Source organism: Euprymna scolopes, chromosome 46, assembly GCF_053919585.1.
Source record: "Euprymna scolopes isolate OS-2025 chromosome 46, ASM5391958v1, whole genome shotgun sequence".
NCBI lineage: Eukaryota > Metazoa > Mollusca > Cephalopoda > Sepiida > Sepiolidae > Euprymna > Euprymna scolopes.
The window spans coordinates 203,678,176-203,750,264 of record NC_136527.1 but is presented as its reverse complement, the minus strand read 5'-3'; the positions used below and the strand labels follow the sequence as shown (position 1 = coordinate 203,750,264).

General features: G+C 30.5%; 1 protein-coding gene across 1 annotated transcript; it reads left to right on the top strand.

The window, feature by feature from the left end:
• The first annotated feature begins 36,504 nt into the window (after positions 1-36,504).
• Positions 36,505-47,476, top strand: LOC145270948 (uncharacterized). The gene is made up of 2 exons (XM_080126496.1): positions 36,505-36,745; positions 41,215-47,476. The coding sequence occupies exon 2, from the start codon at positions 41,932-41,934 to the stop codon at positions 42,940-42,942; it is 1,011 nt and encodes a 336-aa protein (XP_079982622.1). The 5' UTR covers positions 36,505-36,745; positions 41,215-41,931; the 3' UTR covers positions 42,943-47,476.
• Positions 47,477-72,089: the final 24,613 nt, after the last annotated feature.

Here is a 72,089-nt window from a genome sequence, read left to right as displayed (position 1 = left end):
ATGTTGATATATATACATATTGATATATATATACATATTGATATATATATATATTGATATATATACATATTGATATATATATATATATATTGGTATATATATAAATATTGGAACATATATATTGGTATATATATTGATATATATATATTGATATATATATATATACATATTGATATATATATATACATATTGATATATATATACGTATTTATATATATACATATTGATATATATATACATATTGATATATATATATATACATATTGATATATACATATAGATATAGTTATATACATATATATACATATTGATATATACGCATATTGATATATATATATATGCATATTGACATATATATACATATTGATATATATATATACATATTGATATATATACATACATATTGATATATATATACATATTGATATATATACACATATTGATATATATACACATATTGATATATATACACATATTGATATATATATACACATAGATATATATATACATAGTGATATATATATACATAGTGATATATATACACATAGTGATATATATACACATAGTGATATATATACACATAGTGATATATATACATAGTGGTATATATATACATTGTGATATATATATACATACATAGTGATATATATACACAGTGATATATATACATAGTGGTATATACATACATAGTGGTATATATATATATATATTTATATATATATATATATATATATATATATATATATATATATATAGATTCATTCATTCAAAGGGAAAATTAACTCCTTTTCTGGGTCAACGGCCAACTAGCACCGTGCATATTTGTATGTGTGTATATGTGTATTGGGGTATAGAGGGCTCCTGTAAGTCGTGGTGAAGGCAACCTTTCTAGGAGAAGCACATCTCTGATTTAAATAAAAATCTCATAAAGCGGGAGACCAGTGCCCGCATTACGCTGGTCTGCAGTTTAATTTGTTGCTGGCTATCTTGCTCTTGCTTGTTACTGGATCTCAACATTTTGAACCGAGAGAGAGACTTAGCTGCCGTACAAAGCTAAGACTCTGTAACATCATATTTGTATAGATACTCCCTCAGGCATTTGGGCTCATGGATTTTAAATGTCTGAGGGATTGGCACTCGTCTAGTGATATATATATATATATATATATATATATATATATATATATATATATATATATATATTACATGGTAAAGGGCTGGTTCCTTTTCATGTAAGTAAAAAAATGGGGATTTAGTTAAATGTAAATATGTAATAGGGTTGTAAAGGATTCGAACGTGTGAAGGTACATTTGTAATTTAAATTTTCAATTATAAGTTAAAATAAATACAGAATTTTATTGAAATAAGGAATGTGGAATTGCAATTGTTTAGCGTACATATCAGTTATTGGAAAAGGAATGTAATGATGAAATTTCTTCAGTTATAAAAATGAAAATAAGGAATGTAATCGTAAATTGAAATTGTAAACATATTACTCGAAAAATAGGTTAATGAACTTGTTGGGTCATCCAACGTGCTTTATGACCACATGTTTAATCATGCGATGACGTAACGAGTTCTCAATATAGGTAGAGGTTTAGGTCTAGTCTGGGAGAAGAGGAGAAGAGTGCGAGAGAGGGAGCCGAGAGACAGGTCGGAGACGGCTGCTGACGTCAGACCTATGAAGCGAATGTTTAGAGAAAAAAAACCATGTAAATAAACTTTGAATTCCTCAAGCGAAATCATGGACTGACCATAGAATAAAGGGCGTTGTGTATCTGCGTCTTCGTGTTGTGATTCAACAGAAAAGGTATTCTAATATATTAATATTCTAAGAACTTTGTGAAAATCATCATCTCAAAAATAGGTAAGAAGTGTATGTATCAATATTTATAGAAACACTCCCATTCATACAGAACTGTAAAACGTATAAATGCCAAACGCGCAAACTCTCGGTCTATCTATATGTCAAATCTCCTCTCATTTTGTATTACATGTCAATGTATATTATATATAAGACTGCATCTCTCTTACAAACAAGAGCGCTAAACAAGAACACGTAACATATTTGGTACCTTCTGTAAAATATCACCCATTACATAACATATACACACTGATATATATACAGATTGATATATATATATACATATATACATATTGATATATATATATATATATACATATTGATATATATATATATATACATATTGATATATATATATATATATATATACATATTGATATATATATATATATATATATACATATGGATATATATATATACATATTGATATATATATATACATATTGATATATAAATACATATTGATATATATATACATATTGATATATATATATATACATATTGATATATATATATACATATTGATATATATATATATACATATCAACAAACAAAAATTGAGTGCTTCTTTATCGCATTGAATAAAGAGTTGCAAAGTCGTGTTAAGCTCACCTTCAAACAACACTATTTATATTTGGCAGATTAACTGTTCTGTATTCAGACCGGGCTCTTTTTAACAAGGAAACATACTTTAAGAACACCGGTGCCCCGTGCCTCTTTTTCATTCATCTCTGTGCGAGTTCTTTTTAATTAGTTTTCCTTTCTTACTTCTTCCCTTCGTGATCTTTCTTTAATGGAAAACTTAACCGTTTAAGCATTCCAAATAAAAAAAAAGAAAAGGAAAAACTTCATATTGCTATCCTTTGAGAACTTCGGGTTCTCACGGGATCTCGTCCTTGTCTTGTCTTCGATTCTGTCCTTCCTTTTCACCGCGGAATTTGAAACGATACACACGGTCTTTAGTGGACTCCATGAACTGGGCTATCTCCCGTCCTAAGCCATGAGGTACGTTCAAAACATCCCATTATTCCTCATCCTTATCGACTTTACCTGCCTATTCCTTCTATAAAAAACTTGAAACCTTATTTATGTTTAATTAATCCAGTGTTTAAGTTCTATATACAATTTGGAGAAATTCTAATTTATTCTCTCCTTCGCTCGCACAGTACTTATATATTTTCTCAGACTTTTATTTCTAATTTTTATTTTGTGGGCGCTTGTGTAGTTTATGCACCATACTAAAATAACAAACTCCGTAGGAAAAAGAAACATAACTGCTCCACACTTTCACCTAACGATTTAATAAAAAAGAAAAAAAAGACATTTTTCTAACCGCTCCATACTTTCACCTAACAATTTAATAAAAAAGAAAAGACACATTCTAACAGCTTCATACTTTCACTCAACAATTTAATGGAGAAAAGACACTTTTTTAACTGTTACGGACTTTCACCTAACAGTTGATTGAAAAAGATAAAATAAATCCCAGAATTTGTTTATTTGGAAGCCCAGTCCAAAATATAATTATTTTCATGTATTATTTCCTTTTGTTTAATTATGTTTTCTCCATTTAACTACTCCTTTTGTTTTATTTTTGTTTCAGATTTTTTTACCTAATTAATAAAGCGTTTTCAACGTAATAGTTGTTTTCGTAGTGTTAATTTGAGTTTATCTGTCTGCCCAACGCATGCTTTCTGAAGTTGACTGCTGGAAGGTATTGTAGGTACCTGAAAGCAAGATTCTGAGGAATAACTGCCGTGAGTTCCAGAACCCCAACCACTTAAACTCTTGAGAGTATAGTATATCTAAAATTGACAGCTTCCTCTACACGTATATGAGATTGTGGTTTTGTGAAATAGCGACTACAAAGGATGATTCTACTTTTCATGAATTAAACTTCTCTAATGCCCATCTTTTCCAGTGATGGTTGTTACACCTAATATTTTAAAACATGTACATGATTATTGTACTGAGGCAGTATCGTGAATAATTTATCTAATGTATAAAAAGTGTGTAACAACCCACTTTTTCAATCGACTTGTTTTTACATAACCCACTTTTTGAATTGATCAGTTTTGAAGATGTACAACTGATTAACAGATCTAATGTAAATCACTAGCTGAGTGTGTTTCACTTAATGCTGAAATATCGTTACCATCCATGTTTGACCCTATTCCACTCCAGACTAGAGGTCTTCCTCTAGTGTTTTGGCCATTTCCTTGGATATGTGCTCATTAGTATTACCCACGTGCCTGCTATAGAGCGTGGTGTCTTCGGCAAATATACCCATCTCAGAGACAATTTTATCAGGCAAGTCATTTATGAATATCAGAAATAACAAAGGTCCAAAAATCAATCCCTGTTGCACACCCACATTTATATAAACATTTTTTGACATACGCTCATCGAGGACAACCTGGATTCTTCTCTCTTTTAAGAAGGATCTAATAATGCTAAGCATTCGCCCAGTAATACCATAGGATTTTATTTTCATCAGAAGACCATCGTGACATACTCTGTCAAAAGCCTTAAGTATATCAAAGACTACTACCCTCCCCTCCACTGCTTTATTCCGTGCTTAGTATAAACATTCAGAGATTACAGTTAAAATATCTGTAGTAGAACGGGCTTGCCTAAATCCATATTGGTGGTCTGACAGAAGTTTAACAGCTGTAAAGTGTTGGACTAGAGCTTGATTAATTAAGGACTCAAATATTTTGGCGAAAAGAGGGAGGAGGCTAATTGAGCGATAATTTAATGGGCCAGTTCTTTCGCCAGAGTTTTTGTAAACTGGTACCACAGAAGCAGTTTTCCAGCAGCCAGGAAAGCAAGATTCGTTAAGGCATTTGTTAAAGAGTCTAGAGAGAACAGAAGCGACCTTTTAATAGTCCACATGCTTTTGAGGTGTCAAGGTTTTTTATAATATCATGTACTTGGGAAGGCGTGATCTTTAGACCATCTAGTGTGGTTTCTGTCCGCAGAAGAAAATAAGGGAGGGAATGGCTTGCTGGGTCCAAGGTAGAGTTTTACGCAAACTGTACAGCAAGCATGTTAGCTTTCTCAGTTGTTGTGCAGACCACCTCATGATTGTTTTATATTGGGGATACTGTCAGTTGCCCATTATTTACTACTGCAGATTTTCCAGAAATCACGAGTTCCTAATTTTTGCACTTAAACGCGTTTTCTGGTGGTTTCAGTATATTTACTCTTAGCTGTTGCTAAGAAGGAGCTATGAGTAAATATACTGAAACGCATTTAAGCGCAAAAATTAGGAACTTGTGATTTCTGGAAAATCTACACTTATTCTAGCTTCTATATACTTTTATCTGTTTGTACAGGACTTACGTTGGATAAATCTACGGTATGCATGTTGCCTCTGAGCAATGGCAACTGCACATGTAGAAGTAAACCATTGGGGAGGGTGGATTTTACTGAAGAACATCAGTCTAGGAACATGTGCATCAATTGCTGTTTTGAACCATTCAGTAATCTCATTTGCGATATTTTACAGTATATTTTGTTTATTAAATTCTTACATGAAAGTACAGAATAGTTAAAAAACACAGGGGCTCTACACCTCCTCCGGCAAAAAATAAAAAAGCAAACATCTTTACGAGTCTATAGCTAAAATATGGACACTGAACGATTACATGTCTTGTTGATCATTAACTGGCCATGAAGTGGGTGCTCATTCTACGTTAAATTTATATAGGAAAGTGATCCCAACTTGGAAATCTTAAATATTTATTTTTTTATCTTTTTTAATTGCTTCTTTTAAGATTTTTAAAAAGTATTTAAGTGTAATAGCACCCCACCCCCTCCGCAAAGGTAGATTTTGGATATTTTTAATGACTTAACTACACTGGGTTTGATTGTAAAAATTCAACAATTTTTTTTCATTAAGTTTCTGCTAATTAGTAATAGGTGCTTATTTTATGTAAACTTTATAAAATGAAGTAATCCCCATTCTAAAAAAACATTGGATAAAAGATTAAAAATCAAACGGGATTTTAGAAAATCATACATAATTTTCTAGCAACATAAAATTTACATGTAGATAGAAAAATATTTTTTTGATGTTAAAACAATTTAATATTAAAAAGCAGTTTTCGTGTTAATTTGTTTAACAATTCAATCAACTTCGAATTAAATTATTGTGTTTATGGTTAACATTATTATTTTCTAAGAAATAAGTATTATTTAGATAAATACATGTTTTGCTAAAAATGTAAATGTCAAATTGAATAAATTTTTTGATAAAAATATAAATGTCAAATTGAATATATTTTTTGCTAAAAATGTAAATGTCAAATTGAATATTTTTTTGATAAAAATGTAAATGTCAAATTGAATATATTTTTTAAATGTTAAATTGAATATATTTTTTAATAAAAATATAAATGTTAAATTGAATATATTTTTTGATAAAAATATAAATGTTAAATTGAATATATTTTTTAATAAAAATATAAATGTTAAATTGAATATATTATTTGATAAAAATGTAAATGTTAAATTGAATATATTTTTTGATAAAAATATAAATGTTAAATTGAATATATTTTTTGATAAAAATGTAAATGTCAAATTGAATATATTTTTTGATAAAAATATAAATGTTAAATTGAATATATTTTTTGATAAAAATATAAATGTTAAATTGAATATATTTTTTGATAAAAATGTAAATGTCAAATTGAATATATTTTTTGATAAAAATAAAAATGTCAAATTGAATATATTTTTTGATAAAAATAAAAATGCCAAATTGAATAAATTTTTTGATAAAAATGTAAATGTCAAATTGAATATATTTTTTGAAAAAATTTTAATGTCAAATTGAATATATTTTTTGATAAAAATGTAAATGTCAAATTGAATACATTTTTTAATAAATATGTAAATGTCAAATTGAATAAATTTTTTGATAAAAATATAAATGTCAAACTGAATATATTTTTTAATAAAAATGTAAATGTCAAATTGAATATATTTTTTGATAAAAATGTAAATGTCAAATTGAATATATTTTTTGATAAAAATATAAATGTTAAATTGAATATAGTTTTTGATAAAATGTAAATGTCAAATTGAATATATTTTTTGATAAAAATGTAAATGACAAATTGAATATATTTTTTGATAAAAATGTAAATGTCAAATTGAATATATTTTTTGATAAAAATGTAAATGTCAAATTGAATACATTTTTTAATAAATATGTAAATGTCAAATTGAATAAATTTTTTGATAAAAATATAAATGTCAAATTGAATATATTTTTTAATAAAAATGTAAATGTCAAATTGAATATATTTTTTGATAAAAATGTAAATGTCAAATTGAATATATTTTTTGATAAAAATGTACATGTCAAATTGAATAAATTTTTTGATAAAAATATACATGTCAAATTGAATATATTTTTTGATAAAAATGTAAATGTCAAATTGAATATATTTTTTGATAAAACTATAAATGTCAAATTGAATATATTTTTTAATAAAAATGTAAATGTAAATTGAACATATTTTTTGATAAAAATATAAATGTCAAATTGAATATATTTTTTAATAAAAATGTAAATGTCAAATTGAACATATTTTTTGATAAAAATGTAAATGTCAAATTGAATATATTTTTTGATAAAATGTAAATGTCAAATTGAATATATTTTTTAATAAAAATGTAAATGTCAAATTGAATATAGTTTTAAATAAAAATGTAAATGTCAAATTGAATATATTTTTTGATAAAATGTAAATGTCAAATTGAATATAGTTTTAAATAAAAATGTAAATGTCAAATTGAATATAGTTTTAAATAAAAATGTAAATGTCAAATTGAATATATTTTTTGATAAAAATGTAAATGTCAAGAATATAGTTTTTAATAAAAATGTAAATGTCAAATTGAATATATTTTTTGATAAAATGTAAATGTCAAATTGAATATAGTTTTAAATAAAAATGTAAATGTCAAATTGAATATAGTTTTAAATAAAAATGTAAATGTCAAATTGAATATATTTTTTGATAAAAATGTAAATGTCAAGAATATATTTTTTAATAAAAATGTAAATGTCAAATTGAATATATTTTTTGATAAAATGTAAATGTCAAATTGAATATAGTTTTAAATGAAAATGTAAATGTCAAATTGAATATATTTTTTGATAAAATGTAAATGTCAAATTGAATATATTTTTTAATAAAAATGTAAATGTCAAATTGAATATATTTTTTAATAAAAATGTAAATGTTAAATTGAATATATTTTTGATAAAATGTAAATGTCAAATTGAATATATTTTTTGATAAAAATGTAAATGTCAAATTGAATATATTTTTTGATAAAAATGTAAATGTCAAATTGAATATTTGTTTGATAAAAATATAAATGTCAAATTGAATATATTTTTTGATAAAAATGTAAATGTCAAATTGAATATTTTTTTGATAAAAATGTAAATGTCAAATTGAATATATTTTTTGATAAAAATGTAAATGTCAAGAATATATTTTTTAATAAAAATGTAAATGTCAAATTGAATATATTTTTTGATAAAAATGTAAATGTCAAGAATATAGTTTTTAATAAAAATGTAAATGTCAAATTGAATATATTTTTTAATAAAAATGTAAATGTTAAATTGAATATATTTTTGATAAAAATGTAAATGTAAAATTGAATTAAATTATTGTGTATATCGTAATTATTTTTTATTTTCTAAGAAACAAGTATTATTTCGATAAATAAATTTTTTGATAAAAATGTAAATGTCAAATTGAATATATTTTTAAGAGACATTTTAGTGCTTCTACACTACTGGAACGAAATTTTACATGAAAACAATGGTATCTACGTATTCCTTGTATTTTAAAGATGATTATATAAAAAAAAATTACGATTATCGATATGGTGGAAAATTATTTTTATTGTCTTTTTGACTACTCTACACTTTTTAACCCTTATCCTTCAGTGGCCTATCGGCCTAGATAAGTGGTGACGCCTTTGTAAAAAAATATTTGATGAAAAAGATCGTAAAGCACAGAATTCAAAAGGGAATAATTGTCTGTTTTTATTTAAACAAATTTGCTGACATTTTTCACCTGCTAACACAATTAAATTTGTTTTGTTTAATAATTCAGTAAAATTCAGGCAATTTCGACTGCATAAGTTGGAAGCTACCATTGTAACTTATTAGAATTGACAAAAAATCAGTTGAAACTATTGCTTTTATCTGAAAACTACATTTATCGATTTCAAAATCTCGTCCCTATTCTGTAGAAGCACCGATTTTTTTAATAGGAAATTTATTTTTTATATGTCTAGGCGGAAACAATATTTTTTGATTGGAAAGCAATAAAAGTAAACTTATTTTAAGAAGTAATTAAATTTAATTTTTTAAATGTAAAAAATCTGGCAGTGTTGTACTTTGTCCCGAAAATGTTCGATAACTCTTGGCGGTTCACAATTTACTATGACACCGTCTAAGCAGGTACGCGTTCATATTAATTTGATTTTATGCAAACGAAATTGAATAAAATACACCGTCTAAAAAGCACGCGGTCGCTTTTTTATTAAAGTTTCGATAAATTTGCACGTTTTTTTTTTTAATACGCACGTTAAAGTTATTTCAAGTTATTACAAATACACAATTAATTTATTTAATTTTCACGTTTTAATTTTTTAAGTTCTTTCTAGTTATTACAAATTAATTAATTTATCTTTATATTATTTATTTATTTTTTAATGTCTATGCAAAATTGCACAAGTATCATTTTATTCAATATTTTGTTTCGAGAGCAAGATGCTTAATAAAAATGTTCCTGTTAAATAATTTTCATGTTATTCAATATTTTGTTAGTTCGTGTTAAATAATTTTTATTCAAAAACTTAATACAATTGTCATTTTATTCAATATTTTGTTTGTTCGAAATTAATTTATTTGTAATAACTTGAAATAACTTTAAAAAAATTAAAACGTGAAAATTAAAAATAAATTAAATAATTTTGTATTTGTAATAACTTGAAATAACTTTAACGTGCGTATTAAAAAAAAAGTGCAAATTTATCGAACTTTAATGAAAAAGCGTCGGGTTATTTATTCAAATTCGTCTGCGTAAAATCAAATTAATATGAACGCGCACCTGCTTAGACGGTGTCATAGTAAATTGTGAACCGCCAAGAGTTATCGAACATTTTCGGGACAAAGTACAACAGTAACACTGCCAAAAATCTTACCTGCCATTTAGGGGAGGGGGTGAATTCGTGTTTTTTTTTCTTGTTTTTTTTTCTTAAATAAAATAAAAATAAACTTACCTTTCATTCCAGGAATTCAATTTAAAAAAAAAAAAACGGATGAAATTCATTTTTTTTTATTTTGTGTTCAAAACAGAAAATTTGTTTTGCTTCTAATGTTTTCTTTAGTAAAAAATCTGAATTAATTTTTTGTTTTTCTTTAGTCAATTGATACAATTTTTGTTTTGTGTGTCCAATTCATTAAGAAATAAAATATATGAAAATATAAAAGAATCAAGATTGAGAGATGAAAAACACGATTTAAGGGTGAAATTATTTGTAGAGAAAATCAACGGCTACAGAACAATGACTAAACGTCACCGTAACACGGCGTAATTATTATTTCGTTCCTTGTGTTAAAATGTCCGTTCATGAGTTAAATGTGTCGAATTGTTTAGATTATATTTGTCAATTAATTAAGTCTTGTTTTTTTGTGTTTTATTTTTGTTTTTAATTTCTCGTTTTGTGTCCAATTCATTAAATAATGAAATACATGAAAATATAAAAGTGAGGCCTATTTTTGTAAAACTGAACATTCTTTTATTAATTGGATTAGTCGAACTACGGGTAAAATCATTAAAATAAAATATTAACAGGTTTCTTATCGGCTTCCGCAACGAAAAATAGTTCATCTTAAAGTTGTATCAGGAAACTGAACTGGATGTAAGCATGAAAACATAATCTTATCCTAGCGAAATGAAACGAAAAATTTTCCGCTTTTTTTTTATTTATTTTATTTTTTAATCAGTGCAATACTTAGTTTTAATTATTTTCTTCAGTATCTTCACTTTTTACGGCAACAAAAAATAAAATAGAATTAAAAATAACAATTCACCATTGTAGGGAGTTCTGTTAAGAGAAGCCAACAAACAAAAAAAACTAACAAAAGTAAGATAAGTTACTCTTCTACCTACCTTCAATTCGAACTATCGAGGCCTTATAATGAATGCATTTACACTTAAATCAAATTTTCACGGTACTGAAAAGATACTTTTCTGCATGTTTTATCTAATGCAACGCGGCGGTCATAGTTGTAGTTTTCCGGATATTAATCAATGTAACTGTTACGTGTTATGATGTTATAAGTGGTGGCCATTTTTGTAATGAATAAAAGCATTATAATACATTAAAACACAAAAGTTATCTAGTTATTAATATATATATATATATATATATATATATATATATATATATATATATATATATATATGAGAAAGAGAGAGAGAGAGAGACTCTGTGTCAGGTCATGTCATATGGTACTGGTTCCATGTAACCCAGTACTACCTGCCTTATGATCGGGTCACCGGCGACTAAACTGGTTTCCCCATTAAAGTTGGTTGGTGAGGAGGGCGGCTAGTCTCCCTGAAGGATTAAAAACAAAACCTTTCAAAGGGCGAATGAACCCTTTTTCGGGGTCAACAGCCAACTAGCACCGTGTGTATTTGTGTGTATGTATGTGTGTTTTGGGGTGGAGAGGGCTCTCGTAAGCCATGGTGAAGGCAACCTTTCTAGGAGAAGCAAATCTCTGATAAAAAAAAAACAAAGCGGGAGACCAGTACCCACATTAGCTAGTCTGTAGTTTAACTTGTTGCTGGTTATCTTGCTTGTTGCTCGATCTCAACATTTTGAACCGAGAGCGAGAGACTTAGCTGTCGTACAAATCTAAGACACTGTAACATTATCTGTGTATAGATACTCCCTCGGGTATTTGTCTATAAAAATGGTCCTGTGGCGATGGAAAAGTTGTGACGCGTGGAGGCTTGAAATGCTGGAAGCATGTAATAATTGATCTCAATGACTGTCTTCAGTATCATGCCTGCTTGAGTGTGTCAATTCACCAGTAGGACTAAAAAAGTCATTTTTGGGCTCATGGACTTTAAGTGTCTGAGGGAGTGGAACTCGTCTGACAAGACGTTGCAATCATCATATATGTTTTTGTTGTTGATTTTTAAACGATATTAAGGTTAATGTCTCCACCTTGGAGATCTGGTGTTTTCTTAGAAAGTCGACCACCTTTTATTTGGACGTATTTATTTATTTATTTATTATTTTCAAAAACAGTAATCTATGTACACGCGTTTTTCGGGGTCCTACCCCTCTTCAGCATAGCTTGACTGTTGTTAGGACTCGAACCCTGGACCTTATGTATTTCGTTTTTTTTTAATTACATTTTCACCCCAAACAAGGCACATTGCCACTTTGATGTAGGGGGCTACTATCAGAGACATAAGCTACAGGGGTACTATGTGGAGAGTTAGGCAGCAGATATCGGTTCACGTTAAATCTTTTTGCAATGATCAAATTAAATAAAGTGCTTTGAACAAGCTTAGGAATTAGATTACAAAGATGATAGTTTTTGTTTTTTTTTACAAATTATGTTCTATTAATTACAGACGGACATTACAATTATAATCCAGTGTATTATTCATAGAATGGAAAATCGTCAATGCGAGTTTTGACAGCATAAGTCTTAACAGTTTACACATGTGATAAAAACATTAATTCTTAACAGTTTACACATGTGATAAAAAAACATTCCTGCTTTTTATACAAATTAAATAAAATTACGAAATTTCTGTTATTCGTTTTTATGGATATTTTATTAAAGTAACTGAATTTTCAAAAAATGATTTATCGATAACTCGATGATTAATAGTTTTCACATGCTTTTCTACAAAGTAAATAAAATTACGAAATCCGTATTATTGGATTTTGATAATTCGTAATAAAGTAACTGAATTTAAAAAAAAATGATTTATCGATAACTTGCAAATTTGTATAAATAAAGAAAACAGTTTTATGCGGATAATATGATTTTATTTGCAATCTGTACAGCCATTCTATCAATGAATTGTTTGAAAACGAAATTAGAAATTTTCAATGCAATTTTTTTTTCAAGTCTGAAGCTTTCAATGAGTAACGTTGGTAAAAATGTACAAAACGTTGAATATGTTATAATGGCGAGAGTAGATGACCAGCTTCACACTGTGCATGTAAGCCCGGCATACTTTCATTTGTGTAATCGTTATTATCCTACTATTGAAGACCCTATTCGTCCAGCCAACCATGGTCGTTGCAATCTTGCCAATAAGTTTTTGAGTTAAGACTCAATGAATATATTGCCGTAGATTAGATATGTTGTTACGGCTTATTAGTCAATAGTGTTGTTTAGGTCGATGAAGTTAATGGACAAGGCTTCTTTCCGTCCATGGTATTTTTCATATTTTATCTGTCAGATTTTCGAATTAGGATAATGTGACTTTTTTCCAATCAATCATGTGGTTTTAAAATAATAAAATGTGTTCGAATAAATATCATACACTTACATTGACATATTCGACCTCCATTGGTCGTCCTCATACGAATAGTAAAATTTTAAAAAAATATATGAAATAGTGAGTTGAATGCAAAGACGATTTAAATCGCTTAAAATACTTAAAATACTTAGCATGTAAGTGTACCATCCGTTTCGTTTTGAGCCTGGTGAAGTTTTTTTTTTTTTAATTCTGATTAACAAGGCTTCAATAATCGGGAGGCATACATTACAGTGTGAGACAGGTACAATGGCAGTGTTTTTTTAAGTTTGTCTCTAACTTCAATTTTGGGATGTCGTGTGCTGTGAGGTGTTGATGAATGGAGTTATTTTAAATGTTCGGAAACTAGTCCGTCAAAAGTAAAATAGATTATGAGAGAAACAAACAAGAGTTGTCTCTGCTTTTCAATGAAACGTGCATAAATGAAAACATGCTGCCCAAGTAGACTAATTACATTGACATAAAGATGGTTTGAACATTTTAAAAGAAAAATAATCTAATCTCATTTCAATTCACCGAGTATATTTGCCAGGTATTTTCTAATGTCTTGTCCATGAGTTCAGTTACTCATATAAGTATTATATAACATTTCTACTAAGTTTGATTTATTCTTTGTTATATTTCATATAACATATCAGGTTTAATAGATCATTGTGCATGTAACTTCGATACACTTTCATCTGTGTAATCGTCATTATCCTAATATTGAAGACCCTATTTGTCCAGCCAACCATGGTCGTTGCCGTCTTGCCAATAATTTTTTTGGAGTTAAGCCTCAATGAATATATTGCCGTAGATTAGACCGTCTTTCTAATAAGTTTTTGAAGTTAAGCCTCAATGAATATATTGCCGTAGATTAGACCGTCTTTCTAATAAGTTTTACGGCTTAATAGTCAATAGTGTTGTTTAGGTCGATGAAGTCAATGGACAGGGCTTCTTTCCGTCCATGGTATTTTTCATATTTTGTCTGTCAGATTTTCGAATTAGGATAATGTGACTTTTTCCAATAGATTATATTGTTTTAAAATAATAAAATGTGTGTTCGAATGAATATCATACACTTAAATTGACATATTCGCGAACGTTTTCGACCTCCATTGGTCGTCCTCATGCGAAGAATAAAATCTTTTAAAAATAAAATATGAAATAGTGAATTGAATGGAATGACGATTTAAATCGTTTAAAATACTTAAAATACTTAGCATTTGAGCATACAATCCGTTTCGTATTGAGCCTGGTTAATGGCTTTATTTTTTAAATTCGGATTAACAAGGCTTCAATAATCGGGAGGCGTGCATTTTTTTTTGAAAAGCAGATACAACTCTTGTTTGTTTCTTTTATAATCATTTTTTTTTCTTTTTGACGGACTAGTTTCCTAACATTTAAAATAACTACATTCATCAGCACCTCACAGCACATGACATCCCAAAACTGAATTTAGAGACAAACTTTTAAAAAAATAATGCCAGTTTAGCTGTCTCACAAATTCAAAGGTTATTTCCCAGTTATTTGCAGTAGCTTAGTCGATGGTAGTGGCGAGAAAGAACCAAAGTCCAGCGAGTGCCGGTGGCAGTGTTTTCCATTATTAGCCGCTGGTGATAAAGTCTCACAAGGGAATCAATTCACAAATAATATCTTGGTTGTAAGTGTTGAGATGCCAATGATTCAAACTGTTTAAATTAACAGATGAATAGAGATTGAATTTTATCTATGCTTCTGATGTGTTTATTACTGAATGATGGTAATTATGATTCTCGTGTTTTACTTATGAGAGCTGATATTTGTGTTCTCATTAAGGAAACAGGACAATCATGTTAATGACAGTTCATTTGGCGGGCGAACCAGTATATTATATTCTCATTTCAAGAAGGTCGCTTTCTTTTTTCTCAGCCATGATTTTATTGGATTTTTATTTTCTAATTTGGTATGCTTTTCAAAGATGGAGTATTTGTAGCAATTCTATTCTTTGATACAAACGAGTATATATTTTATCAAGACTTAATATCTGACTGATTTCCGTCCTGACTGGACTACAAGTCTCACAGATAGAAAGGCCTACACCATTTGTTTGTATTTTCCTAATATTTTCATGTTATTGCGTCATGGACAACGGCTTTTTCATTAACAGCTGATTTCTATTAATAAAGATTGCCCCAATTCTCAACATGAGAGATGTGCTTGATGGATTGAGACATCATTTTTATTAATATTTAGTCAAGTTTTTCTTATAATGAATAGTATCTTCATGTTAAAATCACTACAAATCATTAAGAGACTTGAGAATGATGTTAATTAATCTCAATAAATATGAAGTATAAGAATAATATACACATTGTTTTAAAGAATAACAAATGTGAGTTCTGAAATGTGTCCTATACTTCACATGAATATGGCTTTTACACACTGTTTTTTATGTCTTGCGAGATTGTGTTCATAAGGAATATTAGTTAGGTATGATTTTACTATGTGTGTGTTTTTTTATGTCTTGCGAGATTGTGTTTATAAGATTTTCAATATTCACATAATTCGAAAGATAAGTTTTCGCCAGTGTGAGACTTCATTTGTAACTAAAGATTATTTTTGAGAACAAAAATATTTACATAATTTATAAGATTTTTTTCCTTTTTGTTTTGTTTTACTTCAGTCGTAGTTATCAGAGATCAAGTGTTAGCCAATCACTACTACCTGGAGCTAACATTTGAATTCTTTATGAGATACATATTTATTAGAATGTTGTGAATTCGAATATGTTTCATTTAACTTGATTTATAAAACAAGAATATTCACAAGAATATGGGTTTTCATCAGTTTTCAAATGTGCCGCATGATTTTGTGTCTTAAAACTTTAATATTCCTATATTATGTGTTTTTTATTTTTACTTTCCCTTTTTTTCATTTTTCTTAAACTTTTTCTTCTAGGGGATGGGGCAACTAACCAGATGTCTGACATTTACCCCTATTTTAGTGAGTCCAACCAAGAGATCTTTTCAGGATTCTAGCCGTCTCTTTCAATGCAATCGTTTGTATTTCACTTGCACTTGGTTCACCGGGTATGCTTGCTATGTACTTTTTAAAGTTCTTTTTCATAAGCCCAGCTGCTCCTATAATGACTGGTATAATTGAAACGTCTTTTAGTTTCAATTTTGTTTCATATCATGCATAAGTCCTTGATACTTTGTTATCTTTTCCCTCTCTGCTCTGTTAAGCCCTGTATCATTGGATACACTGACCTATATTATGGTCGCTTTTTTGTTTGCTCTGTCCCAAATCACTATATCTGGTTTAACAGCTGCGTTTTCAAGATATGTTCCAGTCGGGATTATGTAGTCATAGTGAATAGTGTAGTTGTCATTCCCAACTGTTCGTTCGGGTATATGTTCCCAGGAGTTTTTACTACACTGAACGTTGAGTTTCTTACATATCTTCCAGTGAAGGTATTTGCAAACTCCGTTATGGCGATCTGTATAATAACCATCTCCAAGTAGGACCTTGCAACTAGAAATCAGGTGGCCCACACTCTCAACCTCAGTGCTACAGAACCTGCATTTATTGTTGCTTAGACCACTCATTTTCTCCACTGAATTTTCATATGAGACACTAAATGTGATTTTAAAGAAAAAGAATATTCACATATTTCACAAGAATATGGCTTTTCTCTTTTTTATTTTACTTAAGTGTTTTACATATCAAGGGACCTCCCCCTGGAGCTAACACTTGATTCTGTTATGATTCAAATTTATATCCGAGGACTCTTTTAAGAATAGATGCTGTTCCCTTTATGGCTGCTATTTGTATCTCGTTACAGCTTGGTCTTCCAGGGGTTGCTTCTAAGTATTTATGAAGGTTCTTTTTTATTAAACCAGTTGCTCCTATCACAACCGGTATAATGTTTATTTCTTTCAGAGACCATATCGTTTTTAGATCATTTTTTAGGTCCTGATATTTTGTTATCTTTTCCCGTTCAGCTCTGTTAAGGCCAAATTCATTTGGAACTGTGACATCGATAATGAGAGAGGTTCTTTCGGGCTTACTCCATATTACAATATCTGGTTTGATGGCCTTGTCTTTTATATATCTGCTCGCCTGTATGTCTTTGTCATAGAACACGATCACTTTTCCGTTTGATGTTATCGGTGTTGGTTCATGTTTCCAGATGTTTGTTGCTCTGTCAAGTTGCATCTCTCCACAGATCTTCCAATGGAGGTACTTACATACTTTGTTGTGACGGTCAGTGTAAAGGCCATCTGATATTAAAATTGGGCATGAAAACATTAGGTGTGAGTTTTCATATGTGACACTAAGTTTGATTTTCGAGAAAAAGAATATCCACATATTTCACAAGAATATGGCTTTTCTCCACTGTGAATTCTCAGATGTCTCACTAAATTACATTTTTGAGAAAAAGAATATTCGCATATATCACAAGAATATGGCTTTTCACCAGTGTGAGTTTTCATATGAGTTATTAAATGTTGTTTTTGAGAAAATGAACTTCCACATTTTTCACAAGAATATGGCTTTTCACCAGTGTGGATTCGAACATGCTTCACTAAATTTGATTTATGAGAAAACGAATATCCACATTGTTGACAAGAATATGGTTTTTCACCAGTATGCCTTCTTACATGTGTCACAAGATGTTGTTCCCGAGAACTTGAATAATCACATTGTGCACAGGAATACGTTTTCTTCCTAGTGTGAGTTTTCATATGTCTTGCAAGTCTTGATTTTTGAGAAAAAGAATAATCGCATAATTCACAAGAATATGACTTTTCGCCAGTGTGAGTTTTCATATGTTTCACTAAATTTGATTTTGTAGTACAAGAAAGTTTACAGTGTGCACAAGAATATTGTTTTACCCCAGTGTGAGTTTCTATATGTCTTGCAAACTTTTCTTTCTCGTGACAAACATAGCTACACACTTCACAAGAATATGAGGTTTCTTCGGCGTGGTTTATCATATGTTGCATAAGATTTCCTTTCTGAGAAAAAATAGATCCACATATTGTACAAGAATAATGTTTTCTTCTAGAGTGGATTATCATTTGTGGCACTAGATGTCTTTGTCGAGAAGAAGTCTGTTCACACATCAAACAAAAATATGGTTTATATTCACCGTGTGTTTGCATGTTTCAGTAATTATCTTTTGAAACAAGAATATCAAGATGTTTATGACAGATTATTCAGTTTTTTTTCTGAAGATTTTATAAAACTTAGAATGTAGAGTACTTTTTGCAACAGATGTTTGTTTATATTTCACAAACAAGAATATGGTTCTCTCTGTAGCAAATGTTTACGAAAATTCAAATCCAACACCGGCGATCAAGCAGGAATATCTGCAATGAAAAAATAATTAAATTAGTTTATTTAATTTTCACCGATGAATATCTTTTATATTGATACAATCATAACTATGATGAATATCTTTTATATTGATACAATCATAACTATGATGAATATCTTTTATATTGATATAATCATAACTATGATGAATATCTTTTATATTGATACAATCATAACTATGATGAATATCTTTTATATTGATACAATCATAACTATGATGAATATCTTTTATATTGATACAATCATAATTATAATGAATATCTTATATTGATACAATCATAACTATGATGAATATCTTTTATATTGATACAATCATAACTACGTTACGAGATTCATAACTACATAACGAGATTAGCGTATGTTTTGCTCAACTCTTTAAATATACTCACTAAGAGATTTCGCTTTTATATTGATACAAGCATAAATACGATGAATATCTTTCATTTATACAATCATGAATACGATGAATAGCTTTAATTTATACAATCAGAACTATGATGGATATCTTATATTGATGCAATTATAATTACGAGGAATATCTTTTATAATAATAAAATCATATCTATGATGAATATCTTTTATATTGATACTATCATAACTATGATGAATATCTTTTATATTGATACTATCATACCTATGATGAATATCTTTTATATTGATACAATCATAACTATGATGAATATCTTTTATATTGATACAATCATAACTATGATGAATATCTTTTATATTGATACAATCATAACTATGATGAATATCTTTTATATTGATACAATCATAACTATGATGAATATCTTTTATATTGATACAATCATAACTATGATGAATATATTTTATATTGATACAATCATAACTTTGATGAATATCTTATATTGATACAATCATAACTATGATGAATATCTTTTATATTGATACAATCATAACTATGATGAATATCTTTTATATTGATACAATCATAACTATGATGAATATCTTTTATATTGATACAATCATAACTATGATGAATATATTTTATATTGATACAATCATAACTTTGATGAATATCTTATATTGATACAATCATAACTATGATGAATATCTTTTATATTGATGCGATCATAAATACGATGCATATCCCGGTTGTTTTCGTCATCATTGGAAACATTTAAAAATTTGCATCAGCTAGAAATGAATATCTCTACTGCTTTGTGGATGCTTTAAGTAAAGACAAAGTTATGATTGTATCAATATAAAAGATGTATTCTGAAAAAACATGAAAGGTGAATGGTAAAGCACTGCATCATATTTCCGACAAGTCTTTCAGTTGTGCTGACTTCGACCGTTTTAGGTTGAAAATTAATCGGGATTTGTCTGCAACGCGTGGTAAGAGATCCTGATGACTGGACTAACTTAAGTTTTATCACCTGATTTTATAACCACCATACAGTTGTTCATTACATGTTTTAAAGTAAATTATAATTTATACATTATATTAACCATGGTAAGAACACAAAATTAGCTAAGACAAGATTAAACAAACAAGACAATTATAAAGAATATATATATATATATATATATATATATATATATATATATATATATATACGCTTTTCAAATTCCTTTAACTACATAATAAAAATATTTATAGGAAAGTGTTTTATGTACACTTCTCAAACTTGTGTCATAAACTTTGTAAATTTTTGTAACCAAACATAAAAATATATTTATAAATTCTTTTTCCGACGTTTTTTTTTTTTGCAGACGAGATTTTCTAAAGCCAAACGTCAATGTTAATCGTTATTTAAAACAAAACATGGATTCGAAATCTCTTTAAAAATATCTCATTCTAAAAAAGCCGGTCGGAATTTCATAAAGTATATTTTTTATGCTTGTAAAAAGTTCAAATATTTTTGATATGTGCCTCATAAGTTTGTAATGTAAATGAAAAAAAACAACACCTCGTTTTTTTTTTTATTAAAAATAAAATTAATTTAAAATATTGGAAAATCTAATTTCCAAAACAGCCGGTCAGAAACCCTTCAATTAGAATAATTTCCCGTCAACATCGTAATCTTGTAAAACACAAGTTGAAAAATTGTTCACGAAATTTTCACATTTACTCTTATACCAATTGGTTTATTTGTTTATGTCACGATTTTACATTTATGTGACTTGTAAAATATGATATATTCGTTTAATTAAACTTTTAAAATATGATATATTCGTTTCGTTAAACTTTTAAAATATGATATATTCGTTTCGTTAAACTTTTAAAATATGATATATTCGTTTCGTTAAGATTCTGCAGTGCTTGCTTGTGTGGATTTATATTTCGAATCAACGTATTTCAAATACAAACATCTTTACGTACCTACGAATCATGCCGCAATTAGTATAAATTCCAAAAATTATGGCAAATTAATCTATAGGACATAATAAAACATGTAGTGCTTGTGTCGATTAGCAATTGTTTAAAACCAACTCCTTTCATGTAAGAACATTATGTACTTATGCGCAATGTCGACATTCGCATAAGTTCTTAAATTTACGCATAATGATCCAGTAAATATGCTAGATGTATTTAAAAAATCATCTACAATTACGTTCTGTTTAAAAGGGGTAAGCCTTTAATTTACGTCAAGGTAAGTCAAGCGAGACAAGCAACTTTTTCATGCTGAATTGGTCTCATAACTCTTCCACATTAAAAACATGAAAACACGAAAAACTTCAAGAAATTTTATTTCACTTGAAATTATTTTTAATTAATTTCCGTAAAAAGATTTCTTCTTGTTCTTCAGTGTTTTAGATTTTTACAGTATTTTGTTAGAAAAAAAACTTTCCAAAACTTCTGTTGGAACGTCTGCAGTTTATGACTACAGTTGCTTAAATAATAGTTCTGTATTTACAACAGTTGTTACCTTCTCCTTTTTCAAAATTACGAATTATGTCTGTAAAACATTCCGAAGTTTCTTAAAAAAAAAAAAAAAAAGAAAGGGAACGTTAACTTTTGGATTTTTTTAAATTTCGACACGGGATTACTACATATAAAGATACAAGATGAAATTATTTGAAATTCATGAACTTGTTCGTTACAAAAAAAAAAAAAAACAACTTGGCTTCTCTTTCAGATTTTGACCGTGTAAATATAAACCTATTATTTAAATATTTCTTATTCTTTGACATTTTAATATTGTAAATATCGAATTCTATACAGCATACTGGTAAAAAAAATGTGTTTTATTTCATTCGAATAATAATAACATTTCTTTAATTTAAATAATAAAATGATTATATATTAAATTAAAACATATATTTAGGAATTTAGCATAGAAATCTACAAACGAAAATGGGTCTAAAATCCAAATATATGAAAACTAACACATTTCAACTGAAAACATTTTTGCGTACTGAAGAATCATGTCGAAATTAGTATAAATTCAAAAAAATATTGGCAAATTAATCCATAGAAAATAATTACAATAAAATATAAAGCGTTTCTGTAGATTAGTGATCGTTTTAAACCAAGGCATTTCAGATGAAAACATTATGTAATTACGCATCATGTCGAAATTGGCATAAGTTCTACAATTTACGTACAATAACGTTCTGTTTACAAAGGTTAGACTCTTAATTTTAATCAATGTTAGTCAAGCGAGATAAGCCAGTTTCTCATACTGAATTGGTCTTCCATATGAAAACATGATAAAACGCAATAATTCGATAAATTCTATTTTACTTGAACTTATTTTTTTTACTGGATCATGTTTTCATAATTTTTTGGAATTTAGACATTTTGACATGACAGGTAAGTACATAATTATGTTTCCATCTGAAATGCGTTAATTTATAAAATCACTAATCTATACAAGAATCAGGTGTTTTTTAGTGGAATTCTGGAAAAAAAAATATACCAGAAATAGTAAATTGAAATTGTTTATTCAAAATTGATGGCAACTATTATAATTCTTTGTGCCATCAACAAATGTGTATTCTGGTGTATAGAAAACAATTTATCATTAGAGAAACTTTCATTTTGTAAATTTTATTTCACAATAAAAGAAATCCCATTTTTTTCATAACTGGATCCGAAATACAAAAAAAATATTTCAAAGTTTTTTGACAACTTAAGCTATGTTTTGTACAAACAAAGTGTGTTTTTTTTTTTTTTTAATTTTATTCAATATCTTAGGACTTGACTTTACTAATCATCTTGGACAGACCTGGAAAACTAATATCTATCTTTTAAAGAATTTTTACAATAAATTTATTTAACTTCAAAATTTAGCTGAATTGTTAGCTCGCCATGAAAACATTTTTCATAACTTTTTTTAACGTGTACAAATATTTTGTTCCCTTTTGGAAATTAAGTTTAATCCTTAATCTTTTAAATACAATTAAAAAGTAGTCGGGAACCTAAAAATAAAGAAGAAAAATATGATGAATCGGCTTTCTTTTTTTTTTACATTTTCACCCCAAACAAGGCACATTGGAACTGTTGTAGGGGGGCTACTATCAGGGACATAGGCAGCAGGGGTACTGTGTAGGGAGTTGGCAGCAAGATGTCGGTTCATGTTAGACTTGAACTTCTGCATGACAGTACAGTCGGGGAAGCAGGGACCCGGCAGGGAATTCTAAAGTCTAGCTGTCCTGTGGAAAAAAACTCCTGGAGTAGAAGGCTCTCTTACATCTAGGGATCTCTACTGTGAAGGGGTGGGGTTTAGCTGCTTGTCTGGTTTGTCGGGGTATTCACGTCGAAGGGGCACAAGTGCTTGCAGTTCGTCAGAGCATTCACCGTTAAAGTACTTGTAGAAAAGCCAGAGGGATGCAACATTTCGTCGATGGGACAGAGGCTGAAGCTTGGATGACAGTTCAAGATCTACCAGGTTGGCAACTCTCTTTTGAAGCTTGTCAAGGAGCGAGAGACTAGTAGCAGAAACACCAGCCCAAATATGACAACAATACTCCATACATGGGCGAATGGTGGCCTTATAGAGGTATAGGATACTTTCGGGCGTTAGTATATTTCTAGCACGGTAGAGAGAACCTACCTTCTTCACAGCGGACCTGACGATACTCTCGATGTAATTATTTGAACTCATGTTTCCTGAGAGCGTTAGGCCGAGGAGTTTAAAGGATGTACTTTCAGATAAAGAGTCATTGGCCATTGCTGTTGGTTGTAGAGAAGTTTCTTGTAAACATTATTTTAAATTCGAAACTTTAAAACATAAGGTTCTTCTTTATAAAATCTACATTCGAAATGGACTGAAACGATAAGTAGGGATAAAAGAAGAGTAAATAGGAATGCCTTTCAACAAAATATTTTTTACTGCGACAAATGCATATATGTGGCGTACGTAAGCGACCCTCCTCTGAAATTTTTTGTGTTTTTATTTTTTTTTTTTTTCATTGGATTATTAACGAAATGTCATTAATCAACCAGATTATCAAAATACATAAATAAATATAAAAATAACAACACAATTCATAATAAAAGATTTCTTCGTTTCTAATACGAAGTTCCCGTAAATCGATACTCCATTTCGGAAGCATCGACTTTTTTCGGCTAAATTTCGTAAATATAGACTTTTAAAAAAAGTTATTTGCCTTTAAAAACATGTCAATAAAATGCTAAATTTGACAGAAAAAAAAAAAAAAAAAAAAAAAAAAAGTTGTTGCTTCCAAAATGAGGAATCGAATTGTTAGAACGTTGAATTAGAAACTGGAGCACCTCTAAAAGAATGTTAATTATTGATTTTCCTTTAATTTATTTTGGATAATCTTGTACATTAGTGATCATTCGGTAATAATCTGTTGAAAAGAAAAAAAAATAAGCAGACGAAAAAAAAATACCACCACTTCCATATATTGCAGATTAAAAAACCAACAAAACAAACCCTAATCCGTTGGAACTTCTGCAGTTTACGAATCGTGTTTTTTTCGATAGGACTTTCAGGTTAAATTACAATGTGTAGTATTTATTGTTAGATGAAAGTACACGTGCTGTTTCTGAGTGATTTTTGTAATAACTTTATTATAATTTACAAATTGTTTCGCAGTGTTTTTCATTAACGGCACAATTATTAAATCGATGTTTTCATAATAGAATTTTTGGTATTGTACAGTTTACTCAAGACATCAAAAAATGAAAATATAGAATAAAGGTTATATTGTACGTATCCGTTTTGGACTGAAGATCTCAGGAAAAAAAGTTGATTTAATTTGATCGAGTAGTTTTTTTTTTTTTTTTTTTTTTTTTTTTTTTTACAGCGGAAAAACACGTTCTTATGAAAGCGTTTGAATTCAGCAATTTTGAAATTTGCTGAACACGCCACGGGGAGATAACTCCATGTAAAGTGTCGCTACTCCTCCCCATCTTTAATTCTCGCTTTTCTTCCTAAAAATCGAATTTTTTGCTCGGTATCATAACTAATTGTTTTTTTTTTTCGCTGTAAAAAAAACAAAAAAAAAACTATTAAAAAAAAAAAAAAAAGAAATACTTGATGAAATTAAGTGACATTTTTTTTCGGAGAACTTCGTTCCATAACGGATACGTGCAATATAACCGTTTTCGATATTTTCATTTTTTTAATGTCTTGACTAAACTGTACAAGTTTTTCCGGATTAAAAATTCAATTTTTTTTTGTTTCTTTCTTTTACACCTTATAGTACTACCGTATTCCATATAATATATTTCTGAATTCATTGTTTTTTCATACGACGGCGCCATTAATTTCTGTTAAAATACTATATTTTTCTTCAGTATATGCAGAATACAGACCGTCATATTTTCGTTGGGATTTTTGAAAATCCGGCAGTCTTGCAGTTAAGTCCCGGCAAATTTCGAAAACTCTTGAAGGGTCACATCAGTATTTTACACGGTCAAATCACGAATATTACGAATTATTAAGTTTAAAATAAAAATTATTAAAGTTTAAAAAAATAAATAAAAAGTACTTTTACAGTTTAGTTAAGACATTTAAAAATGAAAATATCGAAACAAAGTTTAAATTGTACGTATGCGTTATAGAACGAAGTTCTCAGAAAAAAAAATTCATCAAGTAGGTTTATTTTTACAGCGAAAAAACAATTTGTTATGATACCAAGCAAAATGTTCGATTTTTAGGAAGAAAAGCTAGTATTAAAGATGGGAAGGGATGTCAGAGCTTTAACTGGAGATATCTCCCTTTGGCGTTTTTAAAATTCAAACAAAATCTTTTTTTTTTAATCCAAGATGGCCGCCTTCAACGCGTTCTCATAAAAACGTGATTTTCCGCTGTAAAAAAAAAAATACTTGAAATTAAGTGAACTCTTTTTTCGGAGAACTTCGTTCTATAACGGATACATATAATTTAAACTTTTTGCGGTATTTTCATTTTTAATGTCTTGTACAAGGACCTAAAAATATGTGATTAATATAAAAAAATATTTTCATATTGGAAGTAAGCATTTGATTAAATAAAGTAAACGAACAAAATATACATTTTTATATATTTATAACTATTTATTTAACAGAAAGTCTGTATTATTGTCTTAACAGAAAAACGAACAAAATAAAATGTGAAGTAATGAACCACGTAAGAAAATATACATTTATACAAAATAAAACACCTTTGAAAATTAAATAGTTCTTAAAATGTTGTCTTATCTTTAATAATTCGTCGAAATTATATTAATTATATATTTTATATTAATTACATATTTTTTTTATTTTAAAACTAATAATTCGTGATTTGGCGGTGTAAAATACTGATGTGACCCTTCTAGAGTTGTGGAACTTTGCCGGGACTTAACTGCAAGACAGCTGGATTTTCAGTTAAATTCAATTCTTATAGTATATTGTTAAGCAATAAATACGAAAAAAAAAAAATTAAAGTTTTCTGTTGGAACTTCTGCAGTTTACGAAACGTGTTTTTTTTTTTTTGTTTAGATAGGAGTTTCAGGTTAAATTCAAATTTATAGTATTTATTGTTAGTTTAAGTCCAAATAGTTAAATGGAATTTAGGAAAACTCGTCCCGGGAAAACTCGTCTCGGGAAAACTCGTCCCCTTTCGCTAGGTAGGAAAACTGGTCCCTTATTGAATAAATATCGATTGAAAACACATTTTATGATCGTTCTTGAAGGATATATTGTTTTTTAAAATAAACTATAGCCCCCCCCATAATATTTTTAAAAAATATTTTTACTTGTTTAATGTTTTTTTGGGTTTTTTTTTTTTTTTTTTTAAAATAAAATCGATTTTCTAAGTGTCCGTTCTCTACCTAACTGGCTAAGTTCTTAGTGGTTTAACTTATTTTAAAGCGTTTATTATGTTCATACAAAGTTAATTACAATTTTTTTTTGTTATTATTTTAACGATGTTTTTTGGAGTCATAAAAACAATAAAAAAAACAAAACCCAAAAATTAAAAAAACAGGGAGCGATTCGATTCGTTACGCTTTTGTTTTTGTTTTTGTTTTTTAATTATGATAGTTTTTTGTTGTTATGTTTTTGTTTTCTTTCATACCAAATGCACTCATGCGTTATTTAAAATTATGATTTTATCAATTATCAACATTTATTGTCGTCCTGTCAAATTTTGCAAAAATTAACTAATAAATTAAAAGCGAAATATTTTTTTGGCGCGAGAGATGCCATGTGCTAATAATCTCTCGTTAACTCATTTTTAATTTTTTTAATTTTTACTTCAAAATTCTAAAATCAATCATTAAGAGAGAAAGTAATCACTAAATAAATGTATTAATCAATTTTATTGAAAACTCCGCTATCGTTTATCAAGAATCTTTTTAATTTCATTTTTTGTTGGTTGCTTTTCGAAGGGAGATATAGGTTTTATTCCCCCCCTCTCTCTAAATTATATTTAAAAAAATATTAAAATTTATTATTTTCTTTTTAAAACCAAATCTCCCTCAGTAATTTCTTTAATTTTCTATTTTTTAGCGATTATCAAGACTCCCTAAGATGTGATATACCGGGCATTATTTCTCGTTCTCCCGTAACACTCGACATGTTTTTTGTTTGTTTTCTGTTTTTTTTTTCCTTACCAAATAAACGATTCCAAATAAATTAAATAAACAACATAGTCGGCGAGGTAGAAAAATCGATTTTACCCTTTTATAAACAACAGTATATAAGTAAATTCTTTTTATATTAATATAAAAAGAATATGCGGTCTCGTTTATGAACATAATAAACGCTTTTATTAAAAACACAAAAACATTAAACAAGTAAAAATTTTTTTTTTTAAATATTATGGGGGGGGGCTATAGTTTATTTTAAAAAACAATATCTCCTTCAAGAACGATCATAAAATGTGTTTTCAATCGATATTTATTCAATACGGGACCAGTTTTCCTACCTAGCGAAAGGGAACGAGTTTTCCCGAGACGAGTTTTCCCGAGACGAGTTTTCCCGGGACGAGTTTTCCCGGCACCATTTAAATGGAGTCCCCTACCTCTTCTGGTTGGGTTTCTAAATAATAACGTTATTATTTCAATTTACAATTGAACAAATTGTTTCGTAGTATTTTTCTCAAGTTATATAACAGTAAAATCATTTTCAAATGTTTACATAAATAACATTTTTCAGTAATGCCGTATTTTACATAAGATATTCCTGAAGTCATTGTTATTCATACGACGGCGCCATTAAATTCTTAAAAAAAAATACAAAGTTAGGTCATGAAATGTTTGAGACAAAACAAAAAAAAAAAACAAAAAAAAAAAAAAAACGTTATTTCAAATGGTTATCTCTTTCTTATTAGTACGTTTTTTTTCAGAAAATATTTAAAAAAATGAAATTATGGATATAAAAAAAAATATCTTGCATTTTATTTATGTGTTGAAATAATAAATTGCTTAGAAACTTATCATTTAACATAGAGAGCGTGTTGTATTCTGTACTTTCACCTACAATTTAATAAAAGCGATACCGTAAAAGTTGAATTTCTTGATTAAATAATTCTAAAAACGCTATGGAGTTCAGTTCATCGAATTCCTTTATAAACATTTTTTCTCGCAAAGAGAATAACAATATTAGTAAAAAATGTTCCTTCCGGGTTTGTATTACCGTACACATAGATTCGAAAAAGTTGTCAAAAAACAAATATATAACAAATAAATGTTATCAAAGGCAAGATAAGTTACTGTTCTACCAAACTGGATATATTTTTCGTGTTTTTATCCAATGTAACATGTTTATTCGGCTTTAAAAGCATACAGTGTCTACCGATGTATTGGAACATTCAAGATGGCGTCTGATTCTCTCTTTAACACGGTAAGTTTGGGAAAAGATGTTATAAATAAAAAACCGGATAAAATACTGTTAAAAACTCGCTCAATATATGTTACCGTGACATAGGTTGACATATTCGGCGGGTTTTTTAATAGTATTTCGTATAGTTTTTTATTTATAACACCTTTTTCCAAACTTACGGGGTTAAAGAGGGTGTGAGACGCCATCTTGAATTTTCGAATACATCGCTAAACACTGTATGTTTTTCGAGCTGAATAAATATGTCACATTGAATAAAAACACAAAAAATATATCCAGTTTGGCATAAAAGTAACTTATCTTGCCTTTGATAACATTTATTTGTTATATATTTGTTTTTGACAACTTTTTCGAATCTATGTGTACAGTAATACAAACACACATTGCCTTTTACTTATTATAGGATGTTCAGGTTGAATTCAATTCTTAAGGTTTTTGTTGGTTATTAAATTTTATATGAAACTACAGAATATTATTTTATGTTCCCGCTCACCATGTTAAGCATGGGTTTCTAAATAATAGCGTTACTATTTCAGCACGGTCCGTGTTTTGTATAAGCACCAAAAAGTTAAATTTTAATTTAATCTGAAAGGAGAAATAGGTTTGTTAAATTAATGTTTGTTCAATTCTGGATCCATTTATAAAACAAGTAAATGTTTGGTGCTAATGCAGAGAGTGATCCGCGCTATTTTTTAAATCGTATTTCCACGTTTAAAGTTTTATGTTTTTTTTTTTTATTCAATTGTAAAGTTGAAGTACAGAATAGGTAAAAAAAACACCCTCTTCATGTTAAGAACGGCCTTTTAAATAATAACGTTATTATTTCAGCACGGATCATTCACTGCATGAGTACCAAATTTTTAGTTTCCAAAGAAAATTAAAAATAAGAGATTTTTTTAGATAGTAAATTGCTTTCTATAAATTCCTGTACACAATTTTGGAGGAACCGATTTAAAATATTGAACGTTGAAATGACTTCACAGTCGACAGTCATTTAAAGTGGAAAACTATACATTTACCGTTTAAATTTCTTTACCGTTTAAATTTCTGGTGCTAGTGCATTTACTGATCCGAGCTATTATTAAAATCTGGGAAGTCTCGATAATCGCTTAAATCATAAACAAAAACTACAAACATTTATACTTGTCGGCCATGTTGATTTCTTTTGAACTCTGCAATTCGACATTTTATTTTCGAAACAAATAAAACTTTAAAATACGTCTACTTGTTATATATTGTTTTTTTTTTAATCTTTTGTTTGTTGTCTTCTCAGCTAAATACCTATATATATTTTATAAACTTTATATATAAACATATATATATATATATATATATATATATATATATATAAACATATATATATATATTAATAATTCGAGACACTTTAATCCGAATCTTTTTTTTTTTTTTTTTTTTTTTTTTACATTGCTATTTTTACTTACTATATGAAATTACAGAATGTTATTTAATGTTCCCGCTAACCCTGTTAAGCATGGGTTTCTAAATAAAAACGTTACTATTTCAGCACTGTCCGTGTTTTGTGTTAGCGCCAAAAAGTTAAATTGTAATTTAATTTGAAAAGAAAACGGTTTGTTAAAATAATGTTTGTTCAATTCCGGATCCATTTATAAAACAAATGGATTTTAGTTTCCAAAGAAAAATAAAAATTGCTTTCTATAAATTCCTGTACACAATTTTGGAGGAACCGATTTAAAATATTGAACGTTGAAATGACTTCACAGTCGACAGTCATTTAAAGTGAAAAACTACACATTTTACCATTTCAATTTCTTTACCGTTTAAATTTCTTTAAGCAAAACTGATCCGGTAAAGAGGAAATCGGGTAAAACTATACAAACACCGTGACAGCGAATTAACCCTACCCCTAACCCTAACCCCTAACCCTAATCCTAACGCTGTCACGGTGTTTGTATAATAATACCGGAAATCGAGGTGTTCATAGGAATTAAAAAAAAAAAAACACTAACGTAAAATGCATTGCATTGTTAAAAGTAATAAAATATCGAAAAACAATCTTACCTTTCGTTGTAAACAATTGAATACGAAAACGGCAATAAAAAATTTGGATGATTTCTTTTTTGTTTATGTCAAAAATTTGAAAATTTGGACAATTTCTAGGGATTTCTTTACAAAATTAATACAATTTCAAATGTCCAATTCATTAAGAAATCCAAGAATGAATGAATATTGAAAAAGTTAAAAATTAAAAACTCAAAAATACGATTGAAACGTGGATTAAAAAAAATGGATGAACAAAAAATGAAAGTTTAAAATGAAAATATATGAGGATTAAAAAAGATTTAAAAAAGATAAAACGTTATAATGAAATGTTTTCAGTTTTTAAATGTCCGTTAATTACGTGTTAGAAAATTTTTTCCTATCAACATATTGTCCATTCATAAGACTAAAATAATTAAAAATGAGAAAAAGAATAAAACTAAGATATCTTTGTTCTGCGTTACTTATATGCTAACGGCTAAGAACAGTTAAAATAAATATTTAAATGAATATATATATTATGCAAATATATATTATGTAAATATATCTGTATTTCAATTAAAGTAGCGTATATATATATATATATATATATATATATATATATATATGTGTGTGTGTGTGTGTGTGTGTGTGTGTGTGTGTGTATTTAAATATATATATGTGTATATTTAAATATATATATATATATATATTTAAATATATATGTATATTTAAATATAAATATATATATTTAAATATATATATATTTAAATATATATGTATATTTAAATATATATATTTAAAGATATATATATATATATTTATATATATATATATATATCTTTATATATATATGTATATATCTTTAATCTATATATATATGTGTATATATCTTAAGACATATATCTTTATCTTTATATATATGTTAAAATATATAGTTATTATATATTCAGATATACTGCATATGGCAACAATACTATATACATGGCATAAATAAAAGAACAACAATACTCTCAGGCGTAAGTAACTTTATAGCACGGTTGTTAAGCCCATCTTCTTTGCAGCAGCCTTGGCAATGAACTCAATGTATCTGTTCCAACGCATGTTCCTCCTGAACGTTAAGCAATGAACTCAATGTATCGTCAAAATCCAAATCTTTTTTCTATCACAAAAATTTAAACAAAAGTCTTTTCATCTTTTTTACTTAATCCTCAATACCAACAAGCCGAATTAAAAATTACTTCTATGCAAAAATTAGCACTGATTCATATTAATCGCTTTCAAATCAATTTTATATAAAATTCACATAAATATATTAGTGTTAAACCTATTCAATATCTTCATACACACATTTTAACAAAATTTAAGCTTTACTAAAACAGAGATGACTTACTTAAAAAAAAAACTCCCGGTGTTTTCAACACAAGAATACTTTATGTATTATTATTCGTCGGACTACTCTTCTCATCTTGAGTGTGATTTTCACAACGTTTCGGTCAATATAACCTCCGACCTTCTTCAGATGTATCTTGTCGAACTCGCGAATGTTTCTGTCGAACTCGGGAATTTTGACAGAATTTCGAGCAGAAACATTCGCGAGTTCGACAAGATACACCTGAAGAAGGTCGGAGGTTATATCGACCGAAACGTTGTGAAAATCAAACTCAAGATGAGAACAGTAGTCCGACGAATAATAATAAAAATAATCAACCCTCATCTCAAAAAGTCAGAAACGTCAAGTAGATTTTCCTTTGTCTTTCATGTGAGAAATTCAGGAGAAATTTCTCTGAACATGTAAGGGCTCCTCGTCCGCGGAACACGTTGTCATGGGACTGCTTCCTTGTAGATTAAAACATAGTCTTCTTCAAATCAAATGTCAACAAGTATTTAACATATATAACACGCTGGTCAGAGTGTTCGCTAATGGACTGAGAGCCTGGAATTCACTCCTCGGTCGAATCAAACTAAAGACAGAAAAAGTGGAGTGATCCTGGGGAAAAGAGTAGCGCCCCTCCTCCTTCACTATGCCTTGATGTAGTTGCCAGAAAATGGGGAAAAACTACAGCTAAACGATAAAACCATCATTCGATTCTGTTTTTAAGTCACTCGCTATTAACATGGCGACTTCTTTATGTAACTATTGATTGATAACCTTGAAAGATCATCCCCTGCCTTTTCTAAGAGCAACGCAACATTTCTAGACTCGATCCTACATTCTCGTAAACCCCGTCTCTAGGTGATTCACATAAACATATTTTAGTTTCTGGCATGTTCTTCATATAATTTACAAAGCTATCTGCTGTATTTTACGAGAGGGTCTAGTATATGTGAGTTCGAGCTGTTTTAAAAGATCGCTTCCTAATTCTACACATATGTTTGGTCTTGGCTTTTCAGCTAAGTATTCTCTTTCTACCCATATCAGCTGTTATTGAACGTTAAAATGCCCACGTGTAGACCGTTCATTTAGTTCGTAGGCACCATCTTTCAGAATCTCAGCTTCGACTGCAGAAGCAGTCATCCCTTTTCGAGCTGGAATTTTTTCCAGTCTATGTTGCTCCTTGTCAATAAAGCTTAATAAATAATAAAGGTGAAAGATGTCTTGTCCGCTTTTGCCTTTTCTTTGATTATACCTGTAGCAGCCGACATACATACGACCATGATTCGGTGTGTCAGAGTTTTTTGAGAATGTTTGACACACTTAAGACAAAACTGCGAATAAGTTTTGTGCAAATTTACCTGTAAAGTCAAAAGTTTAAAACATTTTTTTTTTAAACACGTTGCTTTTTTTAAGTGGAACCTCATAATTTGAAAATACTGTCCAGTAAATATTGGACACTTACAATATTTGTTCTATTTCATTCAAATTTTTTTTTTTTTTAGATATTAACAAAAAATAATTGCATTAAGAAGAAATAAAATATTTTAAATCAAAACCTCATGTATTTCTATAAGAGAATAAAAAATGGAAAATTTTTCGGCGGGTTGTTTATAAAAGTAAACTTACTTATGAGTGAAATGTGATCATTTTTCAAGTACGGTGACCCATAAGACTAACTTTGTTGTTAACAGCAAACATATCAGAAATACAAATGAGAGATAAGCCTCATGTCATAAATAATTACTTAGGCCTCCGTATTTGTCAACTGGAAGAAAGGGAGACAAATACGCTCTGAGAACATCTGAGATTAGAATTTAAAATCGCGGTCTTTTCTTATGCTTACTTAAAAAATTCTTCTATTTAAAAAGTGCATTAAATATAAAATATAAATATGGACAAATTCTTATAAAAGAAGAATGGAAGTACCCATTGATTTGTATTTTTATAAATAAGCGATATTTTGGAATTGGAATTGAAAGGGAAGTGACGTTGTCCATGTGTGCACGTTAGCGTGTGTGTGTGTGTACACGTGGATGTGAGTGCATGTACGCGAATCTGAATATATGTGCGCGTGTGAACGTGCACGCATATGTTTGTGTGCTCGTAAGTATATGACAAGTAATATAGCTTGAGATGTGAACGCATGTTTTTGTTTGAGACTAGAAAAGGCTCGCGCAGATGTGATTAATATTTAATTTCAAATGTAATGATGTGATTAAAATTTAATTTCACATGTAAAGATGTGATTAAAATTCGATTTAAATTAACCATGTTGTTTAACAACAACAACAAAAAAAGAAATAATGCAAGGTGAAGTTTTGAAATGATTAAATGTGTTTTATTTTATAATTTAAAATTAAAAAACATTGAACAATATAAAGATTTGGGTACTTTTGTATTTTTGCTACCGTGCTGAAATAATAGGATTATTATTCTGAAAGCCATTCTTAATATGGATAGTGTTTTGTAACTATTCTGTGCTTCCACCTTACAATTGAATAAAAAAAATCATCGTGAAACTTGAATTCAACCTGAAAAAATATTTTAAAAAGCAGGGCATCAATTTCATAATCATGAAAGTTTGGTTTAATTTTAACTGCCTATTAAACTTTAAAATTTAATCACGTTATTATTGAAAATGTAATCATATTTTGATTTAAACCATACACGTTAACAAAAAAAAATAGATAAATAAATAAATAAATAAAATAATGCAAGATGAAGGTTTTTAACTTTTGGGTATTTACGTATTTTTTGAAATAATAATGCTATTTGGAAAGACATTTTTGTAACTATTCTGTGCTTCAGCCTTACAATTTAATTTTAAAAAAAAATCCCAATGAACAAACTTCTGTGTTCATTAAGCAATACTGATGTCGAATGTAAAGAGTCTCGTTAATGTTTACAGGATTCGAGGATATTTGTAGAACTAACGGCAAATCTACTGAACCAGCTACTTACTTGAGGGGGTACCCTCACCTGAAAAAAAGAAAAATACCGAGAAGCAGTGTTGACCTTACTGAGTAATTGGTTCACAGTTATTGGAAGTCAACTACTTTCCTTTCGAAGGGGGTGTACATGGGAATGTGCGATTCATGACAAGTAAATCCCGTACTTGTACAGTTTAATCAATTTCACTTAATTTGATCGAGTAGTGTTTTTTTTTTTTTTTTTTTTTTTTTTTTTTACAGCGGAAAACACGTTTTTATAACAGCGCGCTGAGGTAGCTATTTTTAATTTTTTTTTTTTAACACGCCACGGGACGGGGTGATAAATCAGTTTAAAGCGCCGACACTCCCTCCCTATCTTTAATACTGCCGTTTTTTTTCCCTAAAAATCGAACCTTTTGCCTGGTATCATAACAAATTATTTTTTCGCTGTAAAAAAAAAAAAAAAATACTTGATGAATTTAAGTGAAAAAAAATTTTTTTCGGAGAACATCATTCCATAACGGATACGTACAATATAACTTTTTTTTCGATATTTTCATATTTTTAATGTCTTGATTAAACTGTACAAGTACCGTAAAGCCTTTGTGTATCTCCACCAGATTAATGATAATGCGAAACATGTATGACGTCGTCAACATAGGAAGGTTATCGTAACAATGTGTTGAAACTTTCATAAAGTAATCATGTCGTTATAATTTACTTTCTTGGTTCAAATCTAATTTTTTGTCATTTGAATCAGGTGTTTGTGCAATTCGTTTCTTGTATTTGAGTTGTTTCAGTTTTGTTAATATTTTTATATGATTATTTGATTATATTCAGTTTTGTTAATATTTTTATATGATGATTATTTGATTATATTCAGTTTTGTTAATATCTATATATGAGGATTATGTTCTCATTACTACCGGTTTAAAAAAATGTTTCTTAATAATAAAATAAAATAAAATAAAATAAAATACAAAGAGAAATGTGCAAAAGAAATCTCAACAGATTGAAAAATATAATTTACTTGATAGCAAAACAACTCGGCACACTTAACTAATGACGGATATTTTTACACGAGGAACGAAATAATGATTGCACCGTCTTACGATGACCTAAATTAATTGTACTTCGCAGTTGAATTTCTCTTTAAATAATTTCACGTTCAAATCGTGTTTTTCATATTTTCAGTTGGGTTCTTTTTATGTTTTCATATATTTTATTTCTTAATGAATTGGACACACAAAACAAAAGTTGTATCAATTTACTAAAGAAATCATAACAAACAAAACAATTTTTCTGTTTTGAACACAAAAGAAAACACGAATTTATCCCATTTTTTGTATTGAATTCCTGGAATGAAAGGTAAGTTTTTGTTTGTTTGTTTTTAACTATTTTACATTTAAAAAATTTGATTATTTAAGTAAAACTAATGTGATTTCTAAGAAAATAATGTTTACCAGAAAAGCAATATTTTTGTCAAAATTGTTCGAATTGTTAGACACCTTAGCACCAAAAACTACTCTGTCTGTATTGAATTGTTTTAATATATTGTTGTTTTTTTTTTAATTTCCTCACCAATTAGCAGAAACTTAAAGTATGTTTTTACAATGTAACCCAGCGTTGATAAATAAATACTAAGATTTTAGAGCAACTATTCTGTTCTAATAAAACAACAACAAAAAAAGTCTTGTTGGGAATAACAAAACTTTGCAAAAAGTGTCATCGTAATATATTAGATGGGTCTCTCTCAGTATTTTCTTTAATTTTCGATTTATGAGTGAAAGTACAGAATAATTAACAGCAATTGGACTCTATTTCCACTTCAAAAAAGGTTGAAAAGTCCAACCAGATATGAACCCTCTTCACCTGCCACAAAAATTGTTATCCACTATTGATGTTTTATGTACTTGATTGATAAGTAAATAATTTTTGGACATTTTTTATTTCTCACTTGCATAGTTTTCTTCCGTGTTTTTTATTTATTTTCTTCTTTTTTACCATATTTTGTTTTATTAATTACATGTTTGAAATTAATTTATATGTATTTTTATATCTTCATATTTTATTTATCTTCGTCCTTTTAACAATATTTTGTTTTATTAATTACATATTTAAAATTAATTCGTGTGTATTTTTATTTTTCAATATTTTATCTATTTTCTTTTTTTACCATATTTTGTTCTATTATTTACATATTTAAAATTAATTTGTGTGTATTTTTATTTTTCCACGTTTTATTCTTTTACCATATTTCGTTTTATTAATTACATGTTTTAAATTAATTTGTGTGTATTTTTATTTTTTCATTATTTATTTATTTTCTTTTGTATTTTCGTGTTTTCATTTTTCACGAATGTTTATTTATCATTCATATTTGATATTATTGATCTCTCCCCTGTAATTCTCACTTCATCACGAAAGAAGGAAAAGCTATTTAATACAAAGCTGCTGTAATTCTCTCCCCGCTCCCTGTTTTCTTGACTGTATGAACAAAAAATTAAATGTGATGTGAACAGATATATCAACTTAAGACCCACTTAGGATGTCTCTGTTAATATGGCTCCTAATACATAGTGTTCCTCTATATTCCAATGGCAATGTGTCTTTTTTTGAGGTGAATGAATTTTTTTTAATTATTTAAGAGTTAAAACTTAAAACGCGCCACAAAACAACCAAACAACTATTTATTATTGAATAAAAAATATAAAAATCTTAAGGATTTTCTATGTAGCTGATACAAAGAATCATGTGTTAACCCATGAAATTGTTGATGAATTTTATGATTTGAAAATGTGAAAAAGAAACTAAAACACCAAACAACATATTTGATTATATTTGGTTTAAAATATATTTAGAAGATAGAAATCATATTTGCGAATTTTCCTTAAAAAGCAAAAGAAAAAAGTGACTTTCAAATTTTTATACAATGTCTTGACAATATCTGTGACCGACTCAGGATTCATTAGTGAATTAGGACTTAATACATACATACTAAATTATCTGCATGCCAGTTTTTGAAAATACTTTTTTTATTAAATGTATTACTTTGACAACAGTGTTTATACAAATGATCATATTTCCTATATATTTTGATCTAAAGAAATATATATCTAACAACCGGTGCTATCATATCAGGCTGTCTGAAGATATTGGCTTCCTGAGACGAAATAACCCAACATTGATGTTTTTTTTGTTTTCTTTCTTTTGCAAAACAAAAAACGCAAAAAACATATTTTCTTCCTTTTTCTTCTTCCCATTTCCTCTTTTATTTTTACCTCCCCAACTTATTACGACGGTATTTATACAAATGATTATATGTCCTCTATATTTTGATCCAAGCAACAACTGGTGCTATAAGATCAAGCCGTCTGAAGATATTGGCTTCCTGAGACGAAATAACCTAACATTGATGTTTTTTTTGTTTTCTTTCTTTTGCAAAACAAAAAACGCAAAAAACATATTTTCTTCCTTTTTCTTCTTCCCATTTCCTCTTTTATTTTTACCTCCCCAACTTATTACGACGGTATTTATACAAATGATTATATGTCCTCTATATTTTGATCCAAGCAACAACTGGTGCTATAAGATCAAGCCGTCTGAAGATATTGGCTTCCTGAGACGAAATAACCTAACATTGATGTTTTTTTTGTTTTCTTTCTTTTGCAAAACAAAAAACGCAAATAACATATTTTCTCCCTTTTTCTTCCTCCCATTTCCTCTTTTATTTTTACCTCCCCAACTTATTACGACGGTATTTATACAAATGATTATATTTCCTCTATATTTTGATCTAAGCAACAACTGGTGCTATAAGATCAAGCCGTCAGAAGATATTGGCTTCCTGAGACGAAATAACCTAACATTGATGTTTTTTTTGTTTTCTTTCTTTTGCAAAACAAAAAACGCAAATCACATATTTTCTCCCTTTTTCTTCCTCCCATTTCCTCTTTTATTTTTACCTCCCCAACTTATTACGACGGTATTTATACAAATGATTATATGTCCTCTATATTTTGATCCAAGCAACAACTGGTGCTATAAGATCAAGCCGTCAGAAGATATTGGCTTCCTGAGACGAAATAACCTAACATTAATGCTTTTTCTTTTTCTACTTCCTTTTGCAAAACTTTTGTTCTACAAAACAAAAAAACGAAAGAAAACCCACATTTTCCCCTTTTAATTCTTCCCATTTCCTCTTTTATTTTTACCTCCCCAACTTCCTGACTGGTTTCCTAACTTAAATGTAGAAAACCTTATTACTGTAATCCTTTTCCATCTCTCATTGCAAAACTCGTTAGTGTTCTGCAGGACAGGGAAAAATACGATAAAATCTACTAAAAAACAACCAAACAAAACACTATAAACTAGAAATTGTAGATACAAAGAATTTGAAGAATAAAAACTTTCTACAAAATGACTGCATGCAACATGAATACTATTTCCAAAATAACTGGATTTGTCTTTAAATAACAAAAAATGCCATAAAACAACCAAACCAAACCAAACTCTACAAATAAATATTTAAAAATATAAAGAACTTTAAGTATAAAAAGTGTTTCCAAAATAACTGGATCCGACATTAAATAACCTGACATACATTGATATGCCGTAAAATAAAACAACCAAACCAAACCTATATCTAACAATATATAATGGTATTACTTTCTGTAAGGATTGAGTTATGTTGTAGGCCATTCTTTTCTAGGCTCCAAATCTTTATATATAAAAACATTACATATACCACATCCACTGTAGATGGAAGAATTAAATGGAAATATTTTTCTGTATAACTAAGAAATGAATGTCGTATAAGCTGCAGTGTTGCGAATTTAACTCTTTTTCTCACCAGAAAGTTAAGCTAAGCTTTGATTAACTACTTCAAATATTTTCTGGAAAATATAAAATGTTTTTAAACAGTATTAAGAAAATTGATCATATTTCAAGCATAAAATAGAATAATTTTATATAGAATATGAAAAACCTGTTTGTAAGTTTAACAAAAGTTTTCAATTGATACTCTTTGTTCAAAGATCAATGTTTATCTGACGTCACAAAAGCAAATAAATTTGAAACAATAGAATTGATTTTAAACTTTTCTTTAATTTGAAAAAAAGTTTTGGTTATTATGTAAAAAAATCAACTATGACATTTTTTAATTTAATTCTAACATATATCTGCACTTTTTTATAGCATAGTATGTGAAAATCATAACTTAAATTTAATGGTCGAGTAGAGTTTGCTGTAAAAATATAAAATTTAATTCTAACATATTCCAGAGACAAAAGTCTCTGATACTCTGAGTCAACACGGCTTGTTTAATAATGTCAGTAAAGTTTGCTGTGAAAATAGAAAAGAAGATAATTCATGATACTCTGGGTCCACACGGCTTGCTTAATAATGTCAGTAAAGTTTGCTGTGAAAATATCAGACAAGATAATTCATGATACTCTGGGTCGACACGGCTTGTTTAATAATGTCAGTAAAGTTTGCTGTGAAAATAGCAAACAAGATAATTCATGATACTCTGGGTCCACACGGCTTGTTTAATAATGTCAGTAAAGTTTGCTGTGAAAATAGCAAACAAGATAAAATATATATATTTCTTTTTTTTTCTTCTAGGATAGGAATCATAAAAAATCTGTAGATATTATTTTATCATATTCTTTGCGAACATAGAAAATATCAGATCATGTTACTAATGTGTCGCTTATATCTTTTATATTAAATTTATCTGGATATTGTGAATTCAATTAAATGAAATTGACAACAATACACTAACAGATTACGAATATTCCATGAAAATATAAATTTTTATTTATTTTTATTTACAGATGTTCCTGGTGGAAGGCGATTGAATTCAATAGATCATTTTTTTACATTATTATACAGAAAAGTTTGGCGTTATGCAAAAGACAACATCAATATCATTGGAAAACTTTCTTTGACTGTATATGACTATTTTACAAATCCTCTGAAATGCTGTTGAAAATCTGCACATCTTGAGAAATATCTGTCTACTTTTGTAAATGCACCAAAACGCAAGATTGAATCACAAATGGCAAAAAATAAAAGTGATATTTGAAAAGACAGTGTTTTATACAGTATCGGATACAATAACACTAAAATATATTTCACGGATATAACACTATATATATTCTAGTAAAGGAACAGACGTTTTCTCTTAGCATGAAATTAAATCGTTTCCCCATTTCTGAATTAAAAAGTGAAAAGTGAGGATAAAATGTTATATTATCAAAAACTATAATTATATTATATCTTTTATAAATGATATATTATCTATTATTATATTGCTGATCTTGTTTTAACATAAATTTGGTTGAAACATGTAGGGATATATCAGAGGTGAAAAGCCATATTCCTGTATGTGGATATTCTTCTTTCATGAACAAATCTTTTGAGCCATTTGAGAACTAACACTGGGAAGAAGCCACATAAAGTGTGTGTATATATTCTCGAAAATTAAAAAAAGTCACACTCCTGTATAGTGTGTGGATATTATTGCTCTCAACAATCACATTTAGTGAAACATGACTACACATACTGGGGTAAAACCACATTCTTGTGAAATGTGTGGACATTCTTTTCCTATAAAATACCATTTAGTAGGATATATGAGAATGCACACCGGGGAAAAGCCACATTCTTGTGAAGTTTGTGGATATTCTTCTCAAAAATCCTCTTCAGTGACACATATGAGAACTCACACTGGGGAAAAGCCATATTCTTGTGAAATTTGTGAATATTCTTCTTCTCGAAAATCAAATTTAACGATACATATGAGAAGTCATACTGGGGAAAAGCCATATTCTTGTGAAATTTGTGAATATTCTTCTTCTCAAAAATCAGATTTAATGAGGCATATGAAAAATCATACTGGAGAAAAGCCATATTCTTGTGAAGTTTGTGGATATTCTTGTTCTCGAGAATCCTCTTTAGTGACACATATAAGAAAGCATACTGGGGAAAAGCCATATTCTTGTAAAACGTGTGGATTTTCTTGTTCTCAAAAATCCTCTTTAGTGACACATATGAGAACGCATACTGGAGAAAAGCCACATTTTTGTGAAATGTGTGAATATTCTTGTTCTCAAAAATCCCAGTTACTGAAACATGTGAGAACTCACACCGGAGAAAAGTTATATTCTTGTGAAGTTTGTGTATATTCTTGTTCTGACGAATCAAATTTAGTGAGACATATGAGAACTCACACTGGTGAAAAGCCACATATTTGTGAAGTTTGTGCATGTTCTTTTTCTGCAAAATCAACATTAGTGAGACATATGAGAACTCACACTGGGGAAACGCCATATTCTTGTGGAGTTTGTGGATATTCTTCTTCCCAAAAATCAGATTTAATGACACATATGAGAACTCACACCGGAGAAAAACCATATTCTTGTGAAGTTTGTGAGTATTCCTCTTCTCGAAAATCAAATTTAATGAGACATATGAGAAGTCATACTAGGGAAAAGAAGGGTATGAGCCTTATAAGTATCTTGGCATTGAAGAAAACGAGAACATACAACATGCCAAGATGAGGGAGAAGATTAGTAAAGAATATGTACGTTGGGTGAGGAAAATATGCAAAACCCAGCTCACCAATAAAAATAAAATTACTGCCATAAACCAGCGTGCTATGCCAGTAATAACATACAGCTTTGGTATCATTGACTGGCCACAAAAATACATCAACTGGCTAGATGTAAAGACACCGAAGCTACTAACGCTTCATAAAATAATATACAGAAATCAGTGTCTACCAAGGCTGCATTTGCCCAGGAGAGCAGGAGGCCTGGGACTCTCAGAGATTAATCATCAACACAGGGCAACTATTGTCAGTATCTGAAAAGCTCCCAGAATCACACTCTCTCGATAGTATATGAACATCAAGAGACAAGAACCAGCAGAACAACATCAGTCACCCAGCTGGCCAAGCATTTTGGTCAGGGCTGTCTCTCAGGTGATGAAACATCAAACAAGTGTGTCACAGAAGTAGCAAGAAAGAGCCGGCAGAAATATACCGAGACCTTTCAAAGGATGAACCTTAAAGAATAGGACCAACATCAAAAAGGGAACCCTCCACCACGATCAAGAAATGGTCATAACGGCGGCTCAAGACCAGGAATTGATGATCAATGCATTCAAGAAGATTGCAGGGATCAGTAATGACAATAAATGCAAGTTTTGCCATACAGAATTGGAAAATTTTGGTCACCTGATATCAAGTTGCAAGGTTCTTCTAGGGGACGGCTATTATACAGCGAGACATGAAGGAGTATGAAAGTACCTCCACTGGACCATCTGTAAAAAATTACACATCCAGTGTAGCAGCATTTCCTGGGAACATCAACGTGAAAGAACAGTTGGAAATGACTTATATACTATACATAACGACCATGTAATCTCTACAACCACCTACCTTGAAAATTCTGCTGTGAAACCTGACATAGTTATATGGAATAAGTCAGAAAGAGTTGCAACCTTGATTGAAGTGAGTGTTCCTAATGAAGGCGGTCTCAACAGAGCTGAAAGAGAGAAACAGACCAAATACCAACGTCTCATGTACGATATGAAAAGAAACTGGAATCTTAAGGAGATATCAATCATACCAGTTATTATAGGTGCCACAGGGCTTATGAAGAAGAAAATTAAAAAAAAAAGGGAAAAACCACATTGCTGAAAATGTGTGGATGTGCCTTTTCTCATAAATCAAATTTATTGATACGCATAAGATCTCACACTGGCTCAAGTTCTTTACTAACTCAGTGTTTGAGAAATAAAGAACTTTAATGGAACATTCGAATATCTATGTATCTCATACAGTGTTCAAGTGTTAGCCCCATGTTGTGAGAACTTCGACTGAATTAAAATAAAACAAAAAGGAAAAAACATATTCTTGTTCTCACAAATCAGATTTAGTGACAAAAAGCCATGTAAGTGCAATGCGTGGATATTCTTGTTTTTTTTTTTAAATTAATGAAAAAACACACACGTTATGAAACATTCTTGCTAAATATGTGTAGAGTTTTATTGTAACAATTTGCATTTATAATTAAGTGAAAGCAGAGAATACAATACAATAAGTGTGAAAGTATAACATTGTTTAAAAACTACAAAATCTCTAAAAGATATAAAAATTACAACGATTGTTTAAAAAGCAAATGGACTAATAAAATCTATAGAAATGTGTAATCAAAATCTATGGAAGACAAAACTGATGTGGATACAGATACACGTTTTAAAATTGATAATATCTAAACTTTTAAAAAAAATTAAATATTTGTTCCAAGATTGAACATTTTGATTTTATGCAATGTGTAAAATAAAAAATCCATCCACTATTTTAATAATCAGGTTTTCGTGAATAATACTCCCAACTTCTAAAAAGAAAATAATGAAATGAATGGAAGGAAGGAAAAAAACTCAATTGCTGAATAAAATAAAGACGTCGTTTATTTTCTGAAAAAAAATACATGGTTTAGGTGGAACATGTGTTCAGTTCAGTCGTTGACGACTACGCATATGGAAAAAAGAGGAATAAAGTAGGAGAAAGATAAATGGCAGTCCAGGTTACCTTGCATGACTGAATTTGTTTTTATGTAGATGTTATTGTTTATTTTTGCGATACTTTTTGAATTAATTCAATAGTATTTAAGTAAGTGTATTTTTACCTAAATGCGGGGTGGGACAAAACACGTGTCAGTGGATAATTATATTTTAAACAAAATACATATGCCATTCCCTATTTGGGGGTACAAAAACTGTATTCGTCTTTTTGTGTTTTCACTATTTAAAAAATGATTTTATGATCAGATAATAAAAGTCCGAAGTGTTATTTATCTATCTATCGATCTATCTCTTTGTCTATCTATTTATCTATCTATCTATCTATCTGTCTATCTATCTATCTATCAAGTAGAAAAAGAAAAAGAGAGACAGGGTTGACCTCAGTAAAGCCGCACGTGCATGGTAGCAGTCGTCCATGTGGAAGTGTCTTCAGTCCACAAGCTGTGATGAACCAAGGCAAAAGGAAAGAAAGAGGAAGTTGACCGTTATTGACATTTATACCGGGATCATTGTTCTGACTGTGCATGTCTGAATTTCCTTTAAAGGGAAGTGACGTTGCCCATGTGTGTGTACGTGTGCGCATATGTGTGTATGTTAGCCTGTGTGTGTATGCACGTGAATGTGAGTGTAGGTACGTGAATATATGTACTTGTGTATGTGTGCGTGTGTGCGTGCGTACATTTGGGTGTGTGTATGTGAGGAAAAAACATGTTCGAACATAAAGTGTAACAAAAAAGATAACTAAGAGTTGAGAAAAAACATTCTTTCAAAGTATTGTGTACCATGAAAATAATGATGTCTATGTCTCACTGTAAAACAACATGCGTATGGAGCCATCATAAAATGCATGGGTCAGTACATATAAAGTTTAACAATGGAAATGCTGTGTGACTATCGAGAACTTCAAAGCCAACAAATCTCATCATTAGGGACAGTAAATATACAGTTCAACAATGGAAATGGCGTGTGACCACCAAGAATGTCAAACCCAACAAATCTGAATCACAGTGCTTGCTGAGAACTTTGCGGTCTTCACATTGACAAATACCACTGCATCAAATGCAAAAGTGACAGTGTTCTATTACAAAGACATACAGGCGGGCGGATACATAAAGGACAAGACTGAATAAATCAGACATTGTAAGAGGGAACAAAGCCAAGCCAACAACGCTTACCATTGATATCAACATTCTAAATAACAACGGCCTTAATAGAGCTGTACTGTGAAAAATGTCTATGTTGTTAATACACACGGATAAAATATTTATGAAAAAACTTGGTCTCTGAAACAAGTAATATAATAAATACTTGAAACCGATCCGTGAACGAATAAGCTGTAACGAAATAAAGTTGGCAACAACGTCTTTCCTTAAAAAAGTCCTTGAATGTAATTGCAATAATCGTCATGAAGTCAGATGTTAGCTCGAGATTGGAGGTATTTGATCTTGTATAAATTACTTAAACAATTTTTTTTAAATTTCAAAATTCCAAAAACCAAGAATTTAAGAGATTGGAAAAATGTGTGGATTGGAATATAAAATATATTAAAATTTTTTGGAATCCCTTAGGATGCTCCATCGCAGATAGACGAAAATGATGCGAAAATGAAAAGTAAATTACTAAGAGACCAAGTAGATATAAAATATGTCTGAATACAATGAAAACAATTCAAATGTTAGAGCAAGGAATGACGTCTGAAATGTTAATGATATCGTTAGATTTATTTCAAGTGTGACGAAATTTATGCATACCAAATTTTTGTATAAAGCAAACATTCCATTTCAACTGCAGCGTTTATTTTTATCATTTGTTGAATGTTATTGAAGCTATAACAATGAGAGACAACTAGAATCAATTTGTTGAATCAACTCTTATTCCCATAACAATGAGAGACAACTAACAAATACAGACGAATCTTTTGTCTAACTAAAATATAAAAGTCCTTTATTGAACTGGTTGTATACAAGATTTGTGAAACATTATTTTATGAAATGGAGCTTAAAAAGAACAAGCATAAAAAGTGTTTTGATGAATTGTTTTCGTAAAAATAATTGTTGCTTAACAAGATCAACGCTGTAGGTTGTAGAAAGCGGCAGAGAATTCTGAATTTATTTTGTATTGATTACCAATGAGAATTGACAATGAGCAAAATAATGACGTATCTTAGTGGATTCTATATATAACGTAAAGTTATTAAAGCAGATCTGAAATGCCATAAGTCAGAATCACGCCTGGAATATCAAAGTTGGATCGGTTTTAGTATTGCTACATTCCGACAAAGACTACCAATTCTCTGGTTGAAAAAAACCCTGATATATCTCCAGAGCTTAGGTGATTACAATCTGAGCCAATAAATTTGTTACTTCAAAATATTGAATAAATGATTAACCGTCAAAACAAAAGAGTCAACCATCCTCTTTTACGTCTTAGTATTTACTATTTGCTTTAATTAAAAATATTCTAATTGTTTTTAAAATTTAAGATTTTTACATGATCAGGGTTAAGTGCAATCAGATTCTTATGAATATCCAAGCAATGTAATAGATTGAAATAGTAGTTTTTCTTATTTATTTTAACTTAAGAATTGCACACCTGTGGAATTCTCTTCCATTTACCTGCTTTCTGGCTTACTCTGCCAAATATTTCAATGAAATACACATCTAGCATTTAGAATCTGTCGGAATGAGCAGAAAAAATAAGATTTCAATAATCTAAGCATTGTATTTTGTTGCACCACTTCCATTGTTTCTTCCATCTAATTTGCCCTCCTCAGTGACACATTTTCAAACGGATGTTTTACTGGTCAAATTTATTACATTCTTAGATAAATTATTAGTATTAGTATTATTTGTATTATTATAAGTAGCGTAAGAATGACACTTTTAAAATAAAAGTATGTTTATTTACTTTTACGAATCTGTCATATAAACAATGAGGTAAAAAATACAAGAAATAATTAAATAAAAGTAAGAATTATTCACATTGTTACACCTATTTTTATACCCGCGCGGACATGAACAGTGAACACATGTTATATCCAAAATATTCATTCTTTCAATAGTAAATAAACGACTTTTATATTATCCATCAATTGAGTTTTTGTTTCCTTCAATTCCATTCGTTTCATTATTCTTTTGTAACGGGATTATTTTTAATCTGAAAGTTAAATTTATTATCTATAAGATTTTTTAAAAAGTATTCACAACTTATCAAGGCCCGGAAGCCACTATAAGATAAGGGGTAAGGAGTTTACAGTGGTAAAGGGAGGCATTTTGTTAGTAGTGAAAAGGGGGGCATTTTTGAAAATTTGGTAAATTGGATTACATAAGGGAATGACTCATAAGAATTTGTTCACATTGGACTTACAGACAAAAACATTGTAGTCAGTTGAAAAGCAGGAAAACGGAATAGAGTTCCACAGTAATGTAGTTCTGAGAAAGAAGCCTTGTTCATAGAATCTATGTTTAGGTTAGGGAAATCATTGACATTGGTTGTAGCTAAACGAGTGTTTTCATAAGACGTCAGGCCAAGGGGATTGAAAATAACGATAAAGTATAAACAAGTTCACAACATCTCTTCTCTGGGAACGAGATTGCAGGGAAGAGAAAAGAGCACCCCACCCCTCACTAGGCTAAAAGTCTATTTAGAACTGTCAAAGCAGGATAAGCTACTTCTAGCAACTCCTGCCCAAATGTGGCAACAGTACTTAATCCTTGGACGTACTTGGCTTTTTTATACAGGTAGACAATTGTATCAGTAGTGAAATATCTACTGGAGCGGTGGAATGATCCGACCATTTTTCTACCATTGGAAACAGATTTGATGTACGTGTTCCATTTCAGATCAGTACTAAAGTAAGACTTTGAAGCTTGTCAAATCATGGAACCACTCTAAGACGAGAGCCATTCATTTCAATTGATGATAGATAGAGATCAGAGCATTGATGATGCAATGATTGGAGCTTGGTTTAGTCAAGATCAGAGGAGAGACCGCAGAATCATAAAGAACTTGGTCGTTTATGGGCTTTGAAGAGTTTCTATTGATGGCAGTGTCCTCAGCATCAATGCCTACAAGTGATTTGGGAGATAATTAATGTAGATCAGGAATAGAATTTGGCTCAGGATGTACAGGAGAGACCCCAGCATTAATACTGTGAGCTTCCTATTTGCCCTAGAAAGGAAGCCTTTGTTAAGAGATTCGCTAAACGTGCAAGAAGAAAAAGTGCAAATTGTGGAATTTATCTCTTAAACATCGGCCAAAAATGTATTTCGAATGCTACAATTGAAATGAATATAATTTAAATTAATGTTTATCATAAAACTGAATTGGAAATTTAATTTGAATGCGATATTTTAAACAATGTAGATACACATTTTCTTCTGCATTTATCCACAACTTTTTTTAAAAAAACAAAACAAACAAAACACAAGAAAAAAGCACTAAAAGAGTAGCAATGCCTCGCCCATTATTAAACAGCCGACATGCTTTCAAAGGAGGAATTAACGCCTGGGTACTATTACTGAGTAAAACTATATCTTATTCCAACAAACAAAGTCCTTAATATGCCAAAATAATAATAAGACAACACATAATATTTATGATCACACAAACCAGGAGCAGATACTACACTTTAATTTTATTCAACTGTCTCTGGACGTGTGTATATAATTCATAAAACGTATGCAAACTCCGATAGTCAGAAAAATTAATTTAAAAAAATCCAAACACTAAAGCATACTTTATTCTAACCTGAATTAGGCATAGTTTATTCATGAGATACAACTAAAAAGCAGGTGTTTTTAGTGAACGATATAAGTAGTGTGTTCGATATTTCATGTTATGTGAGGCATCATAATAAACCATCAACAATATATGTGTGTGTGTGTGTGTATACGCGTATGGAGTTAGAATGTTCGTTGTCTGTATGTATTCTTTATTCATAGGTGTGCCTGGATATTTGTACGCGATCACAGGAGTTTATTAAAGCATACGTTGAATGTTCATTGCGTATGCGAGAGTTCGTTAAGGTTAACTTGAATGGAAAACGCCCTACGGATGCATATGTTAATATGTGACTCACTAAATGGACGATTTGAATGAACAGAGAGATATAGAGAATGCAGAAGTAGAAAAAGAAAGCGAAACAGGGAGTAAAGAAACGCTGCCTGCTAGCTGAATCAGAATTCATGAGAAGACCACACAAAAAAGGTGTATATATATATATATATATATATATATATATATATATATATATATATATATATATATATATATATAAGTTAATAGAGTTAGAATGTTTGTTGTGTGTATGTATTCTTGGTTCCTATGTGTGTCTGAATGTTTGGTCACATAAATTCATTAAAGTATACGTTAAATGTTCATTGTCTATGCACGAGTTCGTTAAGGTAAACATGTGTATTCTTTCATACCTTGAAAGGTGAACGCCCTGCCAAGGCGTGTTCTAATATGCATCTCACGACACGGACTGTTCGAATGAAAAGAGAGAAATAGAGAAAGCGAAACAAGAAGTAAAGTAAGGCTGCCTGCTGGCTGAATCAGAATTCATGACAAGAGCAGATAACCTGTGCGTAATTGAGTACGTTGTGTGCGTGTGTGCAACCTATGTATAAGCAAACCAACTTGAAAAGCATCTTATATTTTTTATTAATACTTTACAATTCTGCAAAGATTTAGCAAACGCTATTTGAACGTGGACAAAACCTACTTAGACGAGGAAAGGGGCACGCTTATCTGTGACCTGAAAAAAATGGCTGAGCTGTGCATGGTAGTATTACCAAGTATCTGTACCTCAGCCAAAAGAGATATTAATGTCCACAAACTCATGACAAGTGAAACCTGCCTTTAACTCGCCAGATAATGATAATGCGAAACATAGCTGAAAAAAAATTTCTTGTCTTTTACTTTCCCTCTCTGTCCTGCTCCAACCAAGTCTATCAACCTGTCCCACAAATCCCCAAACCTCAACATGACAAATCTCCAGAAAAAACACGAATATACCTAGAACCCAACGTAGACTCCAACATCAGAGGTCTACATTCCAAGCTTCCGGAGGTTGAAACACGATTACAGGAGATGACATATTGTTTCTAAATGAAACTGGAATAGGGCCAACCACTTACTTAGACGAATTCACAATTAAAATACTCTAACTTAACATCTAAATCTGACCCCCAAGATCACCATGGGCATGGAATATGTGCCTACATTAAAGATGGCTTTCGATATGGTAGGGATATCTTCAGAGAAGACCCTAATTTACCTTATATGTGCTTCCAGGTTGCACTAGCTTACACCACTGCATTTATATTTGCCCTCTATCACCCCCACAACAGTGGGGTTACTATCTTTAAGAGCATATCTGAGAACATTGACCACATCCTGTCTGCTCATCCTTCCGATAACATTCACATTTGCGGTGACTCCAATGTCCATAACGTGGAATGGCTGACCAACTCAAATAAGACCGATGACGAGGGGAGGTTCTGTCATAATTTTTGCCATTGCCTATGACCTCACTCAGATTGTTCACGAACCCACCCGTGTGCCCGATACTACCGGCCAATATGCAAGATTTCCAAACCTTTTCCTTACAACTTCCCCTGAGCTATGTTCATGTTCCGTTCTATCTCCTCTGGGATCCTCCGACCACTCAATTGTAGCATTTAAGATAAAAATGAAATGTAGTAAGTCCTCAGACGTACCTCTCCATCGTACTGTATATCGATACTCTATAGCTGACTGGGATAGCTTCCGTACATTTATATCTGATCTACCTCTGCATTCCATGTTTAAAAAGAGTATTCCTCTATAGTATCAGACGTGACTGAATGGTTAATTGTAGGCATAGACCGATTCATACCATCCAAAAAATTCCAACAAAAACCTAACAGTCAGCCATGGTTCTCTCCAGAATGTGCTGCTGCCATCGCGCACAGAAATCACTTTTCCATAGCTACCAACGTAATAGATGTACTGAGACAAAAGCTGCTTTCAGGACTGCCAGCAATCACTCTAAAAGAATAATTCAGCTCGTTAACTCCATAGCTGAGCAGCGGCAATAGCAAACAGGATCCCAACTATCATCATTGGGTCATCTCGTCAGCATCAGACAAGGCCAAAGTATTTGACAAAAACTTTGCAGGTAATTCTACCCTATGCGACCAAGGCCATCAACTCCCCATATTTCCTCCTATAAGAGACAACATACAAATATCTGTGCGTGAGGTCGCCAAGCTAATCAAGAACCCAGTAAAGCAACTAGCCTTGACGGCATTCCAGTTGTAGTTCTGAAAAATCTCCACCCAGAACTTGCCCCCATACTTACAAAACTGTTTAAGCATTGCCTAAAGAAGAAGTGCTTTCCAACACCCTGGAAAACCTCAGAAAAAGCAGAACTTGCCCCCATACTTACAAAACTGTTTTAGCGTTGTCTTAAGGTGAAGTGTTTTCCAACACCCTGGAAATTTCGTCAGTATGCCCTGTATTTAAGAATTCAGGTGAAAAGTCATCTCCCTCTCAGTACAGACCTATAAGTATCCTGTGTGTCATGAAATATCTATAGCCGATGTGCTAACGGTTATATCTCATAGGATTAGTGAGTCTCTTGACAAAGGCTTGCTTTCCAGGGTAATTGCTCTTGACATATCGAAGGCCTTCGATAAGGTATGGCATAAGGGCCTACATCACAAGATTTCCAGCCATGGTATTACTGGAAATGTTTTTTCAATCATTAAATCATTTCTCTCCAATAGGTTCATAAGAGTAGTGATTGATAGGCAGAAATCATAGACCCACAGTATTAATTCTGGAGTTCCTCAGGGGTCCATCCTGGGCTCAACTCTTCCTGATCTACATAAATGATCCCCCAAAAGACATACTTAAATCATTCGTTGACATCTATGCTGATGACACGACCATTTATGGCAACACATCAAAGGCCGTAAATGACAAAGTTCTCTCTAATTCTCTCTCCTCTTATCTTGAGCACGTGGTACAGTGGGAGAAGAGGTGGCTGGCTACTTTTAATGCATCCAAAACCAAGCTTTTATCTTTATATCATCAACGCTCCTATCCCCATCTGGCATCAATTGAAATGGATGGCTCTTGTCTTGGTAAGGCTCCATGTTTTGACAAGCTTTTGGGTTTGACCTTTACTCGTGATCTTAAATGGAACACGTACATCAGGTCTGTTGCCAAGAACGCTGGGAAAGATGGTGGGATCCCTCTACCGCTCAAGAAGATATCTCACTACTGATGCAATTCTTTACCTGTATAAAAGCATAGTACGTCCAAGGATAGAGTACTGCAGCTTATTTTGCCTTTACAGAGTACAAAATAGACTTCGTGGTTTAGTGGGGGATGCCTTTTTCTCTTCCCTGCAGCTTCTCTCCCAGAGAAGAGGCGTTGCGAGCCTGTCTTTGTTGTATCGTTATTTCCATGGAACGTACTCGTCTGAGCTCCAATCTCTTGTCTCCCTCGCCAATCTTTCACGAGAAACACCCGTCTGGCTGAAACTAATGTCAATAATTTTCCCCACTCTTTATCTGTGCCTAAATCCAAATGTAGATTCCATGAGCATAGGTTCTTTCTCAGAAGTGCACGACTGTGGAACTCTCTTTTGTTTGCCTGTTTCCCACCTGACTACAAGTTTGGTGCCTTCAAGTAGAACATAAACAAATTCCTGGCAAGCCGCCCTAAGACACTCTATCAAACTCCCATGCTAATGATTACTACAATACTATCTCATTGATTACTGTACACGCAATAACACTTATCCCTGAGTGGCCTCCGGGCCTTGATAAGTGGTGACCTCCACATAAAAAAATACAGACCAATCGTCTCCTGTGTCATGAGTAAGTTGCTAGAATCTGTGTTAAATAGAGAAATAGTCAACCACCTCAACAAAAATAACCTTCTCAGTTGCATGCAATATGGTTTCTGTTCTGTTAGATCTACAGCTGATATGTTAAGTTAGCGAATCTCTTGATGGAGGCTTCCTTTCTAAAGCAATTGTCCTTCACATATCAAAGGCTTTTGATAGGGTGTGACATAAATGTCTACTCCACAAAATCTCAAGCTACAATATATCTGGAAACGTCTTTTCAATTATTAAATCATTTCTCTCTGATAGGTTCATAAAAGTAGTGGTTGATGGGAAAATACCTGAAGCTCACATAATTAATGCTGGAGTTCCTCAGGGATCCATCCTGGCCAGACTCTCTTTCTGATCTACATTAATGATCTCCCAAATCACATTCCGAGATCATTTGTAGGCATTTATGCTGACGACACTACCATCTGTGGCAACACGTTAGAGGCCATAAACGACCAAAGTCCCTCTGATTCTCTCTCCTCTGATCTTAAGGATGTGGTACAACTGAGAAAGAGGTGGCTGGTTACTTTTAATCTAACTAAGACCAACCTTTTATCTGTACATCATTAACGCTCTGATCCCCTGGCATCAATTAAAATGAATGGTTCTCATCTTGAGGAGGCTCCATATTTTTACAATCTTTTGGCGTTGACCTTTACTCCTTATCTGAAAAGGAACATGTGCATCAAATCCATTGCCAGGGTTACTGGAAAAATGGTGGGATCGTTCTACCGTTCCAGTAGATATCTAACTGCTGATGCAATTCTCTACATGTATAAGAGCCAAGTGCGTCCAAGGATGGAGTATTGTTGCCACATCTGGGCAGGAGTTGCTAGAAGCATCTTATCTTGCCTTGACAAAAAAGTACTCATCTACCTGAAACCACTATCAATAATTTCCCTCACTCTTTATCTGTGCCTAACCCTACACGTAGATTCCATGGACAAGGTTTCTTTCTTAGAACTGCATGCCTGTAGAACTCTGTTCCGTTTTCCTGCTTTCCAACTCACTACAATATGGTTGTCTTCAAGTTCAATGTGAACAAATTCTTGATGATCCATCCCCTTAATCCAATTTACCAAATTGTCACTACTATCAATGACTGACATGCTCCTCTTGGCCACTGTACACTCATTAACACTTATCCTCAAGTGGCCTCCGGGCCTTGATAAGTGGTGACTCCTTTGTAAAAAAAGAAAGAAATGTCACACAAATAAAGAACAGGTACTACACATTAGTTTTTGTTCGCTAGTTGCTCATTGTATGTCTTTCACACAGGTAATTAGCAAATTTACGTCTGTAATCATCAGGGAAAGTCACTATAAGTTTTACCGGATCGGATTTGATAAGAATAAATTAAAATTTTCAAATTGTAATTATGTGCTTTTAGTTTACTGTTTTTTTTAAATCCAAATCTATTTTTGTCATTTAAGCAATTTCTTCCTCTTATTAAAGTTGTTGATGTGAAATATTCAGTTTATTTAAGTTGTTTATGTGAAATATTCAGTTTATTTAAGTTGTTTATGTGAAATATTCAGTTTATTTAAGTTGTTTATGTGAAATATTCAGTTTATTTAAGTTGTTTATGTGAAATATTCAGTTTATTTAAGTTGTTTATGTGAAATATTCAGTTTATTTAAGTTGTTTGTGTGAAATATTCAGTTTATTTAAGTTGTTTATGTGAAATATTCAGTTTATTTAAGTTGTTTATGTGAAATATTCAGTTTATTTAAGTTGTTTGTGTGAAATATTCAGTTTATTTAAGTTGTTTATGTGAACTATTCAGTTTATTTAAGTTGTTTATGTGAAATATTCAGTTTATTTAAGTTGTTTATGTGAAATATTCAGTTTATTTAAGTTGTTTATGTGAAATATTCAGTTTATTTAAGTTGTTTATGTGAAATATTCAGTTTATTTAAGTTGTTTATGTGAAATATTCAGTTTATTTAAGTTGTTTGTGTGAAATATTCAGTTTATTTAAGTTGTTTATGTGAAATATTCAGTTTATTTAAGTTGTTGATGTGAAATATTCAGTTTATTTAAGTTGTTTATGTGAAATATTCAGTTTATTTAAGTTGTTGATGTGAAATATTCAGTTTATTTGAGTTGTTTATGTGAAATATTCAGTTTATTTAAGTTGTTTATGTTAAATATTCAGTTTATTTAAGTTGTTTATGTGAAATATTCAGCTTATTTAAGTTGTTTATGTGAAATATTCAGCTTATTTAAGTTGATGTGAAATATTCAGTTTATTTAAGTTGTTTATGTGAAATATTCAGTTTATTTAAGTTGTTTATGTGAAATATTCAGTTTATTTAAGTTGTTGATGTGAAATATTCAGTTTATTTAAGTTGTTTATGTGAAATATTCAGTTTATTTAAGTTGTTCAGTTTCGTGTTTTTTTATGAGGATTATTTAGATTGTTTGGACTTTTGTTCTCAGCTTCGATGTAGTTCGACTAATCCAAATAATAATGAAATATTCACACTTAAAAAAATAAACCTGATTTTTATATTTTCATATATTTCATTTTTTAATGAATTCAACACACAAAAGAGACATTTAGAAGAGAAAATGCCAACAAGTTTTAATCATTGACAAATATAACCTAAACTTGCTTGGAAAATAATTTGGCACACTTAAATAATAAACGGACATTTTTACACGAGGAACGAAATAATGATTACACCGTGTTACGGTGTCTTAAATTCATTATGCTTTAGCAGTTGATTTTCTTTGAAAATATTTTCACGTTTAAATCGTGTTTTTCATCTTTTAATTTTGATTCTTTTATATTTTCATAATATTTTATTTCTTAATGAATTTGACACACAAAACAAAAGTTGTATCAATTTACTAAAGAAATCGCAACAAACAAAACAAATGTTCTGTTTTGAACACAAAAGAAAAAACGAATTCATCCCGATTTTTTTGCCTATTAAAATTTCGAAACAGAAGGTAAGTTTTTTCTTTTTCTTTTTACACTAAAAGCTTCCATTAAAAATGTTTTGCAATAACGTTAAACAGTTTTTAATAAAAGGTTATTTTTATTGCAATCCAATAAATATTGATCTACAAAAGACGTGGAAAAAAAAGTATAATCTCCAATTAAAAAAATCTCCTAAAAAATATGATTCAATCTGACATTTAGATTTTTGTCCAAAATGTGTTATTTAAGTAAAACTTGTGTGATTTCTAACACACCGGAATCTACAAAACAGACCTATTTTCCTATTTTCTATATGAGCATGAGATGAGCCTAAAAGTAAAATTTAGCTGCATAAAAGTTAATGTAGAAAAACTATTGATAAATGTTTACAATAAAAGCCAGCATTGTTCACCCCCTCCCTGAAACAAAAATTCAAAATATACCTGTATTTGTCTATTACATTTTAAAATCCTTGAAAAATATCTTCAAATAAGGAATTTAAAAATTCTACAATATTTAAACCGAGTCAAATTTGTTGTTCTGTCTTTTCTGATTTAGTTTCAATAGTTTCATTTCGGTACACGTTCTCTTAACACGCTGTCTTTCCACTTGCTGGTGGTTCCTTTCCCTTCCTCTTTTATACCCGTTCAACAAACTCCCTTTCCTCGAATTTTGATATCTCACATGTAAATTTGCATGCATGTCATACATATAAATGCGACGTCGGTATTTTAACTTAAAAAAAAAATTCTTACTGGGGAAAAATACGAAACTGTTGCTTTTTAAGTTAAGTTATGGGAAGACAAATTAGACATTGCTTATTTCTTTAACATTATTCCGTCATACAGAGCGACTTTTTTTGGAGTCACAGACCGCTTCTTTCATTTAAAAATGCAGAAAATAAACCAATTTTAATGAAAATGTCAGTATTTATTAATTAATGATCGTTAGGTGTTCCAGAATACTGAACGACTGTTTTGGAGTTGAACAGTTATGCAACTCCAAGTCGGTCGCCCAATATGATGTAATGCCCTTTTATATTTCGTAGATATAGATTTGTATTACATTTTAGCAACTGAATCATTATTATACCTTAATTTATTTTTGAACTTTATTACATTGACCATTATGAAGATCAAAAATAATTTCTTTCTCATTTTTATCTTATAGTTAACAATTTTTTTTTATTTTACACATTTTCACCAAACATTCATTTTGCATGTGTTGTTAAAACACTTTGGGTAAAATTTGGTGGCCCTGAAAAGGGCCGTTTGGGGGTTATTTCATCATTATTTCATTATTTCCTCCATTTCGGTTTTATATGTATCAGTTATCATTAGAGCCATAATCAAACCTCGATAATTTCTTAAAATTCTAAAATTAAACGAAATAACTCTAATAAATTAGATTTTCGCAAGATTGGTAACATTGATTAGTTATGTTTCTTTCAGTATTTTGTTTATTTTTCGATTTTTAAGTGATAGTCGAGACTAGACTATGATGCTAAAGAGAACTTTTCTTTCATTCTAACTCTGTCGGCTTTCCGCTAAACACTGAAAAAAAGGTAAAACACACAAAAAATAAAAACGTATCTAGTTATGTAGAAAGATAGCTTCCTTTTAGTAATATTTATTTGTAGTGATTTTTTATACTTCGTTTTTCTTTGTCGGCTATTCTATATGCGTCGATAAGATATTTTTTAATAAAGTGCATTTTAAGTGTTGAAAGGTCAAATTCACTGATACAATGACAATTTATTCATAAAAAAGTTGAAATATTAATTATTTTTAAAATAAATATAATGTAAACTTGAAAGAAAAACTACATAAAAGTTAATTAAATCCATTAATTATACTACTGACAATTTATTTATTGAAAAAAGTTAACGCTATTATTAATTCTAATACAGAATTACAATTGATAAAGAAAACAATAACACAACTATTGAAGAAATTACACACTAAAAATACAAACTTATCTTAAAATTTATCAGAATGTCTACGTAAAATTTCAACTTGGCAAACGTGAACAGGCGGGTAGTTGACGAGGAGGGCAAAACAGATTGGATTTTTTTCAGGTCTGTGCATCCGTACTTACCAACATGGAACGTTCGTATAATTTTTACTATTTTTTAATTAAAATATTTTTCTACGTTCCTGCTTTTCAATTTAATTTTTTTTACTTTATTTCCCAAGATTATATGAACATTGTCTTACGTTGATGATTATACGTTCAGGTGTGCAATGAAAATATTAGAATCTTATCGGATCTACCAAGTCACAGTGCACAAGTGAGAGAATTTTCGTGGCCTTTTTGTCTGGTGTTTTGCTTATATATTTTGTCATTTCCCCCTGTGCACAAACATCACAATTTGGGAGATCACATGAAGGTATTATTTTCATGCCTTCGACTACATTTGGTAGTTTTTTAATATCAGCTGTATTGCAGTGTCCTAGAATTTTATGACAGGTTTTCAAGTTGTGACAGGTATTTTTGAGGGAAGCATACATTTTAAATAATATAGTCGACCATTTTCTTTAATGTCAAATACAGTTCCATTGGGGTATATCAATTTTTACTTGTTTTGGCGGCGAACTGATTGAATTCAAAATTCGACAATTCTTATAGTAACTTTGGAAGATTTTCATTGGTTGGTTACCACAACCGGTGGTTATAAAAATGATCGTTGCAATTCTTGATGTCATTCCCCCATTAGGAGTCAAACACATTAATTTATTTATCTTTTAATAGACCTACTTTCCATGACTCAATCACTGTATCCTCTTCTTTTCTTCCTCTTTTTTTCTTCTTTTTTCCATTACGCGCTGTTCTATTTCTTTCACTATATATCCGTATACTTTCGCCCCCCCCCTTCCTAGGTTAGTAAACGCGTGTCAAGGCATTTACATGTCAGAACGTACATCTTAGAGGCGTGTGTGTGTGTATGTGTATGTGTTGCGTGTGTGTGTGTGTGAGTGTGTGTGTGTGTGTGTGTGTGTATCTATGGTTACATCGAGCTGCCGCTTATAAGTGTCTAATCTAATTTTTTTATTTGTTATTTTTAATTTTTAATTTTTATTTTTTTAAATCCCTACCACCCTCTCTATAAATGTATTAAGTGGATTGCTACTACCACCACCTTTGGTTTTTTGAGGGTCGAAGCACGATTTTTCTTTTCTTTTTCAGTATCAAAAATGTAATTGTCTGATTTAGATGCTTGAAAATACCATAAGGTTGAAATAAATTATTGCATCGACAATTATGTAATTTCCGTGTTATAATTTTTATATATATATATATATATATATAGATAGATAGATAGATAGATGTGTGTGTATTGTTATATAATATATATCTTGGTGTAATAATTAGAGTAAATTACAAACGTCTATAAAAATATTGCATTTAGCCTTATTATTTATTTATTACATTTATATATATTGTAATATTTGTTTCTCTTCTCATTTTGATCTAAATCATAAAAAATATTTTAATGCAATATATTAAAATATTTAATTTCATTCCACTTTACAGATGTTCCTGGTTGGACGCTATTTCTAAATTCTAATGGATTTACATTTTCCAAAATATCATCCAATAAACAAGTGTTATTTTACTTGAAAAAAGTACAGCTACATCTGCTGCAAAATTTATTATACTGGACAATACTATTTCATGAATGTTTCGAAATAGTGATGAAAAGTTAAAGGTATTTTATTGAATAGAGAAAAAAAAAGTTTTCTACAGCACCCGAAATTATTGCACTAAGAAAAACTTTGAGAAATGAAAGTAACACCTTATAAATGATTAATTCTTTGATGTAATAATTTGCGAAGATTGCTTGGTCGAAATATATAAGACTGTATGTAATTGTTTGAAAAATTAATAAGAAAATTGCAAAAAAGAAAGCTGAAATAAATGTCCCTGCGAGATTCGTGTAAATATAATTGTTTTGCCAAGTACGATTGAGTAAAACATAAAAACTCTCACTGAAATTCTTGTTCAATCATGATTCGAACGCCAACATCTTATTAATGTTAGGATATTTTTGTTTTAATAAATTAACAGAAATATCAAAAATTAGAACTCATAATGCAAAATCCACATTGTGAATATTCTTGTTCAACGTTAGTAAAACATGCAAATCAACATTGGTGAAAAGATACTTTTGAAGGTATTTTGGTTCTGATAAATCAAATTTACTGAAACATAGGAAAACTCACATTGGTGAAAAGATACATACTTGTGAAGGCATTTTGGTTCTGATAAATCAAATTTACTGAAACATAGGAAAACTCACATTGGGAAAAGTCACACTGAAGAACGGCAACATACAAAGAATGCGCATATTCTTGTTCTGACAGATCAAGTTTAGTTAACCATATGAGAAATCACACTGGAGAAAAGCCATACACTTGTGAAGTGTGTGGATATTCTTGTTCTCAGAAATCAAAATTAATGAAACATATGAAAACTCACACTGGGGAAAGGCCACATACTTGTGAAGTTTGCGAGTATTCTTGTTCTCAAAAATCAGATTTAGTGAAACATATTAGAACTCACACAGGAGAAAAGCCATATACTTGCAAAATATGTGATTATTCTTGTTCTGTTAAATCAAATTTAGTGACTCACATGAAAACTCACACTGGGGAAAAGCCACACACTTGCGAAGTGTGTGGATATTCTTGTTCTACAAAATCAAGCTTAGTCATACATATGAGAAGACACACTGGGGAAAAGCCACATATTTGTGACGAATGCGGATATTCTTGTTCTGACAAATCAACTTTAATAAACCATATGAGAACTCACACTGGAGAAAAGCCTTACACTTGTGAAGTGTGCAGATATTCTTTTACTCAAAAATCAGGCTTAGTAATACATATGAGAACTCACACTGGGGAAAAACCACATAATTGTGAAGTGTGTGGGTATTCATGTTCTGACAAATCAACTTTAGTGAGACATATGAGAACTCACACTGGGGAAAAGCCACATACTTGTGAAGTGTGTGGATATTCTTGTTCTAGAAGATCATCGCTAGTCATCCATATGAGAATTCACACTGGGGAAAATATAGATTTTAAGTTTTAGCCCCAGGTAGTGGGCTCCTTGATTTCTGAGAACTTCAACTGAAGTACAATAAAACAAAAGGGAAAAGCCACACACTTGTAAACACACTTGTTCTGAAAAACCCATGTTAGTAAACCATATGAGAATTCACACCAGAGAGTAGCCACACACTTTTGAAGTGTTTGCATATTCTTCGTTTGGAAAATCAAGATTATTAATATATATGAGCACTTACACTGGGAAAAAACAACATACTTGTGAAGTGTGTGGCTATTTTTGGTTGAAAAAATAAAATTTACTGAAACACATGAGAACTCACTTAAAATAACATGGCATGAGTATACTGTTATTTTGAAGTAAACTCTGATTAAATATTCAATTCACATAGTATTTGCTACACAAATAAGATCTAAGTATGGAAAATTACATTAGTTTTCTTTAGGAATGGTGATTTTATGTCAGGTAACAGCACGAAGCTGGATACTATACTGGACTTGATAAATTCTTTACTTGGAATCCAGTAAGACCAAAAGATCAAAATGAAAGATATACTACAACATAGGAAAATGCTTAATTACGGAGAGGAAAATAATGTTCTGAATTTCTTTATTAACTCTGTGTTTGAGAGATAAATAACTTTAATAGAACATTCGAATAGCTATGTATCTCATATATACTTCAAGTGTTAACCCCAGGTAGTGGGCATCTTGATTTCTGAGGACTTTGACTGAAGTAAAATAAAACAAAAAATAGAAATCCACAATGGTTGGTTCTACCACACAAAATTATAGTGTTAGCCACCTGACATTCAGTTCTAAAGTCCTGTTGGGGGACGGCTGTTGTATAATGCGACTCAATGTGGTGTGCAAATAACTCCACTGAAAAATCTGTAAAAACTTTAATATCCATATTATAGTAGCAAGTCTTGAGAATATCTACCAGAAATAACAGTTGAAAATAAGTCATACACCATTCACTTTGACTGGCTTTGGGTAGGATTCAATGTCTCTATCAACTGAGCCACTCCGTAATAAAATAAAATTACTTTATTACACAGATTGTTTTAATAGAAACAAATTAATAAAAAAAGCTATAAAATATATCTAGACAAAAAGTCTCTGTTAAGATCAAACTGTTGTGAACAAAAAGGTGCAAAACACAAATGCGACAACGGCTATAATAATAATAATAATAATAATAATAATAATAATAATAATAAAACACGGCAAATCTATATTTTAATCGTAATGGAATCAAATAGTGTATATAACAAAAAAATACGAAAGATCTATATTTTAATTGTAATGAAAGAAATAAAAAGCCGAAATCCATGGTTAATGTTTCAAAAATAAAATGTTGCAAAATAACTAACAAAAGACAATACCATATTCTTTTAAATTATGTGTACCACAAAAAGAATGGGGTTCATGCCTCACTGAAATAAACCATGCATATCGAACCACCATATTAAGCATGAGGCATTACATAAAAAGTTCAACAGATATGAGCAAAGAAATGGTTCAGGATACTTATGAAAGTCTACGCTTACAAATCTCAAACAAAAAGCTCACTGAAAAATACTTCATAGGTAGATGATAAAGCAGAAACATTGCAGAAAGGAAAAGACTGAAATCAATATAGACACAAGATAACAAAAATAAAAACACTGATGTGAATATAGATACAAGGTTACAAAAATGAAAACAACATAATGACGTTCCTGGAAGAGCTTAACCAGCATAGGGATGCTATACTTTATTAGATGAACAGTGAGGCCTTTACGTGTATGAAGAAAGACTACTTTTATTCAACCAGGATAGGGATGCTATATTTTATTAGATGAACAGTGAGAGCCTTTCAGTGTATGAAAAAGACTTCTTTTATTCAATGAATATCAGCCCTTAGAAATGGATTTTTAATAAAATGTCTGGCCTACAAGCAAATGGTCACTGCAGGTTTCCCCTATTAGCAGATGGTGTTTGCACTGACTTCCAACGCACAGTATGTAAGTACCTCTATTGGAAGATCTGTGGAAAGATGCAGCTTTTAATGAAATAAAGTTGGCAATATAAAGAGAACAACGTTTATCCTTAAAAGTAATCTAAAGGCAAATGAATGGCAGTGCATGTTTTGCTACTCAACGACTGAAGGCCCGGGCCATCTTATGTGTAGACGTCCAATCCCATTGAACAAGTAAATAGTCAGAATGTATTTAGTTAGTCTGGATTGGCCAGTGGATGTGAATATAGATTTTGTGAATGCAATCTGTGTAATTAGATGAACCAATTAGAAACGATGAGAATTGAGAGAAAGTCACAGACATTGAATAAATCTATATAATGTGTTTGTTCAGAAGATGTATTCATTCTAGGTTGACAACCATCAAGAGAGCGAGGGATAAAGAGATAAGGTATGTTTCCCTTTTGTGTGATGTGCCACGCAAAGATGTCTATTTGTCATGTTAAAAAAAAACTCTTGGATACAGTATTTGCCCCATTTGTGAACAGTGTTAACATGTGTATACGCCCACACACAGAAAATCACGAAAAGAAAATATACATACATCAAGACACATTTATATGGACACGGTTATACAGACACTATAAAACCTGACACGAACATATGCATGTAATATATATATATATATATATATATGCTACAACGCATGATTTTACCTGACCTGATTTTATACAATATCTATGAACAATTTCTCGTCTGACGTGTACAAAATAAAACAAACAGAATATTTTGCAATCAGGCAATCAGTAAGCAATTGGTAATTAACAAGATCATTATTGTGGTTTGTTAAAAGGGACAGAGCTGGGCCTGGATCAAAGTGTAGTTTCTGTTCCGGCAGATACTGCAAGTAAAGACCATTGCCCTTGTGGCAATGTTTATGATCCATGTAGGGGCCACCCTATATACCAAGAGACAGCACCACCAGCCCCTTCCCTCGCTTCGAGGAGCTGGTCTTCCCTTCCCCCTTCCCTCTCTCCATATTAAAACACGGCCTTGTGCCTAATTTTCTCAGTGGGGAAGCAAATAAATACGCAACAATAACAATCGCTTATGTCAGCATGCTAATGTATTATTTACAAAAAAACACATAATTTGTATTAGAATAGAATGGTATTAGAAATCTAAGCATAACTCTTAGTATATTTGAATGACTTGAAAATAAAGTAAACTTTGCTAATGAAAAAATATAAAAATATACTAAATTTTAGCAAAACCAAGCTGTAACAAAACTATATTATTGTAGATAAACTCTAATATATTTAGTGTGGCTTTGCTTTTACAGTTAAGAAATATTAATTATAACACATCAAGTCGGTTGTCTATAACAATTGCTGATGATCGTACACTCAATTTTATTTTGGTTTTGGAACTAATTCATAACGTACTATTATTAACCTTTATCCTCAATATAAATACAATGTCTATATAATATCTAAATATAATACATGTATACATCTTGATTGGTGGAATGTGCATTTCTTAACATCATTTTTGTTCACTTTGGTAATATATATATATATATATATATATATATATATATATATATATATATATATATAAGCGAAAGTGTTTGTATTTGTGTGTACATTTTCCTACTAAACTATCTGTCTGCAGACTCGGGATTTGAGATAAGGGGTATTGAGATTTGGAAAACATCTTTTTATCGGTTTTCGGCCAGAAATTTGGCTGTCAAGGGATTAAAGTTCAATGGTAATAATTGAAATGTGTGTTTTTGATTGATAATGTTTTTTATTCATAATGTTTTTTATTAACCTGAAAGAATATTTTTGTAAAACATATGCGATAGACATTTTTCCTACAATTATTAAAATATTTGAATCTACTGTTTATTTTATATGCCGGGAGTTTCTGTTTGTACGGTGATAAAACTTCTCATATGCACTTCTGATGTTAGGCTGTATAAGGCATTAACTTTAGTCAAAATCGTCTGTTCCTATTTCTTCTTTCATGTGATTTTTTCGATTATCGATTTTCAATACTTATCAAAAGCATGCTGATACAAAACATATCAAAGAACACTGCCAGATACAGAGTATATTTGTGTGAAATTTAAAAACAAAAATACATCGATCCAGTCATTTAGGAGTCTATAGCGAGCGAACTCACACAAAGTTCCTTTTATATAATAATAGATATTTTTCATTTTTTTAATAATGTTTATGATTATTTGTATTATTTGAATTATTGAAATAATGAAACTCTACCCAGTTTTCATACAATTATTAAATATAAAATAAATGCTAAACATTTTCGAAAATAACTATTATTTTCATCATTATATGTAAAAGCATTGCAATGCTATGTGAACTTGATGTAGTCTCAACAAATACCACGCATATATAGAAGTTTCTAGTTGAGGTCATCGGTATTTGTAGAATACTTCTTTTACAACCACTGAATATCTCTATGTTTACAGTGTAAACCTCATTAAACGTTTGAAGCGTTTCATAAAATATGTATTTTTTTCAAAATCTAACTTTCCAATTTGTTTATATTATATAATATTCGTCCTATTTAAAAATTCTCTTCATTATCAATACAAAATTTGCGTAACATTTTTTCTCATGTGTTTTTACTATTTCCAGATTCATCTACATTACTTATGACAAAAATAATAGTTTGTTTTGGTGTCTTACCCTATACCCATAACATTTGTGCTGATGAGGAAACAAGATTAAAAACATTTATTGTGAATTATTGGCAATATTAATAAAATGAATATCGTTTCTGAAACGATCGTAAACTCAATTTGATTTTGTTTTGTTATTCTTTATGGAACTGATTCATAATTTACACTTATTTATCTACGATTGGTCGGAATCAGGAATCAAAAGATTTGGAGCTTTTTGAGGTATAGGAGTGGGAAAAATTTTAGGCTGTTTTCCGATGTCAAAAATGTTTCATTAAATTATCTTTTCTTGGTTTACGAAATATCTTCCACTGCTTGAAGTAATAGCAAAATAAATAGTTATTGATTTAAACTTCCATTAAGATGTTGTTTTGAACAAAGAAAAACCGAATGAATTCATGAAATCGTCAACGTTTCGTCCCTATTGCAGAGAACATCTTCAGGATATTAAAAGGAAACTTGCAAAAAAAGAAAACGATCATAGACAATAGGAAAATGCAAAGGAAACTATGTTAGAATCCTACCCGTATCGGGAAGGAAACTATTTGTGTATGGGAAGGTTGGGTTGTTCAATGTCTATATATACACTTTTAAAAATACGTTAAATAAATATTTACACTTTTTTCTCTAAACTTATTCATTTTGTTGAATTATTTAAGGATTAAGGAAAAAACGGTTAACCAGGATCTGTTTTGATATTTTGTTCTTTGATTATTATTTTCCCTGTACTAGGGGGTAAATGGTAGAAGCCCTTTCTTATTAGTGTTTAATATTAGTGCTGACTCTAAAAGTATTCTTTTAGCTCAATCTATCACGTATTTTATAATTTTCACACGATCTAAATTAAATAAATGATCGTTTTCTGCACAATGGAAAAAAGTACATTTAGGGCGTTACCAATCCTTAAATCTCTTCTGTGTTTGTAAAGTCTTAGTTTCAATTTACGCAGTGTCTCACCTATGTATGCTTGTTGGCAATTGTTACATGGGATTGAATATATACCGGCGTCGGATGTAAGGGTTTTGGGAGAGTTCTTGGTAGTTTTAAATGTCTGTTTTATTGTTGTGGAAGTTGTTTGTATCAAGTGAAAACCAAGTCTATTAAGAGTGTCGTAGATTTTTGTATTTTTAGTGTGGGTGGGTGTGAAAAAATGTCTGTTTTATAGTGAGGTATTTGTTTTATTTTTCTGTCTGTTTATATTCTAGTGTATGTTCGTAGCTTTTTTCTTTGCGTAAGAAATGAAATAGGATGGGTACTGTAGTTTTTTTTAAACATTCGTAATGTATTGAATTTCATCATTAAGATATTGGGGCCTGCATATTCTAAAGGCACGCAAGAAAAAACCAATAATCTTTCCAGTCTCTATTTTATCATTATGGTGCGAGTAGTAGTGAATATAATTGCCAACTGTTATGTTTGCAGGTTGAACCAAATAACGTATAAGGCAATACAAATGAAGACTCAACAAACACAGGTAGATCAATCAATAAGAAATATATTAGAAAACGTATATTCACAGTATATTTACATAATGGTTGTCATGTAAGAGAGTCTAGGCTGGAGAACATATCTGCTCTCGGCTCGGCCTTCGGTGGCTTCTGGTTAACACACACTCAGACTAACCGAGTCTTGTTATTTATGTGTAATATTATCCACATATGTAAATGAGTGGGTGCCACCACAACACCCTCCCCTCCTCCCAAGATTTGAAGTCACACAAGTTTCAATATCTTTTTCTCTTGGGATTTAACATTAATGATTCATTAAACTTTCTTTTTCTACCTGATCTTCGGGGCTCAGGTGTATATTGAGGCGGTTCCAAATTAAAGGATTCGTATATGATGTACATGGTTTCCTCCTCTTCGACTGCTGTTGTATAATCACCATCTTGAATATAGCGTTTTTTTATTTGGTTCAGGTGCCTTTTATGTATATTTTGTGGACCATTAATCATGTATGTACAATCACCAATGCGTTTATTAACTACTCCACATTCTCAGTAAGAGGTGTTATTCCGGTAGCACTTGAAATATACTCGATCTCCCGAGTTATATTTCTTTCTTATCATGTGTGTAATGTTTCGGACAATTGCCTGTCTTGGCAATAGTTTATCAAACGCCGATTTCACCTTTCTGGCAAACATTAAATCAGCTGGTGATATGTTTTACGGTGTATTAGGGTGCGGTGTTATCCTATATATTTGCAAAAATTATTGCAAAGCTTTTTCCGTTAGTATCCAAATGAATTTTTTCAACGCTCGTTTTAACGTGTCCACGAACCTCTCTGCGATGCCGTTTGACATTCGATGGTACGGAGGAGTAGTGATATGCTTTACTTGGAATGTGTCACAAAATGCCTTAAAGTCTGTGGATGTGAATTGCGTTCCATTGTCAGTGACCACTGTGTCTGGTACACCAAATCGTGCAAATAACTCGTGTAGGAATCTCATTGAGTTGTTCGTTGTTGGATTCCTGCAACACATTACCTCAGGCCATTGTGTATAACTATCTACTACGATTAAGTAATAATTTTCTCCTGCTGGACCAGCGAAGTCCATGTAGATTCTCGACCATGGGTGGTCGGTTTTCGGCCAAGGTTTGTGTACTATAGGCGGGGATTTTGTCCTTTACATCTATTTATTGTTGTAGCTATGTCGATGTCCATGTTACGCCAGTATACGTAGCTTCTAATTAGAGGCTTCATCCAATTTTTCCCCGGATGTCCTGTGTGGAAGTTTCTCAAAATCCTCTTCTGCAACGTTTTAGGTATTACAATTATCTCGCTGTATAATAACACATCGTTACATATGGAAAATTTTCCTGAACCTTTTTGTCATTTATAATTTTTTTCTATTATATTATTTATGTATTCATCTTTATCGGCTTCTCTTTTAATGTCCGACAATGTTACCGGTAGTTCTTTAATGATGTTTGCTACCATATTTTTCACTTCGATATATGTTCGAATTGTTGCAATCACTGATTCTTCCAAATTATATTTCTGTGGTATCAGTCTTGAAAGTCCATGCGCATGGCAAATCTTTTTCGATGCTAGATGTTGTATCTGGAAATCGTAATTCAGTAGGATCGTACCCCAGCGCAGCAATCTATTTGCGGTCTATACAGGCAATCCTTTTTTTGATCCGTAGATTGTGACAAATGGTTTGTGGTCGGTTTCAAGTATAAAATGTCTACCATATAAATATCGGTGGAACTTAGTCATTGCAAAGATTATACTCAACGCTTCTTTTTCAATCTGTGAATACGCCTTCTCTGCTGGAAGCAGCGTTCTTGAAACGTGAGCTATCAGCTTTCTAGATCCATTAGGCATGATATGTTGAATGCATGCTCCTATGCCGTAGGAACTAGGTCACTAGCGACGACTATATTTAATTTTGTGTCATAGTGAGTTAGAAATAATTCAGATGTTAGTGCGATCTTTATTTGCGGTTTGGCATTCTTGCGTCCAGTTCCAAGGTGTGTCCTTTTTTAGCAGCTCATTTAAGGGAGCTCGCAAATTATGCATCGCTTCAATAAAAGATTGGTAATAATTTGCGAGTCCTAAGAAACTCTGCAAGGTTGTTACGTTATTAGGTGGTGGCATGTTTTTTATTGCCGCATATCTTTCTGGGTCTGGACGTCACCCATGTTTATTTATTATATGTCCCAGGTACTTAATTTCGGTCATACAAAAGTCGCATTTATTTTCTTGTTCTTTAAACCCGAATTCTTGTATTCGAGTGAATACTTGTTTTAAATGTTCCTTATGTTCTTATAGGGATTTGCTCCTGATAACAATGTTGTCCAGGTATGCACATGCAAACTCAATGCCATTTAGCATGGAGTCCATCGCTTGCTGAAAGATGGCAGGCGCTAGTTTGATGCCAAAGGGCAACCGGTTGTATTTGTACAATCCCTTATGCGTGTTGATGCATAGTATTTTTGAGCAATTCTCCTCGACCGGTATTTGTAAATACGCGTCGCTAAAGTCTATCTTGGAGAATATATTACCACCATTCAACTTTGTGACTATTTCCTCTAGGATTGGTAGAGGGTAATGTTAGTCTTGTAATATGGAGTTTAGACCTGTCGAAAAGTCTGCACACACTCTGATTTCATCATTCTTTTTCTTTACATATACGGTGGGGGCTGCCTAGTCGCTGTGTTCTATTTTTGATAGTATGCCTGTCTGTTCTAATCTGTCTAATTCTTTATTAATCTTTTCTAATCCAGCGAACAGAACATTTCGCTTTTTTTCTAAAAATTGGGCTGGCGTGTTCTTTAAGTTCAAACGAGACCTTAAATTTATTGCAACGATTTAATTTAGTCATGAATACTTCAGGGAATATTTTTAATTCCTCTTTTATATTTCCTGTTGTTGGAGTAGTACATTCTATTTTTTACAGAATGTATTTATTGGCTTATCCCACAGTCCAAATGTCTCAATCAAATCTATTCCAAACAGATTTTCGCTATTTTTCAATACGAACATTTTTAATTTCTTCGTAATCCCTTTTAATTTTATTGGAAGGATAATTTCTCCTTCAAATTTTAACTCACCACTAGTAACCGTCCGAGTTGATTTACTTGTTATTATCATGGTTGGTTTACCCAACTTTTTCCATGTATTCAAGTTTATTATAGAAATATCGGATCCTGAATCCAGTTGTAATTTTATTGGCGTTTTAAATATTTCCACTTTTATGTGTTTTCGCCCATTTTTGTCTAATTTTTCATTTGATTTTGTTTGCTGTACTCTATTTCTTGCTGAAATCTTTATATCTGCAACAATCGCTTTTGTGTCCGACTTTCTTGCAAATATAGCATTTTTTCTTCTTATAAGGGCAATCTGATTCCCAATGTCTTTCTGCGCATCTCTTACAGTTATATCTAGGGAGATACTTGTATATTCTTTACTATAATTATAATTATTATATTTGGAATATCTCGTTCCATTTTGACTGCTTTTATTTGTATAGTTCTTGGCTGGTGTATGTGGTTTCTAACCTTTCTTACATCTGCCGATTTTTCTATTTTTTTTATCCTTTTTTAGTGTAATGGCCCTTTCACAATCATTTGCTAATTTCTGAAGTGTTAAATCTAGCTAAGATTCCAGCTTAGACAACACTCGTCTGCGTATTTCTGCATTTTTCGTGGGAACTAACCCTTGTGCGAAGATTAGGCATTTGAAATCTTCTACTGTTAGTTCCGCTAGCTTAAAATTATCACAGTTTTTATTGACAACTGATGCGTATGTCAAATAATCTTGGTTGTCCATCTTCCTTAGATTCATACACAACCATCTCTTATGAAAAAGAGATATATTCGGATTGAATAATTCTTTTTAGTTTTTTTTAGGTAATATATAATCTACGAATTTACTGTGTTCTGCTACAACTTTCTGAGTAAGAGGCTCACTTTCTGGCTATTTGGCCAACTTTTGCAGTCCAGTTGAAGTACATCCTCGTATCTTGTATAGTATGCTTCAAAATTCTTTTCTTCCTCCGGCATATAATTAAATGTGTCCATACTATAAAAAAAATAGTTGTAGG

Coding starts and splice junctions, on each gene's coding strand:
- LOC145270948 (XM_080126496.1), top strand. CDS start 41,932: ATGACTACACATACTGGGGTAAAACCACATTCTTGTGAAATGTGTGGA.